At 50.5% G+C, this 61,423-nt stretch overlaps 2 protein-coding genes across 4 annotated transcripts; one reads left to right on the forward strand and one right to left on the reverse strand.

Annotated features, from left to right (window-relative positions):
* Nucleotides 1–4,487: 4,487 nt before the first annotated feature.
* On the forward strand, nt 4,488–14,163 carry LOC121446696 (protein mab-21-like 4). The gene is made up of 6 exons (XM_041649394.1): nt 4,488–4,576; nt 4,948–5,676; nt 9,227–9,452; nt 11,304–11,457; nt 12,567–12,923; nt 13,624–14,163. Exons 2-6 carry the CDS (start codon nt 5,163–5,165, stop codon nt 13,714–13,716), a joined length of 1,344 nt encoding a protein of 447 aa, XP_041505328.1. The 5' UTR covers nt 4,488–4,576; nt 4,948–5,162; the 3' UTR covers nt 13,717–14,163.
* Nucleotides 14,164–22,247: 8,084 nt separating this feature from the next.
* Nucleotides 22,248–32,615, reverse strand: LOC121446697 (serine--pyruvate aminotransferase, mitochondrial). 3 transcript variants are annotated; one of them, XM_041649395.1, is made up of 11 exons: nt 32,356–32,615; nt 32,071–32,263; nt 30,558–30,622; nt 29,922–30,022; nt 28,538–28,608; nt 27,500–27,584; nt 26,384–26,479; nt 25,611–25,680; nt 23,447–23,542; nt 22,993–23,121; nt 22,248–22,608 (listed from the first exon to the last, which is right to left on the reverse strand). In XM_041649395.1, exons 1-11 carry the CDS (start codon nt 32,584–32,586, stop codon nt 22,501–22,503), a joined length of 1,245 nt encoding a protein of 414 aa, XP_041505329.1. In that variant the 5' UTR covers nt 32,587–32,615; the 3' UTR covers nt 22,248–22,500. The 3 variants fall into 3 exon arrangements, with proteins under 3 accessions (XP_041505329.1, XP_041505330.1, XP_041505331.1); XM_041649396.1 differs by lacking the exon at nt 23,447–23,542; XM_041649397.1 differs by lacking the exons at nt 22,993–23,121; nt 23,447–23,542.
* Between the last annotated feature and the right edge of the window lie 28,808 nt (nt 32,616–61,423).

Genomic DNA, 61,423 nt, shown 5'->3' on the forward strand with positions numbered 1-61,423 from the left:
TTAATATGGTTAAAATAATAGACACTATGCTTATTTATTCAATAAACCCCTAAACCCAAACCCAACAACAGCAAAAAATCTTTCTCGTGAACACAGAGGCAAAGGGAGACCCAGCAGAGACGGCACCCACAGATTCTGAACCCAGAATTGGCTAGCTTCTAGTTTGTCCTGGGCTGATTAGGCGGCCCTGGGTCAAGCAGAATGGCCTTGTGTACCCCAAGTGTTGAGGTGCCCCACGTTGTGTTTCCATGGCCTGAGAGGTCCCCCGACACTCCCTTTTACCCTTATTCTGGTACCCCTCCCCTTTGTCTATCTTTTGTGTCCCATGCTCCCCTGAACAGGTGACACAGTCCCATACCCCCACCTGCTGAGTACCGGGGCTACTTGGACCCCTATGTAACTGAGCAGCAGGCAGAGCTCACAGTGTCCCCTTGGGGCAGCTGTGGGGTGATCGTGAGGACATTCTGAGGGTGGATGACAGTTGGTGATCCCAGTCTTGGGTCAGTAGAGCCCTGTTGAACATGTCCCCAGTAAATCACTAGACACAGAAGAGCTGCACATATTATAAGTTTTCTACATAGGGTGTCAGAGGTGCCTGAGGCGCAGATCATCTCTCTGATAGAGGCCCGAGGTTAAGTAACAAAGGGGGCGGTGGAGAAGGTGAAGCAGGGAGACTGTACTGACACCCCTGAACTACAGGGGTGGGAGGAAGGAGCAAGGAAGAATGCAAAGGATGGATGGGAAGATGGTCTACTTGTGTGGCCTTGACACCTCCTCTGTGTGGACAGACACTGGGCAGGTGAAGGAAGAGGTGGGGCTGAGCCTCCCTTTCTTGCAAAACCTTCCCACCTCGGGCCCTGATGCTCGCATTATCTTTCCCCTGACTAAGGAACGAAGGGAAAGGAGAGGCCAGCATGGTTTTGTTCTACGGCTTGAACACTTTGTGGGGCATGCTCTGGTGTCCTAGCTGTGTGAGGGAAAGAAACACCCGGAAAACAGTAGCTCCAGCTCCTGTCTGGAGCCTCTCGGACATCCGTTGGTGAAGCTAAGGCTCCTGGGAGCTACCGTCCTGCCTGTCCCTCGGTCCCCGTCTGCCAGCCCTAAGCTTGGATTCCACTGCTCCAGTCCCAGCAAACGCACACAGCGGGTCAGCTCCAGGCTGTCAGTTGAGCAAACCCAGCCTTGAAGACATCTAGCAGACTGATCTTCCCCGTAGTTCCTCCCTTACCTCCTAGGACAGTGGTTCTCAGTCTGTGGGTCATGACCCCTCGGGGGTCAAATGACCCTTTCACAGGAAGTCACGTATCAGATAGCCTGCATATCAGATACTTACATTATGATTCCTAACAGTAGCAAAATTACAGTTATGAAGCAGCAGCAAAAATAATTTTACGGTTGAGGGGGTCACCACGACATGAGGCATTATATTAAAGGGTCATGGCACCAGGAGGTTGAGAACCACTGTCCTGGTATGCCTGTGGACATCTGCCTTCTCCTGAGATCCAGCTTGGTGACAGACACAATGGACCCTGCTCAGCTCTGCTCTTAGCTGGGTGGCTAGGGTTTCCTGGGCCTGCTTCCATGCTGGAGCTCACGCTGTTGACGCCATCTTGTCCTCCAGACCATTCCCAGCTCTTTGTCCCCAGCTTCTGCCCTTCCTGAAGTGTGTTGGCCTCCAATACTTGCTTATCCCACAGATGATGACCGTGGCGTTCTCATAAGCACCCTTCGGTGGGCTGTGGGACTGGCATGTGAGCCAACAATGACTTCAGCTGCTGTGAGCGTTAGGTCACTAAGTTGTAGACAGTCCTCTCTCTTGTTCTGACCCTTCTCAGTGGGCACACACATGCTCCACCTCATGGAGTGGGGGCAGACTGAGCAAATAAAACGCAGGTCTCTCACCATTCCGTAACAAGGAATGCTTATGACCTTCTCGCATGTCCAGCGTGAACCTCAGAAATCCCGACTTAGCTGGGTGCTGTATGCAGTATCAGTTATCCAGGCCGGAGTTAGACCATGATGCCACGTAGCAGGCAATGGGTATAGCCTGTGAGAGAGGTCTAGGGTTTGTTCAGCATGGTGAGCCCCGCTGTTCCATCTGAGATCCTGAACTACCCATCTCGTTGTGGTCAGTTGCTTCCCCAGGAGAGACCTTGTGTCAAGGGTCTCTGGGTAGTCAAGAATCTACTGGGCATTGTCAGAGTGCGAAGGCAGCTGGGAGCACATATCCTGTGATCTCGCATTCTTGGTCAAGGACTCTGAGACCAGAAAGGACAGTGACTCCCTGTGGATCACGCAGAGGGCCTCTGAACACATGCGCCTGGGAACCTGACTTTCTGTGTCCATGTCTGAGTTTTAACAGGTAACAGCCTCTCTGGGCATAGGGATCCTGTCAGACCACAGAGTTCCAGAGAGAATAAGCACAGCTCACAACAGAGGAGGGGGTCCATCCCAGAATATACCACTAACGCCAGTAGACCTCAGTGGCCTTTCTTAGGGTACCAGGCGGTGCCTGCCTTCTCATGGGCTTCCCTGTGGTCATTGCTGCAAATCCTGGAGGTTGGCACAGAGCTGCTTAGTAGAGAGTGGAAGTGGTGGCCCGGGAAGTCGATGTGGCCATGTAGAACTGGCGGAAAGGCTGTGAATGCAGGAGCCAGGTAGCTGAGTCCTGGTGTGATGGTATGTGCCCTCAGGTCACTGGAGAGGCAGCCAGATGACAAGGACCTTAGGCAGACCTTGCTCAGTGGTAGCTGAGTTTCCCTGAGTGACTTTAGGAGGCTTCTGTGAGGTTGGGTGGGGATCAAGGCTAGGAAAGCCCAGACTTTTCCAGCACACTGTGGCAGCCTGAGAACTGGCCACTTGCAGTGACAGAGCCTGTGTGGCCCTCACGAGGAGATCATGAGGACTGGGAACTTTATTTGGTGGCCTTGGATGCCACCTCAATATTCCTCAGACTGAAGGCAGAGGAACATGAGGTAGGCGCTCTAGAGGATGGGGCAGAGGCAGCTTGATGCCACGGAGGCAGCTGTAGCTAGATCCAGAAAAACCCCACAATGCTTCCTAGAGTCCTCTGAGGGAGCTCAGCCATTTTTACCCTGATTCAGGGCTTCCAGGTTCTGTGCCCAGGAAGTCAGGTCTACTAGGGAGACCTGGTAGCCCAGGGGACTCACAGTGGCTCTGGGCAACATCCATGCAGAGTCTACAGCCATGGGCCGTGTGTAAAATGTTGAGGCTGTGTGGCGCCCGCACCTCATACTGAAATTCATTCTATGCATCCATTTAGACTGGAGGGTCCCCTCCCTGCCAGCCACTCCCAGAGCGCTTGGGAATTCCCGAGGCACCGAATCAGTGTGCTTGTCCCTGTGCTACACTGAGAGGGTGAATCGATACATTTGTGGTTGGCCCCGTCACCAAGGTCTTGTGAAACCCATGGGCTCTGACAGCTACACTGACCATCTGGCTTCCCTGTCTCCTCCATTTCCCCTATTTTACATACTGTTGCACTGGGGTATGAAGGGTGCTAGACTTGGGCCCTTCCTGTAGGTCCCTTCAAAGTCAAACACAGCCACCATCTCCACCTTCCTCTCTCCACTGCCTGCTTGCTTGTGATGTCTTTAGACATCCAAGCAGAGCCCAGGTCACGCTCTTCTTCCCTGGCCACCTCTCGCAGGGCTGACCATTCGGTATCAAGACCAGACGGAGAGCACGCGGAGGAGAATGATAACGACACCGCCCCAGTCATGGGGAGCTTTCACTATCCTCTAGAAGAGCCAAGGAAGGAAGGACCGAATTTTGGCCTGCTGGGCACGCCAGGTTGCAGAGGGGGAGGGGCAGCATAGAGGGTGAGAAGCTTAGGCAGCACCTTGCTTGGGGGTGGTCCGGTCTCCTAGGTGGCTTGAAGGGACTTGTGTGAGGTTGTGTGGAAAAGCCCAGGGTCGCAGCAAGGAAGGAACTGTCTGGCCTGGTGCATCAGAGCTGGGCTATCTAGGGCTGCAGGGCCTACCTCTCACAGACTGCGGTGCAGTCGGGGAACTGGGTGGGGCAGAGAAAGCAGTGTGAAGGGCAGAAGCAGCCCTCTGAAACCTGCACAGCCTTGGAGAGGGTGAGCTGTATGCTGGGCAGCCCAGCATCCAGAGCTGCACTAGGCTGTAGGGAAGCCTATCTCTGTCACGAAGGCTCACAGGTCGGAGCCCCTCAGAGGCTCTGAGCAGCCACTCCAAGAAGGGTGGTTTTCCTATCCTATCATCTGGTAGCTCTGACTTAGTGCAGATGGCTGGGGTCAGAGGTCATGCATGGTGTGGCTGCAGAGATGGAATCTCTGTGACACCCATGGGGCTGTCACCTAGTTGTCTGTTTGCAGACTAGAAGCTGAGCTGCTACCTGTGCAACTGGAGCTCCTCTAAGGGCCAAGGGTCGCTAGGGGCGGCTCCCTCCTGCCTGTCTGGACTTGTGTGACATTGAACAGGGAGGAGACAGTGGGCAGGGCGCTGGCAGGTGGCTCGTAGGGTAAGACTTTCCAGCCATGAGGTGGAGTCAGAGGCCGCTTCTCTCCTAGAAGGCAGCAGCTCCTGGCCAGGTGCGTGCTAACTCTTCTCAGAGGGAGGCTGGAGGGATGGGACAGGCACCCCGAGGGGCCGAGCTGGCCAATTATATGAATGACAAATGGAGAAGGGATGATTTACACTGGTATCTGGGGAATGCTTAGGAGGTACTACCCAGGTCAGGCCTGAGTCTTGTTCCTCTCGCAGCCGCCTTAGAGAGGAGAGGACCCAGACAGAGTGGGGAGGGGGGAGGGAGGCATGAAGCATGAGAGACACCTGCCCTCCTCCAGGTTAGGCCACTGTGTTTTGAACCCAAGGTTCAGGAGGGAGTAGGGAGGGAGGAGAGTAGTAAGCAATTGGGCCTCCGCCTCCCTGGACAGCACCCTGTGATACTTTTAATTGTTAGGTACTGACTCACCCCACTTCAAAGGCCTTGGCCTTGGTTCAGCTATTTAACCTGCTGCACAGCGCCTGCCCCTCTGGAACTCTGCCTGTGGAGAGCTGAGCCCTACCTGCAGCCCTTCACCTCACCTGGGCAGGTACCGCTTCCTCCTCGCCAGTCCGCACCAGCTGAAGAGCCGTTCCCAAGGGCTCCTAGGCCCTGCTGACTACTGCTCAGGGATGCCTGCCCCCTGTGTCTTTGCTCCAGACATGACCGAGCAGGTGCCCCTGTGGCATCACTACCTGTTGGCCATCCAGTCGCGGGAGTCACCCCGTGTCCAGGACTACCAGAGAGCAGAGAACATCCTGCTCACTGTGCTGGAGCGTGTCCATGCCTTGGACCCTCGCTTCCTTGTCGACTATTCTCGAGACCTGGAGGCCTTCCAGTTTGCGCTGCGCTCCTCAGAGGACCCGCTGGATGTGGAGGTGCCCCTGGGGGTGGACGCCGAGGCTCTCCTGGTTGAGGAGTCAGAAGCCACTGAGCCAGGGGATGGCCCTGCAATCTGTCGCCTGGGTGTCCTCAAGGAAGCATCTGGCCTGGAGCCATGGATGACTGATGATGTCTTCAGCGCCTCCTCAGAGAGCAGAGACAAGTGCTGTGGACACATTGTACCCAGTAAAGTACTGTGTGTCCTTAAAGATCTTCTGGTGGCTGCTATTGTACACTGCAAGCACCACAACCTCGTCCCACCAGGTAACGGGGTGGGGAGTGGGGAGGTACTCTGCACGTATGTACAATATGTGTGTGCATGTATGTGTGTGACCACTGTGTCGGAGGGCTCAGGGTTTGGACTGGCCCATGGGGTCTGCATACAGGTTCCTGTGTGTGTGTGTGGTGTGTGTGTGTGTGTATTCGCTGTGCATATGAGTACAGTGTGAGTTTCATTGTGTGTTGGGGGCCCATGTGTGTGTGTTTGTGTGTGTGTATTCCTTGTGCATATGAGTACAGTGTGAGTTGGCATTGTCTGTTGGGGGCCCCGTGAGCCAGGAGACTTGCTCTGGCCCCTGAACCCCCAGACTCCCTGAGAAAACAGGTTGTGAATCACATGTGACCTGTTTCTGCATGGTGCTTTGGGGAAGACATTTTAACGAATGTCACTTTATAAATGTCTGAGAGTTTAGGACAAGCTGTGGTTTTGCTGGCTAGCTTGCCACAAAGGGTCTCTGGCAAGGTTTTAGGAATTTACTCTGCTACCTGTTACAGTCTGTGCTGGTGATGCTTAACGCCTGTCCCCACTTCAGCCTCGGTCACCATCGGTCAGACTGTATGTGAGTCAGGATGCAGACACATGCTAGTGTGCATGTATATGCGTATGTGGAGGTGTGAAAAGACACGAGGACACATGTGAATGCGTACATGTGAATGTGTGCCTCTATATATACAGGCATATGTGCATGCCTGCTCCAATTTAGGACTGAGATGCTAACTGGTACATTAAGACCCAGACTGGGTATTTTCAAATATGGCAAGGAACCCAGCCTCAGTCTCTTGTGGGACATCTTGTTTATATAATCCGGGGTATCGGAGCTTCAGGTAGGTCTCAGCATGACCAGAACTAACCAGTCTCTTTACACAAAGGTGACTTCAATAGTAGGTACAGCCTGTGATAAGCAAGAAGATTGGGGACCTAAGTGAAGACACTTGTCCTCTTGGGTTCAGGTATTGAACGTCAGGTTGATAGGGCATTGGAGGCCAAAAGAGAATGTCCTGTTTTTCTTGGAGGAGACAGACACATGATGGTGGCAGATGCTATTTTCTCATATGTTTGTCTTCCCAAGTCAACTTCCTGGTATTTATACTGTGTCGTCAGCGAATGGGTAGTTGCCTCCCTTAAGGGCAGTAACATGCCTGAGATCCCTAGTGTGTGGAGTCTGGGCCTATCTGCATTTCCAGGGACAGTGGAGCCTGGGGCAGTGGACTGCTGTTCCTTCCCAGGGCCCTGGGAAAGGGTGTCTAGCAGAGCCCACAGCTGGGCACCTAGGTTTCAGTCTGGGCTGCAGGACTCAGGAAGCCCTTGGGCTCTTAGGCTTCCAACATTAGGGGTCAGCTTCTGCAGGCAGTCCCTCCCAGACCTGCTAGGCCAGGTGTCCTGGAGCAGACTGACCTTCGGGTGGCTAGAGACTGTTATTAAGCGTCTGGTGTTTTGCATCTCATTGGGCATCTTACATGGTCATCTCTTGAACCCTCTAATTCAGCAGGACCATTCCTGCCTTTTTGCTTGACCTAACACAGTCATTGCACTACCAGCTGGACCTGGCTTCTGCAGGCCCCACTCTTTTGCTGAGGCACAGACCTATGGGGTAACTAGGAGATTTCCAAGTTACATCAAGTTGCATCAAGGACAGTGCAAACCTCTAGGCCCCACATGCATAACCAGATTGCCTCCTGACTGAGTAAAGAGACCCCATAGCCTAGGCCCATTCCTGCTGCTGTGGCTGAGCTGGGCCCATGGGACATTCCAGGCATTGCTTCCAACACATACCTTAAAAGGGAAGCTATTGCTGGTGACAGGGTTCAGCCATCCACTCCCTGGAACCGGTGAGACCAGCCAGGCCTGGCTTAGAGGTAGCCTGCTGAGAACAGGTGTGGCTGGCTGTCTTCCAGGTTGCCATTTCACAAATAAAATGTGTGACTAGAGGAAGACAAGGAGACATTTAAATGCTGAGCCAAGAGGGTCCCCTCCCTCTTCACGGGGAAACTGAGGCTCATGCAGGATGGAGGATTCCAGAGGTTGCCTGCAGATCATGGGAGCTGAAGGGATACACAGCAAGGCCCAGCTCTTTCCTTGCAATGGGGACTCTGTTACAAGGCTTGGGCTGGGGATTCTGTTTTGAGCACACCCAGCTCCCAGACGATTGGCTGTTCTGGCCTCTGACCCAGGTCCCTCAATGGACATAGACAAATAGCGCTGGGGTAGGAGGGGAAACAGTTCCACCCCGAGCCTGTGTGATGGCGTGGGTGTCTTTGTTATCCCCCTCATTATCTCTGTTGCTGACTTGTTTTGAAAGAAAGGGAACGCTGAAGTAGAAGGCTCCTGGATACACCAGCATCCAGCCCTGTCACTCCTGAATGTTCCCTCTTAGGGGGCCTAGGGGTTCATGATAGGGACATGAGCTCTGGGTGAGGTCTCAGTAGGGAGAGGAGAGAAAAGTCTCTCAGCCATAATGTGTCATTCATCAGGTAATGGAGGTAACCAATTCCTGGAGTGTTAAGTAGATACAGACCTCATCATACAGAATGTTCAGGCTGAGCCTGGATTTCTGGGTCATGGCAGCCTGGAAACGGGGTCACCTAGTACCTCCTCTCAGGATACCAGGGCCTTTCCCAGCATGGGCAGTTCTCTCCCATGCACTTGATCCTAAGCTTTTCCTGTCCTTTGTTGCCAAGTCCCACCTGTCTGGTAGGAGGACCAGCATGCATGCATGCATTGGTGGCTCTGACCTAAGCTGTTAGGGAGGCTCTTGGTGTAGGGGATGCGATGGGCACAAACTCACCAGCTCCTCAGCAGAGGTCCAGCCTGGGATTGATCCCCCTAGCTTTGTTACTACTCAGGTGAGCTGGGTTATCATGTCTGTTCTCCCTGGCCACAGCTGGCTGGAGCAGGGATATGAGTCTGTAGACACTGCAGGTGACACTATAGCTAAAGGCTGTCCTTTGGAGTTATCAGTGTCCAGCGGGTACAGAGTCCCTGGAATGGGATGCTAGGCCCAAAAGCACCCTGTTGACTTTCCTTAAAGACTGGAAAGGTTCAGAATGAAGCAATGAGATGTCTTTATCACAGCCATCTGCCAAAAGAGCTGGCTCTGAGCCGCCCAGGGAGGCAGGGGAACTCCACCAGTCCTGCTCCTCACACTGCAGCTTCAAGCACCATACATGTCCAGCGCTTCTCCTTGGGACGTAGTCTTTCTCCTGTCTCCAGCCTGGACACTGAATGGAGCTGACTTGAGCAGAGGTGCAACAGACAGGGGGCAGATCCCACAGGTCCAGGAGGTGTGAGAAGCAGGCTCAGGCAACAAGACTGAGGGAGGGGCCTAGCAGACAGAAGGCTCTTGAGGGAAGGTGTTGGTATGAAGGATGCTGTGACATAGCTCAGCTGGCATTGCTCCATGCGTAGGGTTGTGCAATGGTTCCTATGGAGCCGCAGATACCGGGAAGGGCAGTCATGACAGCAGGGAGGGTGTCCCAGACCAAAGCAGGGTTAGGCCCAGAAGAGGGGAGCTAGATTGATGGCAGGTTGTTGCAGGCTCTCTGAATGCTGCTAACCTGAAGGAAGGGCAGCTGCACCTGTCCCTGCTGGTGTCCAGTGGCTGGAGGAAGATCCGCTTCAACGTTGTGCCTGTGGTGAGGAAGAAGCACAGGGTGCCTGCCTTGGAGCGGGCCCAGTTGAAGCCTGGATTCCCTGAGGGCATCTTGAGAAGAATTGCCAGCCACGGGGTGGACCTGGTACCAGCTAATGCCCAGCACTGGAGGTAAATGCCACTCTGGACCTGAGGGAAGAGAGAAACACCTTGATGCTCCCTGAGCCTCATGCAGGAGGATCTGAGGGATTCTTGCCTGCTTCTGCCCTGTGGACATCTGTGTCATGCTGAGGTTTCTAGAATCTCTGGGGCAGTTCTAGAGTTTAATGAGTCACAGGGAGCTTTGGGGAGGACATGGCTGGGACATCTTCTGCACAGGAGGTGACCAATAGCATAAAGCTGTGGTGAGATATCAATGTGGAAGGTGGTGTGGGAGGGGGTCTTTCACCAATAGCCAGCTAAACTCTAGCAGAGAGGTTGTCTAAGGTCCTCACACAGCGAGGATGCTCCCACAGCAAGGATGTTCACAGTGAGGATGCCAATACATGAGAACACCCATACAACAAGGATGTTCACACAGTGAGGATGCTCACACAGCGAGGATGCTCATACAGTGAGGATGCCCATACAGTGAGGATGCTCACACAGTGAGGATGCTCACACAGCAAGGATGCTCACACAGCAAGGATGCTCACACAGCAAGGATGCCCATACAGTGAGGATGCTCACACAGTGAGGATGCTCACACAGCGAGGATGCTCACACAACAAGGATGCTCACACAGCGAGGATGCTCACACAGCGAGGATGCTCATACAGTGAGGATGCCCATACAGTGAGGATGCTCACACAGTGAGGATACTCACACAGCAAGGATGCTCACACAGTGAGGATGCTCACACAGTAAGGATGCTCACGCAGTGAGGATGCCCATATAGTGAGAACACCCATACAACAAGGATGCTCACACTGATAAAAGTAACTTGGGCTTGTTAATACCTTTCACTTGAGGTGGCATTGTCAGATTTACAGAGCCCTTCTCAGAATGTTCTCCCACTTGAGATGTTTAGTTATAGATGTTTCCTTCCATGTGCCGGCCCTTATCTCCAGCCCTGACTTCTTTAAGTCCCCTGAAGCCTGTGAGTTCAGTGAGGGCTACTTGCTACCAACTCAGTGTCTGTGAGAAGGTGAAGAAGACAGAAGCTCAGCCAGCAGGACTCAGGGCCTGGGATCCATCCAAGACTGACATCCCTGGCACCCCCCTATAAGACCATAGTGATTCTGCTGGGGGACTTACAAAATATTTCCATGCCCAAGGTGCTGCCATCTTGGAACCGAGTTGCTCCTTATAAGTGACATTTATAAGCTGCTGTGACATTCTGAAGCTTTTGCAGAGCTCTGTGGGTCCCATACCCTGCATCCTTGCTGAGTAAGCACCAGCCCACCAAGGCAGATGAAGGGTGGGGCCGAGTAGAATATGGCCTTCCTGTTGCCCCACCTCTGCCCACCCTTTAGGACTAAGGCTCACAGGGTGTGGAGTCTGGTTCAGACCCAATGCTGGTTCAGCAAACACAGAAGTGAGGGCCTGTGATGTGCTGGGCCCTGTGCTAAGGGTCCTAGATGAAGAGCCTCACATATTCTCCACCCTCTGGCTCCCATGGTGGGCAGGGGACTTTGGTTTCCCTAATACACCCTGGAGTGGAGCCCACACCCCCCTGCCAGCTTGGAGCGCCACCAAACCTCAGTCTAAATAAAGGGTGGGCTGGCTGAGGTCTTCCACAATCCCTGCAATCTTTGATGGGGAGTCTGAACCACAGATGTTCAAGCTAGCAAACAAAATCAGCTGCTAAGAGAGACATAGGTCATGGAGCCCCAGGATGGCCACAGTAAGAGAATGACCCCCCTATGGGACTCACGAGGTTCTAGTATTGGGGAGCAGCCACCGCCTGCTTTTTCTTTTGGGTGGTACACAGGGTGCTGGGCACTGTGAACCCCAGACCTGACAGGTGGGTCTGGCTTTCAGGATCTCCACTGGCTACCTGCTCAGCCGCCTGCTTGGTGCACTAGGCTCCTTCCCTGGTCACCGCCTGGACAGCCTCTCCATCCTCGACCGGGTGAACCTAGAGAGCTGGCGAGGTAGCAGCCAGAGCCCCGGCCTAACTTTTGACCACTTGAAGGTAGGCACGGTAGCTCACCACCTGCCTTGCTCTGTTGCTCACATCTGTGACTAGACAATAGAGGGCAGGGACCCCCTGGGTGTGTCCCTCACACCAGCTCCGTGATGAGCAGCCACAGGTACTGTGAGGACTCCAGGTTCACCTGAGGAAGAGACCACAGCCCACGAGGTCTCGTAGGCATGGCTGTAGAGTGGTGCCATGGTGCTGGCCCCATGCTGGCCTTGGCCATTCCTAGACAGGTGTCATGGGAGGACTTGCAACGGAAACGTGACTGGGTTGGGCCACACAGGGCTGGACCTCTCCACGGCACGATTCCTCTCGTCAGATTCCCCTATGGATTGGCGCCAAGTGGGTACCCATGGGAGCACTGGCTCCCTTCCTATGCTCCCTGGGGCAGGACAGTCACATCACATCTACATCCTGCTATGGATGAAGAACAAGTAAGGTTCCATCACCCCTAGCCCACGGGGCAGTGAGAAGCAAGTGGGTAGAGCTGTGAAGTCTTGGGATCCCCCCCCCCGGGGTGTGTGTTCACGATAAAGAGGACCCTCTGCTTGGTCCGTGTTGTCAGATTCTGGCTCTGGGGAGTCAGTCTGCTGTCTCAGGCCTCTGCCCAAGGTGGGGATCTGGTTTCCAGTGGCCACTGGGGTCTGATACACAGAGAATCCTAGATAAACTGAGAGATGAGGAGGAAGACAGTCTGAGGACCCAGAAACACAGTTGGGTAATGGGGGTGGTAATCTAGTAAGGACCTTGGAGCAGAAAGGAGGAGGCGGAGGAGGAGGGAGAGGAGGAGGACTTCTAATGCCCTTAGGGCCGGTCTACAAAGATCAGTGGAGGGGCATGGAGGAAGCCTCAGAAAACCCGAGGGAGTTCTGAAGTTGACCAGAGTTCAGCAAAGGCTGAAAAGGGAGGCCTAGAGGAGAGAGGGAGGGGCAGAGAAGGTGATGGGAGCTCCAGAAGCTGCTAGGGTGGCAGATACCAGAGGAACTCAGCATTGGAGATGTTGAGGAGGGTTGGCGGATGTGAGCTGGCGCAGGGCTAGTGGACGGCAGGTGGTGGGAGCCGCTCCAGCCGCCCCTTGACAGGTCTGACTTTGTGTCCTGCAGACAGTGCTGTTGTGGGCCTCTGTGCTCTTCCCAGCACCCGAGGACTGGATGGACCTGCAGGGCGCCGTGTACCGTCTGCTGGTGGTGCTGCTCTGCTGCCTGGCTACCAGGAACCTGCCCCACTTCCTGTACCCGGAGCACAACTTGCTGCAGGACAGCGGCCTGGACCTCGGCACCATCTACCAACGTGTGGAACACTTCGCCAGCCAGCCCGAGGAGTCCTTACGAATCCATGTCACCCACCTGGGCCACAGCCGTCCACCACGCATTGACAATGGAGTCAAGGCACTCCTGCAACTCCCTGCCAGTGACCCTACCTACTGGACCACTGCTTACTTTGATTTTCTGCTTGATAAGGTGGGTGCAGTTGTTTCATGGGGGGGAGTGGCTTAGAGTCCTGGTCTTGAACCCTGACCACTCTCTCCCAGGTCAGGAACTCAAGGATAGCTGTGGTAAAACCAGAGTTCTAGGAGAGGCCCCATGGGTGTAAGGTTGCTCTCTGGAAGTAAGGGCAGAGTGCCTGAGATTGCGCCCGTGTTCCACAGAATTATCTTAAACCACCCAGAAGATGCCCAGAGCCCTCTCTACTTTGGGGCTTTGACTTTCCCTGGACCTTCTGGGCTCAATTTCCTGTGTATTGCTGGACTTGGCATTTTGAGAGTCACACCCTTTAGGACCTTATGTTCTCTGGCCTGCTGTTTCGGGGTGTCTACACGCTGTCCCTTCTACACCTATAGAGCCCATTGACCCCCAACAAAGGCAGGAACTCGTCCACCCAGGCCCGAATACTGCCTCCAAAGCATGCCTGACATTTCTCGGTCAGGAATGTGCAGGGAAAAAGCCTTCAACCACTGTTAGTGGGACCTCCCTGGGAGAGGGGTCATTCCTGTGTCAGGGATACATTGTGTGAGATAGGGCTGTTGGAGGAGGGGTGCTGGGATGGTCCACATGCCGGGGTGATGGACCAGGTGGACACTCACAGGTAGGGTGGTCAGAGAGGATGTCTGAGACAGGTGCAGCCTGGCTGCCTGTGACCCTCTGTCCCTGCCCACTGCAGTTCCAGGTCTTTGACATCCAGGATAAGGACAGAATCTCAGCCATGCAGAACATCTTCCAGAAGGCCAAGAGCATGGGAAGCGACCATAACTGAGCTGGGCGGGCAGGTCCAGTCTCTACCAACCTGCAGAGCTCCCTGGAACTTCTGGGAAGGAAATGGGGAATCAGAGATATTTCTTTGAGTGACTGGTGGAGGGACTTGGTCCCTAAGGACTCATGTGCAAGGGATGGCTGTGAGACTCCAGCCTGGCACTGTGGTCTTGAGGCAGCTGCCATGTTCCAGACTGGGACTGTGGTGGGTGGTTGTTTGCTTCCCAGAGACCCATGGATCCATCCATTTGACAGTCAGAACAGATATTGCAGGAGACAGCAATGGGTGTTTGCTTTGCCTCTGCTCCACACAACTCCTGGGATTGAAATACTGTGTGTTCAGTGTTGAATACATTCATGCCCCCGTGTGCCCTGTGGAGAGGACTCCCCGCTCTCTGTATCTTTTTGCAAATATAGACTCCTAAGATTCTGAAAGCCTTGAGTGCAAAGATGATGTCATTTTAAACCTTCTCCACCCTCAGGTAGGGATTGTCCCCCTGGACAGATGTCGTTACTCTCCAGGTCAGAAGGAAATGGAGCTAGAAGAGGGACTTCCACAGCCCCCCTTACCCCTATACTGGTCTGACCTACTGCTCTGTCTCTGGAGGAGTGTCTCCTGTTCCCAGAATCCCGTGATTCGTGTCTTCTTATTAGCTTGAAGCAACTTCCCTGGAGCCCCAGCTCAGAAACATCTCTTCTCTATTGTCTTTGGCCCTTGGTGACATTTACTCCTTGACTTCAGAACTGCAGACTGCACCCCAGGCTCTGAGGAGAGAATCCAGGTCCTATATGTGGGCAGGTCATCCAGTGTCCCAGTGTCCTCCAAGGACTGATAGCATTGTCAGAGTATAGCTATACAATGAGCAATGCTCAGAGCCTCTGCATGTTGTGGGACCAGGGCCTGAGCTATCATCAGCACAAGGGAAATAGCATGTTGTCTCCAGAGTGGGACTGAAGTCGACCCAGGCCCACCCTGGCCACCTCCTTGGGGATGAGTACAAGTCACAATGGCTGCACTTAACAGAGATGAGAGTTTATGAGCACAGGAAAGGCCAAAAGGACACAATTTTTTTAGACATGGTCTTACTATATATAATGCATGGGACTCTCTAAATAGGCCAGGCTATCCTCAGACTCTTAGAGATGTCTGTTTCTATCTCCTGAGTGCAGGAATTAAAGGTGTGCACCACCACACCCAGGTAAAAGTTTTTAGAATTATATTCTGCATATATATTTTGCTTATACTGGTGTGTATAACAATGTGTGTGTGTGTGTGTGTGTGTGTGTGTGCCTGCGTGCACGTGCATGCGTACACACATGAGTCCATGGTTTATGTGTGAAGGTCAGAGAACAACTTGGAGGAGCTGGTCCTTTCCTGCTCCTATATGGGTCAGTCCAGGGATGAACTCAGGACTTCACCCACTCAGCAATCTCATCAGTCCTCGAGGGAATATATTGAAACTATCCCTAGTCCACTTCCCTTTAGATAGTCTACCCAAACACATCCAGAAGGGTGTAGGAGCAGAATGCAACACTCCTTAAAGTGTACCTCAACGACCCCAGTAAGAACCAGGTGGACTGCAGTGAGCATTGGGAAGATGCTGTGGTAGACATGTGACCTATGGTAGGACAGGATGACAGGGCCTCTGGAACGTGCTCTGTAGGCACCAGTACAGGAGGCATACCCTCTCTGGTCTCATTAGAAGGGAGGTCGAGAAATGGTGTGTTGGAAGAGGACCGTGTAAGATCTAGGTCTGGCCAAAGCTAACCCTTCTGCTCTGGGCACGAGGCTGACCGTGGGAGAAACGCTACAAAAGGGTTCTGTGATGTTACCATGCAGATCAGGGCCAGGAAGGCTCGCTGGCAAGTTCTCCAGTGCCTTACACAGGTGTCCAACTTTTGACATTTCAATGTGACAGTATGGTCTACAAATGAGCTGGGTTCCATTCTCGTGGTCCGTGGGCCACAGGTTGGACATGCTTACAGGCTTACAAAATGCCCTCATTCCATAATTCAATCAGGGCGAATCTTTGTACCTTCTCAAGGTCAGCCACACAGGCAAAACCCTTGGGCTCAGAGGCCCAGCATAGGCTGGGACTTTGTCCTACCTGCTTTGGTGCTTGGTGACCTCACTGGATCTTGAAGATTCTCTGCACCTCACCTACAAATGCCCATCAACTAAGTGACTATGATGATTATCACTTCTGAGTGGGAACAGTACACACATGGCTTCTACGGCAAGTTTGTGTTGTAGTAGGACCACAGGGTCAGTGATATGTGGAACCCTGCAAGCCCCAGCAAGGAGCCGAGGCCCTGGAGCAAGGGATTGTCAAACACAACAGGAGGAGCCCGATGCACCATGTGACCCTGTTCCCACTGCCACAGGCCCCGTGTGCCTTGGCAGGGGTAGAAGACGATGAATGCAGCATGGATCTGGAGGACAAAGGATGCGGTCTATCTGGGGTCAGTCAAGCAGGCCGAGGAACAGATAAATTACAAGAACAGTGGCTTGTGCATCTCTGTCATCACGCCTGATGACCAGACCTCCCCCTCACCTCATGCTGGCCTTGGTGACTTCTCTGAGCACTCAGAGTCCTGGAAGGCAGCAATGAGGAACGGTTTTCCCAGAAACAGAGCTTCAAGACAAAGAATTATTCCTTAACTGAAGAGACAAGAGGCCCATGGGAAACACGCAGAAATAAGGAAATTACAGGGGTGAAGGTGACTGCAGATGACATCCAAAGTAAGTCCTCAGGAAAGCCCAGAAGTCCTGAAGTTAAACAGTCTTCATACCCCACGAGGACTCACGGGACATGTGGGCATCTGGAGATAGGGACGCCCCACTCACAGTACCTGATGGGAAAAGTCTCCATACCCCATGAGGACCCACAAAGACGTGTGGGCACCCGAAGGGAGGTATAATCGCCTCCCTCTCAGTACCTGACAGGAAACAAATCAACAAGTGTGCAGCGCTCCAGAAGAACTGTCACGAGCAGCCTGACTGCTTCTGGAGAAACCTGCCCTGCTCAATAAGAGTGGGTTTTAGTGCATTTACACAGAGCTAAAATAAATACACAATAGTCTCTCTGATCTCAATAGACACAAATTTAAAAATAAAAACCGAGTGGATAGTTTGAATTTCCTCCAAATATTTAGAAATTATAAAACATAAATCAGAATAATCTATGGTTCTAAGAATAAGTCCCAGGAAAAAAAGTCATCAAATATTTTGACTTGGGCGGCCATGGAAACACTGCCCATCGAAGCTCGGAGACAAAGCTGAGGCAGCGCTTGGAGAGAGGACTTTAGCTGGAAACGTCTAGAAGAGATGCTGCATTTCCAAATCAACTTCTTACGCTTCCGGTGTAGGAAGCAGGAAACCAAGAGATGGGCAAGAATTACCAAAATCTCAAAGAAGGGCCGGTGAGATGGCTCAGCAGATAGGAGTGTCTACTGCCAAGCATGGTGACCTGAGTTCAATTCCCAGGACCCCCACGGGAGGAAGAGAAAACCAACCCCTGCCAGTTGTCCTCTGGCCTTGACACATCATGGCATACGCACACACACACACACACACACACACACACACACACACACACGTACACAGGCACAAAGAGAGAGAGAGAGAGAGAGAGAGAGAGAGAGAGGATAAATAGAATGTAGAAAAGTTTAAATGAGTAAATTAAGACCACAAGAGATCAAATGAGGAGCACAGTGCAGTAGACATGATCAGAGGACAGACGACAGAGAAAAGGCAGGACAAGCAAACACTGCAGTTTTGAAAAGACAGATAAAATCAATATTTCTGGCAAGGCTGATGAACAGGAAAAAAAGGAGAAAATACACGCCGCCAATAGAGAGGATGCTGAAAGAAAAATCGCTACAAATTCGTAGACATACGAAGTCCATGAAGGGACGCTGTGAGTGACTTCGTGCTAGCACACTTAGCAGCCGAGATGGAAGCTAACATGCCATGGGTAGTACAATTCTCAAAACTGACGCGGAAGGAAGATGACATCTAAAGGACCCATATCCAGTCAGCTCTCAGGAGGCTGAGGCAAGCAGAGGGCAAATTCGAGGCTAACTCAAGCTATGTAAGGAGACCTTGTCTCAAATGGAAAAAGGAGGGAGACAGGAAGAAAGGGAAGGAGGGAGACAGAAAGAAAGGGAAGGAGTGAGACAGGAAGAAAGGGAAGGAGGGAGGGACGGAAGGACTCACACGTGTTGAAAAAAGTTTTAAATTTCTCTGTTAGGAAAGTTTCCATCCGTACGTCCTGGGTTGCTGAATTCTACTAAACACATGAGGGCGAGAAAATATTTCTATTTCCAGATAAGCTTTATCAGAAAATAACAGAGAAGAAAGTGTTGTTTAAATCATAACCATAATACCTAAGAAGTCCTGCACAGTAGCTAAGGGTGGGAATGTTGTGAGATCCCCGCTGACAGCAAAATCAGTAACTGCGGTAGACAGGAACTACAGAATACCTGCTCCTGGTATCATTTATAAACTGAATACACACACACCAAATAGATAAAATTTTTAAAATTCAAATATTCAACACTTTCTCTAAGACTAAAGTTCTCCTAACCATTTTTTTTTTTTTTTTGCAATGGCTTTATGATCCTCAGCAAGGTGAGGAAGAAAGCCGGCGGAAAGGGTACACGTTTGAAAAGATGTATCAATGTCCTCATTCAGAGGCAACTTGATTATCTACTTAGAAAAGCCAAATAAATATACAAAGAAGTCATTAGAAGTATGAGCCTAGCAAGGTCAGTAAATGTAAGACTAATATAAAACACCATATTAAAAAGAAACAGTTGGAAATGAAAAAAAATAAATACCATTTATAATATCAGTAAACTCCTTAGAAATAAATTTAACAAAAAGATATATGCAAGACCTCTACAGTGAAAATCTGAAACATTGTTTACATAAATTTAAAGTCATCTAAATTAATGCTCATGAATTCAAAGTTTATGGTATTTCTAAGATTCCTACTCTTTATCCAATCAAAATTCCAGAAAGCTATTCTGTAGAAACAGACAAAATAAGCCCAAGATTCATGTGAAAATTCAAAGGTTTTAGAATGAGAAAATTCTCTGCGGGTGGGTGTAAAGAGGAAGAGAGAAAGAGAGATTGCAAGATTGCGAGATTGCTTTGTATTCAGACTTACTGGTGGCTTCACATTTTGAGATAAGGTCAATTGACTTAGGACCAAAAAAGCAGGCAGAGTAGAATAGACGCCAGAAATCAATCCACAAATACGTAGTTGATGACATTTGCCAAGCTGGCGGGTCAACTGAATGGAGAAAGCAAGGTTTGTTTAACAAGCGTACCGTTGGGACAACTGGGTACGGCTATGGATAAATGCACTTTGCCCCATGTCCACACCATGGAACAAAGGATAGACCTACCCTGTCACTCCAAAAGAAAAGACAGAAATATCTATAACAGCCTCAAAATAGAGAAGACCTCTGGAGCAAGATACAAATAGCTGAGATCACAGAAAGAAAACTCATAGGACTTTGCCAACATTAAACAGACCCGCTCTTTGGAGCCATCAGTAGGAAAATAAATAGGTGAGCCATAGCACAAGGAAACTCTTGGCACACAAACATCTGGGTCGAGGATACATTTTCTTTTTCTTTTTTCTTTTTATTGTTATTATTACTTATTTCTTTTTTTAATTAATTAATTTATTTATTAAAGATTTCTGCCTCCTCCCCGCCACCGCCTCCCATTTCCCTCCCCCTCCCCCGATCAAGTCCCCCTCCCTCATCAGCTTGAAGAGCAATCAGGGTTCCCTGACGTGTGGGAAGTCCAAGGACCACTCACCTCCATCCAGGTATAGTAAGGTGAGCATCCAAACTGTCTAGGCTCCCCCAAAGCCAGTACGTGCAATAGGATCAAAAACCCATTGCCATTGTTCTTGAGTTCTCAGTAGTCCTCATTGTCCGCTATGTTCAGCAAGTCCGGTTTTATCCCATGCTTTTTCAGACCCAGGCCAGCTGGCCTTAGTGGGTTCCCAATAGAACATCCCCATTGTCTCAGTGTGTGGGTGCACCCCTCGCGGTCCTGAGTTCCTTGCTCGTGCTCTCTCTCCATCTGCTCCTGATTTGGACCTTGAGATTTCAGTCCGGTGCTCCAATGTGGGTCTCTGTCTCTGTCTCCTTTCATCACCTGATGAAGGTTAATATTCAGGAGGATGCGTATATGAAATGCAAATCAAGACAACTTTAAGATACCATCTTACACCTGTCAGAATGGCTAAAATAAAAAACACCAATGATAGCCTTTGCTGGAGAGGTTGTGGAGAAAAGGGTACACTCATCCATTGCTGGTGGGAATGCAAACTTGTGCAACCACTCTGGAAAGTAGTATGGCGGTTTCTCAGGAAATTCGGGATCAACCTACCCCTGGACCCAGCAATACCACTCTTGGGAATATACCCAAGAGAGGCCCTATCAAACAACAAAAGTATATGCTCAACTATGTTCATAGCAGCATTGTTTGTAATAGCCAGAACCTGGAAACAACCTAGATGCCCTTCAATGGAAGAATGACATACATATTAGACTACTGCTCAGCAGTAAAAAAAGAGGATACATTTTTCTAAAGTCTATTATGGAGCTGGAGAGACAGCTCAGTGGGTTAAGTAGTCACCAGGCAAGCATGGGGACCTAAGTTTGGATGGCCAGCAGCAGCATAAGGGCTGGGTACAGCTGTGCACACCCATAATCCTGGGAAGGGGCAGAAACAGGTTTGCTGGGCAGTCAACCCAGCCGAAATGTGAGTTCTGGGTCCAGTGAGAGTCGCAGTCCCAAAATTAAGGTGGAGAAACACGGTGGAAGACATTCCAGAGTTTACCTTTGGCCTTCATATGCACCTGTGTAGACAAGTGCACCCCACCACACACACACACACACACACACACACACACACACACACACACACACACACGGGAACTCAGTGACTATTACAAACCGGCAACACAAAGAGGAACACATACTGAGCGAAATATTTGAACTGACACTCCTCTAAAGAAGGTTTGCAAGTGGCTAGCAGCACAGTCTCCAGGGGAGGGGACACTTTAACTCAGTTAGTTTGACAGTTGCTTAGAACAAAAGGATGCCAGTCACCTGGGCAAGGATGTGGAGTGACCGAAGCTCGTAGGCACAGTATCTCCTAGTCGAGGTAGCCTGCAACTGAGATCCTTGTCATTTTCTCAAAATAAGTGAAAGCAAACACCACACGAAGCCTTGAATCAGGAGGCCCCTTCTGCTGTGTTTATCAAAGCCCCACACTGGAAATGAATCAGGTGTCTGTCGTCACTGGCAGGTCAAGAGACAGAATTTCTACAGTGCGGTCATGCACTCAAGGACAGTCAGGCACACGTGTGCAGAAGGTCCAAGATGCTGGGCAGGCTTTCATCAGAGAATGTGTGTGGTCCGGGGTGCCACAGCTGATCTGCAGGACCAGAGCCAGGGGATCTTCCACTGGGTGATTCCTGAGTCCATTCTCAGCCAAACCACTTGTGTACCTTAGTGTGCCTGCCTCTCGGGAGATCAAGTCAAGATAGGACAAAGGCCAGACTCCAAGTGATCACCTGGCCCTGGGTATTCTGAGCCCTGAGCTCTTCTGAATCCTCTCCAAGAACCCCCTCCTTGCTCTGCTCTAGGCCCCTGTGTGGCATTGATCACAACTCTGCTGTGACTGTGTCTGGTGTCTCTTAAGACTGTCCCTTCTGGTAAGCAGGAGCCACAGGGCTCTGTTGGCTCAGGAACCTATCCCACAACTGTGACCAGTTGTACTAGGGATGTGGACATAGCCAGGCCAACCATTCTCTGCCAGGGGGTGCATACCTACTGGCAACCTGGTAAGAGGGGGCTCTTCAGCCTTGGTAAGAGGGGTGCCCTCCAGTCTTGGTAAGTGGGGGGTTCTTCAGCCTTTGTAAGAGGGGCACCCTCCAGCCTTGGTAAGAGGGGCTCTCCATCCTTGGTAAGAGGGGGACTCTTCAGCCTTGGTAAGAGGGGCACCCTTCAGCCTTGGTAAGTAGGGGGTTCTTCAGCCTTGGAAAGAGGGGGCCTCTCCAACCTTGGTAAAAGGGGTCTCTGAGTATAGCTGCTGAGTGTGCTACAGGTCTGAGTATGCTGGACAACTGAGCCAGAAGTGAGGTTTAGGAGACAGTGAGAGCAGGGAACTGGGCCTCAGGGGTCCCCTCAGGTGAATATCAAACCTCCGTGGGGAGGGCCAAGGATGTGGGCCTTCGTGGTTATGAGTTTTGTTTCTGCGTGTTTGCAGGTGTCTTGTTTTTATGAGAGGGGTTCCTTGTAGGTTCACTTGAAGACAGCATTATGAGAGTGTGTTTGGAGACTGAGTGACATCTGGAAACTGAAAGCAGTATCCTTAGACCCGGGCAAGGATCTGTGTGTGGGTTCCAGAACAAGCGAGTCTCCTCAAAGGGCCACACTGGGGCCATGCAGGCAGCTGAGGGGCCCCAGTTCTCTCTTCCACACCCAATTTGACACAGAGAAGAGGCGTGACTGGCACTTTATTGATTCTTCCCAGAGGGCAGCGGCCTCTACACCGCAGCGCTATTGGATGGTGATTACCACCCTGTGTAAGGTCCCATCTGGGGGGGAGACGGGCAGCTTCACGCTGTTCCTTCCCACCTCGCCAGGCTGTGTCAGCAGCTTTGCGTCCCCAAGCCTGGTGGCCTTGTACTATCTTTTGGTTCCTGTGATACTTCCAGCCGCTTCAGGAGTGCATAGTCCGGTGAAAGTTTGCTCATAGCTTGTTCTTAGGACAATGTTGCAGGGCTTCTCTCAGGGCCTTGGCCAGGAGGTCCACATTCTCCGTGGTGGCATTGGAGCCCATCAGGCCAATCCGTAGCACCTGGCAGGCATGGAACAGAAAGATGTCAATCTCTGTTTGTAGCCCCTTCCCCAATAGGAGCTGGTCAGGGTAGGGTGTATTTACCACATGGGAACACCATCCATCTGGTATGCAGGAGGGAAGTGGTTTCATGCATGCCACACAGGGGCCAGAGCCAGCCTTCCCTTCTGTCCCCAAAACATAGAGAGCCCATGGGTGGGACCAGGGAAGGTCCCTCAGCACACAGAGTGAACCTGGTAAAGCTGATGTGTGACTTTCCTATTGTGTGGAGAGGGTTGAGGATATTCTACCTGAGGTGCTGTTCTGGGCCCTGCAGTGACCCACACAGGTGGGGAGCTCAATACAGGGTGTCTAGTGCCTCTGGTGCTCCAAGCGCCTCCTCACCTTCTCCTCAGAGGGCCCAAGGCCACCAGAGATTTCAATGTTAAAGTGGTCCAGCACGTAGCTGACGATGTCCCTCCAGTTGTAGCCAGCAGGCACCGTCACCGTGGTGACTGTGGGTAGCCGGATTGCCTGCAAGAAGTGCCAGGCTCAGCCATGTAGGAGGAGGAGGAGGAGCCTCTATGATGAAGCTCAGGTTTCTGGACCTGCCCTGGCTTTTAGAATCCAGAGAAACTTGCCACTTGGCTGGTGGCTCCTGCAGGGAGGGCTCCCTTGGCAGGGAACAGGAGCCATCTGGAGATTGCCAAGGGCCTAAAGGGGTTGCCCCCAGCTTTGGGAGGCTCAAGTCCCACTGAAACATGGCACTTGGTCTCAGCAATCGATGGTAGCCTCACCCTCCCCATTGGACTAGTGTCTGGGTCAACTGGCGGGCTCCCCCTTCCTTTGGCCTCCTCACCGGGTCCTTCACAAAGAGCTGCAGGCCCAGCTCCTGCAGACGTTTATGCAGATACGCTGTGGCTTCCCTGTGCCGTTGCCAGGAATTCTCCAGGCCCTGCGGGAGGGGGGGGGGAAGGTGGCCATGACCAGCAGACATGGTGGAAGCCCCCCCGGCCCCAGATGGTAGGACCCACAAGGCTTTGTGGCATGGGTATACTGAGGTAACTTCTAGAATCCCAGGCCCTGAGGAGACAAGAGGGTCTAGGCTTGATCAACTTGAGAATAGCGGATATTTTCTGGGTCTGAGAGGGAGAGAGGTGGGTGCCAGCCTCCAATGGGTACCCAGTGGGCTCTGGGGAGATAGGCAGGACACATTTCAAAGTATAGGCTGCACTAGGGGAGGTTGGGATTGCGGGCCATACAGGTCTGGTGTGATCAGTCAGGTCCTATTTATTCTGACCATGGACCTCAAGGAAATGTGATGCATGACCTCTAAGAGCTAGTCCTGCCCACTCGAGACCCACAATCACCTCCAGGTCACATCTTTCCAATCAGCTCCTGCCTCCATTGGCCACTGGTTCTGCTCAGCTCCTTAGCACAGCGATCATCAGGCAAAAGCTGCCGGAGTCCACTGAGCTAACCTCTTTCCCAACACTCTTCCTTCTTCCGTTTCAGGGTCTCAGTATGTAGACCAGGCTAGCCACAAACTCTTAATCCTGCATCAGCATCCGGAGTGCTGGCATTACAGGTAGGGGCCACCATGCTTGGCTCCCCGTGACTTCTTTCCTTTCCCTGTCCATCTCAACCCTAGCCCTTGCTCCACAGGGATGTCCCCTCAGTTCAGAGCCTAAGCCAGGGTGTAGGTGACCATTTAGATCACGGGTCACCACATCTCTAACCCACTCCTTATGCAGCAATTTTTTTGGGGGGTGGTCCTAAGAACGCAAACATGATAACCATAGCCCAGGGCCTCATCATGACCTCTGTGGATAGCAATGGTCAATGAAGGACATCAGGACCCAGAGGAATGCCATCAGACTTTGGTGGGTGTTTTCTGTCCTGTGACCCTGCACAACCAACTGGGCCTGTAGCCCACACTTCACCTCCATTTCCTGAGACTGGACTCTGTACTGGACACAAGCCCTGACCCAGTCACACCCAGCTGGCCTAGAACCTGCACATGCCTGCAGTGTTCCAACCCCTTCTTGACTCTCCTGAGTGCTGCGGTGGCCCGGTGTGCCCCCAAGGTTTAGGTGGAAACTATCTTGGCTAGCGATACAGAAGCCACAAGGGGTGCTGGCTTGTGTCTGACGGTGGGGTTTATAATGAAACCTAAGATCGCTGGGCATGGTGGTACCTGCTTGTAATCTCAGAACTTGGGAGGTAGATGCAGGAGAATTGGGAATTCAAGGCTAGCCTGGAACTCAGATACATAGTGAATTTGAGGCCAGCATGGGCTACATGAGACTTTAATTTAAAAAAAAAGTCAGAAGCCAGAATAACCTTTTCTTACTCCACCTGGCTCTCTGGCCCAAGTGATGCCTCAGATACGCTAGGATGGAGTTAAGTGTAGAACCTGGCCTTGAACTTAGATTTTCCAGTTTCCAAAAACTATCAGCTGAGTAAATCTAACTGTAAAGCACTCTGCGTGTGGCTTTCCGTTAGAACGACACAAGCTAAGATAGCCATTGATTTACGGAGCAGCGGCTGCACACACCCCGACCCTGAGACCCCTCTCACCAACCTACCTCTCAGAGCCCCCACTCTATTTCAGGGATTCCCCCTCTTTCAGCCTGCCCTGTGCTCTGCTTGGTAACTGAAGGGTCAGATGAGGGTGTCTCTGTCTGTCCTGGGCTCTGTCTTCCCAGTCTTTCCATAGTGCTCCACCCTCCTTGCCGAAGAAGCCATTCCTTCCCTGGCCCTCCTTAGAAGAACTCCGTCTTTCCAGTTACACTGCAGCTTATCCTACTGGGAAGCCTGGGTCTGTTGGCAAACAGCTTCACTGCTGTCTCAGGAACCCTCTTGCCCCCTTTCTCCAGAGCAATCTGAGGGACTCACGGGGAAGGAAGAATCCCACAGGTGCCCAGTCTGAGGTGCACACAGGTTTGAGGGCCTTCCTTCTCTTCCCTTTCTCTTTCTCCTCCCTCACCCCCCACCTCCTTGGGCAGAATTCCCTCTAGTACCTGCTCTGAGATGAGCGCCAGACTCTCCCTCAAGCAGTATAAGCTGATGACAGGCGTGGTATGGTGAACTCTGAGGAACAACAACAACAAAAGCCTGGTCCAGTATCATGGGAGGGGCTGGGCCAGGAGCTGATTGTCCCATCCCAGCATCTCAGCCTCTATGGCAGGAGCCAGTCGTATCTCAGGGACACTTTCCTGTTTCAGAGTCACAGAGTCAAGGATACCAGAGAGGGAAGGCCAACATAGAGCTTGGCAACATGAAGGGAAAGGGGAGAAATACAGAGTGGATCCCCTTGCTACCAAGATTCTATGTTCCCAGGAAGCCAACATTGGACCCTTTGTGCCCACCAGCCTAGCTCCTTCCCTGTTCCTCCTTGGGAAGAATTCTATCTTCCCAGTTCTGGTTCCCTGTCTTGTGTTTAATACAAGACCCCTTGGGATTATGACCAAGATAGTCTATGGAATCTCTGGTGAACCTTCCAAGAGAGGTAAACTGAGGCCTGAACTAGGAGGATATAGCGGAACCAGGTGTAGAAAGCTGATGGAGGACAAGGATTATGGAAATGGTAGCAGAGGGTGTTTATTGAACCCGGGCCTCTGGGCCAGTGACAGGTGAGGCCAGCATAGGAGTTTCCCACTAGAGCCTGGCAGCTAAAGGCGCAAAGGCATGAGATGGAGAACTGGCTGTGCATGGCTGAGAGGAGGCTGATGCACAGCTGGCACAGGGCGCAGCCACCCTGTTACCCTCACCCCTGGCCCTGCCCGACACTCACACTCTGGTCTTGCCCTCACAGCCCCACAGCTTGGCCAAATACGTGATGTCCATGTAGAAGGAGACCGGCTTTGTCTTCCGAGAGTAGACCTTGTGTCTGGGCAAGAGAAACTCATCTGAGTACCCGTCCCTGGCTTTGGGCTGTCCTGTGCCACAGATGGGGTGCAGGGGCAGAAAGCCTATCATGGAGCTTGAGCTCTCAGGAGCTTGTGAGCGTGTTCAGGCTTCCCAGCCCTATGTGATCTGAATGGATGTGATTGTCACGTGGGTACCTAAGCCCTCTGCCCCCACCATGCTTAGTCTCTTCATTCCTTCCACTTCTGCCCACGGGTTTGTCCTGCCTCATTTCTCAGGGAAACTGAAGCCCAGACTTGGGTGGCACACTGCTTTCCCAGGTGGAACTTTCTAACCCTTCGAGCCTCTCCGGATGAGCTTCCTCCCTCTCTAACCAGCTCTCAGCCCCCACTTTCCCTATGGCACCGCTGGTGTCTGCCATGACAGCCAGGAAGAATTCCTGACCATACCAAAACTGACTCCTTTGGGTTGGGACACCAAGGCTGGTTGTGGCTGATGGTCATAACCCACTGGGGTCTCTCTCTCTCTCTCTCTCTCTCTCTCTCTCTCTCTCTCTCTCTCGTGACCCTGTCTCTCCTTCCAATCCCACTGGCCTGGCTCGGGATCTAGACTGCAGGAACCTGAGATGATGGTGGAACTGCAGAGTGAAGGATGGTTTGTGCCTGTCTCTGGCAGTTCCTGTGCCGGCTCCAAGGAGCTGATCTGGGGGTGGAAGGGTGGGTGCTGGGTTCTGAGTATTCAGACACATTGGATCAATCACCCCTTAGCCTGATACTGGGCGCCTCCAGAATACCAGCCTCTGATCCTGCCCACAACTGGGCCTGGATGTGTTCACCCCTGCCCCCAAACCCCCCTGCTCCCACCACCCTTATCCCAACTACCACTACCCTACAAGCCAGTTTTGAACACATCTTGGCTTTTAGGACATCCCAGCAGGGTGATCAGGGAGAGGTTTTGACATGGAACCTTTCCTTTCCACCCTCCAAGGGTCAGGGATACCCCATCTGCATCCACACCCCAAGGTGAGGTGGGGACCACTCACTTGGCCTTATCACTGAAGGAGATGAGGGAGATTCCTGGTGGGGCATTCAGGACCTTCTGGGAGCCAGAGTACAAGATGTCAATGCCTAGGACGGGGATGGAGAAGGGGATGTCTGAGATCTCACAGAGGAATTTACCAAATAGGTGTGTCTGTCCAGTCCAAACCATGTTCTGTGACTGGATTACCAAGTCTCCACTGATAGTCAGAAACTAGGAGGCATATGGGAGAGTCCTGGCTTCAGGTCTCAGATGACCCCAGGCCGGAGCCTCTTGGCATGGCTTCTCTAACCCTGTGAACAGCCAAGCCTGGGCAGCATAGCATGGCATTCAAGGGACGGCGCCGACACCCGTGACACTGGACTTGCTGCATCTGATACACAGGGTCCCACCTTTCCTCCTCCTGTCTGCTCCTACTGCAGCTGGAGTGCCTCCCAAAGACCCCCAGAGTAGCAGCTGACTCCCGCTGTATCCCCACACCCTGTCCGGTGGCCTGGCAGATACTCAGGCTGTCGATTCGCTTCGGAGTCTGTGTGGGATCCAAGGCTGTGGTGGATGTGTTGCTGTGCTGCCCCCAAAGGCGTATGTGTTGGAAAGCTTGTCCTCAGCGTGGTATGGGAGGGCTGGGGCCTCTGAGAGGCCCAACCTATCGGGAAGTGATTGTGTCCCTGGTTGTCTTCGGGAATCCACCCTGCCTAGTTCTTAGGAAAGGGGCTGTTATGAAAGAGCGAATCTTTCACTTCCTGGTCTCTGGCTTCTCATCCCACCCTGTGATGGCTTCCCCTTGTTTACTGTGTTGCTGTCTTCCATGAGGTGACGCAGCCAGGACCCATGCCAGAAGCCCTGCCACGCTGCTTGGACTTTCTGCCTACCTAGCAAACATCAAGCTACAAAACCTCTTTTGCCAGGGCCTGTGGAGACGGCTGTAAACTCAGTTACGGTCCAGCAGTGGGCCTACAGGAACTGTCAAACTGAGCCTTCTGTAGCCTCGGAGTCTGCCAGCATGTGTGACCTGGAATATGGGAGCAGGGCATGCTCTTACCTTGTTGGTCCATGTAGATGGGGACCCCGCCCAGCGATGCTACAGAGTCTACCAGGAATAGGCACTGGTACCTGGAGAAATAATGGGCATTGAGGCAACACAGTGAATTAGAAGAGATTCTGGGGTGGGCTGGAGAGATGGCTCAGTGGTTAAGAGCATTGCCTGCTCTTCCAAAGGTCCTGAGTTCAATTCCCAGCAACCACATGGTGGCTCACAACCATCTGTAAAGAGGTCTGGTGCCCTCTTCTGGCCTTTAGGCATACAGACAGAATATTGTATACATAATAAATAAATAAATATTTTTTTTTTTTAAAAAAAGAAGAGATCCTGGGAATTCAGAGTTCAGCTGGGACTAGGTGTCTGGTGGGGTAGGGGGGTGGGGGGCAAGGGTGGAGCAAGGGAAGGGCAGCAAGGAAACAGGAGGGGTCCCTCTCACTTCCTACATGGTATTCCCTCCCTAAAGCAGCTCCTTGAAACCAGAAGCAGCTGTAGGGTTGAGCAGGCATCTATATTGGGGCTGGGTGGCTGGGTCACAACCCAGGTGGCTCTGTTGCAGGACTTCTCAGAGAATGACGGGAGTCAACCAGGGTTCCGAGTGCTAAGAGCCGGTGCAATCCAGCAGCACAAAGGTCTGGGCCTCCCTCCACCAATAGCTGCACACTTGGCCAGCTGCCACAAACGCACAGCCTTTAGAGGCCAGAGTCCACCTCTAGTAACAGCCAGTTACGTTCATTCTCTTCTATCCAGATTTCCTCATAGAACTATGTAGGCACAGCCATGGGCAAGGCTTGAACCCCATGGTCTAATTGGGCTTCCTGCATGGGCAGGACTCTGTGAGGGATTCTTTCAGTGGGGTCCCTGCCCGCATGGGCTCCACGTCCCTGAGGCCAATGGTGGATCTGCATGGCAACCCTCTACGGCTGTGGAGAGGTCTGTGGCCAACACTACAGACAGCACTCCCGGCTTCCAGAGGGGCTACTATGACCTGGAGCCGTTCTCCTGTAAATCCCTGTGTGGGGGTGGGGAAGAAGTGCAGGCAAGGGGAAGCTTTGGTGCCTGGGGAAAGCAGGCTTTGAGATGCACACACACTGTGGGTCATCCCAGCCTTTGCTGGCCATGGGCCCCCCAAGGTCAGTACCACCGTGGTGGCATCTGGCGAGAGGGTGCTTGGTCCAGCCCTTGTATCCTCACCAGATAAAAGCTGAGCACATGCATTCAGCCTGGAGCAAACTCTCTGCTGTCGTGGGACAGTGGCAGGAAGGAAGGCAGAACGGGAGAGTTGGGATACCTTGCCACCACCATCCCCGCAGCTTCCTGCCAGCATCATCCAGCCAGGTTATAAGTTTTGTTCCATCCTGGTACTGGCACCCTAGGCCAGACTCACCTACGGCAGAGCTCCCCAAAGCCGTCTAGGGGTTGCATCACACCAGTGGATGACTCCCCGTGGGTCAGGAACAGCAGTACTGGTTTGTGCCGGGCCAGGCCCTGAGGGAGAGAGGTGACAGCTGTGTGTAGAGCTGATGGGGACCTCTCCCTGGATCAGCTGGCCCCTTACAGAGGGACATCGGCGTGTGAGGATCGTCCACATACGACCAGCTCCCTCCAAAGTGGAGCAGGCCAATGTAGCAAGCAAGAATGCGATGTGCCTCACTCGCTTCCTGTCAGTGTGTGCTGATGGAGGGAACCGGGTGGAAGGCTTTGCCAAGAAGAAAGAGTGACCGGCATCCTCCCCAGTCTTCAGGTAGGTTGGGACTGACCTGACCTCGCAGGGAGGGGCTGGCACCCTGGATTTCAGTACCAAGTTGTGCCTCCCTAACCCCACACAGCTTGCAGCCACACTGGCCCTGCCCACAGGACTGCGTCCCAGACTTCATTTTCAGTCAGAGGGAGGCTTTCCACCTGTCTCTAGGTACTGGCTTCCTTCTTGTGGCCAGTCCTAGACACTAACACCCAAGTCAAGCAAGCCCCAGGTCTCAGCATCTCAGCCCAGTACCTCCCACCATGACTCAGTTTGCAGTACCTCCTCCACCTCCCGCAGTGTGTAGTGTTCTCCAGGTTCCTTGATCATCTGGTGCACACGGGCTCCTGAGGACAGGGGCAGAATGGGTTGTGAATAAGAAACAGGGTGGGGGACCCCGTACATGCTGTCTCCCAGGTGGCTGGCTATTCCATAGAGGGAGTGGGGCATGCTCTGGGAAGGCTGCTTTTTGCGTAGATGCAGCGCTGTCCTGGCCTCCAGGGCTTTGAGAAGTCCCTCCTCAGGCTATGCACCTGAGGCTCTTGGCAGCCTCACCGTAAAGATGGCATCTACAGAGGTCACTCTGGGCACAGCAGATGGCATGGGAACCCACCTGACCCAGGTGTAGTTCCCAGATACCCCATGCCTTTGGGTGGAAGACTGAGCAAAGGATAAGAGGATGATGTAGGTCTTGACCTTGTGGGTCTGGTGACACCAGTAACCAAGCAGCTGCCCTGCTTCTTGTCTATGCCACGTGCACCTGCTCACAACAAGGGTCCTAGCAGGGGAGGGACCTGAGCCACTCAGGTCTCAGTGAAGGGCAAACAGGAGCCTGGATGACCAATGTCTCCTTGAGTCCCTAGCCCTGTCCTACCCTGGCTACTTATGAAAATGGTGGCCGAGGGCCTGGAGAGATGGTTCAGCTGTTAAGAGCACTGACTGCTCTTCCAGAGGACCCAGGTTCAATTTCTAGCATCCATGTGGGCAGCTCACAACTGTCTGTAACTCCAGTTCCAGGGGAATCTGGCTCCCTCACACAGACACACATGCAGGCAAAACACCAATGCACATTTAAAAAAAGAGAGAAGAAGAAGTCGAAGAAGAAGAAGAAGAAGAAGAAGAAGAAGAAGAAGAAGAAGAAGAGAAAGGAAAGAAGGAAAAACAAATGAAAGAAAGAAAGAAAGGTAGATAGATAGATAGATAGATAGACAGACAGACAGATAGATAGATAGATAAAGGCAAATGGTGGCCTATCAGGAAGCGGTGGGAGCTCCATACCCTCCTGGGCCCTCTGGCTGTCCATCAACACTGTGGTCATAATCTTGTGAACCATGCAGGCCATTTGCAAAGGCCGGGGTCTACCAGGAAGTCTGGGAGCACACCTGTCCTCTTCCATCTCGGACAATAAAGGGACAACTGTCCCTAGGTCTACATTTTACAGATGAACAAGGTTCTAAGATTTGGGGAGGGTGTTAGTCTCTGAAATTCTAGTCTTCCTGAGGTCCTCTAGAGCTCAGCCCGGGGGGTCTCCCAGCAGCACTTCATCCATGCATTCCAGAAACAATCTTGTTCTAACTGAAATGTCAGTCTGCATTCATCTGCTGGGGCAGGAGAATACTCTGATGCCTGCCTCAGGGAGGAGGCATTAGGGCTACAGGAAGGAGTGCCCAACAGGATGGCACAGGCCTGATCTGTTGGAGACAGCTTCTGGATTCCCTCAGGAGGCCAGGCCACTGGAGGGATAACATTGGAGGCGGAGGAGGAACACAGTGTTATAGACCGCTCTTTCCCTTACCAATGCGCTCAGCGATCTCTGCAGCCCGCATTCCCCAGATGCCGTTGGCTCCCACTAGAAAGGAGTCCCCAGGCTCTAGCAGGTTGAATAGGGCAGTCTCCATAGCACAGTGTCCCGAGCCACTGACCACCAACGTGAGGGGGTTCCTGGTCTGGAACACATACTGGATGCCTTGCTTGATCTCGTCCATGATCTAGACAGTATGCACACAGGTGAGACCCTTTCCTTTGCCCGTCACCAAGTGATCACCACCACTAAGCTGAGGCTGTTGCCGCCAAGGCCTACCTGAAACATCTCTTTCTGCATATGGCCAATCATCCTTAGCCCTCCGGCTGCCAGCACTCGAGGAGCCAAATTGGAGGGCCCTGGACCCAACAGGAGCCGCTTAGGAACTGACAGGGGCTTGCTCAGGGCCTCTGGGGGTGGCACCAGCAGCTGGTGTGAGCCCATGGTCCGTACCCAACCTGCAGCTCTGCTGCCCAGCGTCACACTGGTCTTGGTCAACATCCGGAACATTTCCCAGTTAGCTCTGCGCTGGACTCAGAGGCGAGGCCTGGCTGGTGAGTCCCTGTTGCTCCTGCCCTTTTATTGTCAATTTAACCCTGATCGATGTTTGTCCTTCAGGATGAACTCCCGGGACAGTGGAGATGTTGAACCTTCTGTAGGGGGCGGGGAACCTCTGCTGTCCCGTCAAAGAATAGCAGTGTGACGTCACACCCTGCTCCCTCGGTGCACACGCAGCCCAGTCAAGAGTTGTGAAAGTTTCTTCAAGAATCAGAGAACAGGTGCCTGAGGCCTGTAGGACTGAAATATTGTAACTACCACCTGAGCAGCCAGGGTGGGTGGGGCTGCATTCCAAATCAACTTCATTCACTTGGTGCATGGTGTAGGACTGCCCTCTGCAGCGGGGTTAGTCTCCTCAGATGGGGTGGGATTTGAGAGTTCCTGCCCCAGTCATGCTGGAAAGCTGACTGGATTAAGAAAAAAAAAAGAGCACTCGAAGTTGGGTATGGAAAAATGGAGGGGCTTGAAGAAGAAATGGAATTGGAGGGGAGGGAAAAGGGTGGATTTGGTCAAAACACATTACACACATGTAGGAAATTCTCAAGTAATTAAAAAAAGAATCACTCCTTAGGTCAGAAAAATCAATCAATAAATCTTTTAAGAAGATTCCAAAGACAAGACACCATATGTTTTGTTTTTTATATGTTGCTAACTAAAAATGGTTCATTGCAGATATATGTTTATACTGATGGGCAAATCTGTCCATTGACTCTCAGAGGTTAGAGAGGGAGAGAAAATAAACCAACAATTACAGAATCTTATAATGCCTTAACTACAATGTTTTGTTCATATTCTGCCTTCCAGTGAAGGAATATCTTTGTCAAGAATATGTGTGCATGTGTGTGTGCATGCACTTATGTGTGTATGTGTGTGCGCATGCACATATGTGTGTATGTGTGTGCATGCACACGTGTGTGTATGTGTGTGTGCATGCACATATGTGTGTGTGCATGCACATATGTGTATTTCATTCACATTCATAAAACAGGGTATGGAGGCCCAGAAACCGTATGTAGCTTGTGGACCTTGGCTTGACTGATGGGTAGGTGGCATTTCAACAGATGTGTGTGTGTGTGTGTGTGTGTGTGCGTGTGTGTGCGTGTAGATTCCACCACACCCTCCCTCTCACCCTGAGACGCTAACCCTGCATGAAGCCATGGAGATGACATGGAGACATGGAGACCTCCACCTCCTTCATGCACTCACCAAGACACTACATGGAGACTGTCACCTCTCACGGTCCCCTCCACGCAGTTACCCACACGACTATACCTCACACAGCTCATGCATCCACACATCAGCTCTCACACTCACGCACAGACACAGACTCATAGATGTTCCACATGCTCACCCTTACATACGTGCCAACTCACATACACCAACTCTCACACTCACACACTTGCACAACCACACAACAGCTCTCTCCTCTCCCTCACACGAGCGCATTAACTTCTGTATTCACACCAGCTCTTATACACACACCAATTTAAATGCATTCTTACACGTACACACCCTCCGGCTCACCTGCTGCAGACATGCTGAAATCTGATCTATTGGGCATAAGGACTTCCAACAGCCCCCCTCCCCATCGTGCCCCGTCAGAACTCTCTGGAATCAAGTTTACACTCACAACCAACCAGCACGGGCAGAGCTCTCTCTGCTTGCCAGGACAACATTCAGAAAGGATAAATGAAAACTCGGATTTCTAAGGAGGAGGAGTCACCCTAAACTGAGGGTCCTGGGAAGTATAGAGGCTACATAATCCCCCTTCCCTGCTTTGAGGAAGTGAGGCCCTGTCCCCCTTATCCCAGCATGAGAGGAGGTGGGGGTGCAGCCGCTGTCCTCTGAAGACCAGGTTTGCTGACAGCAGTGGTTATTTCTTCACGGTGCTCAGGAGCCAGGCTGTAACCTCACAGGACCCGAGGCCCCTCTGATGGGGCAACCCTGGGCTTTGACAGCTGAGGTCACATATATCCAAACACAACAGAAGCCAGCACAGTGGCTCCAGGAAACACTGGTGCCCCAGGGACCTGCTCCCGAGCTGGACAGAGCAAAGGGTACAGGACTGACTCACAGGCATCAGGGTCATCCTCTTCCTTCATCCCAAGTGCACTCAAGCAATCATCATCAATACCCTTATCATCATAGAAGCCCCTGCCTCCTAAGGGACAGCACCCCCACTCAGATCAACTCCTGCTGAGGCTTCCAGAGAACCTACTCCAGGTCTATCAAGCCCCAATCCCAGAGACTTCCTGGACCACTGTCTTTTGTAGCTTGTTGGGTCTTGGGTGGCTTTATCCCTGTCATTTCTGTTAGGAATATTTCTTAGGACGAGCCTCTCCGCCAATGCAAATAATACCAATCAGACCGAATTAAACCGAATTAAAGATGCCCATGTTTAATGCAGTTCTCCCGGGTGGCACCAGGAAAGCATGGTGAGGAAAAAAGAGAGAGAAGGGGAGACCATTTGTTCATTCTTGGGGGGGGCAGTTTAAGTAACCTGTAGGAGTGGTCTTGACCTTCCCTGGGGAGGGTTTACCATTTGGTGGGCCTTCTTGACCCTCCCTGGGGGGGGGTCACCATTTGGTGGGCTTTCTCAGAGGTGGAGTTTGGACTAAGGCAACTCCCAGGGGAGGGGGCTTGAAATGGAGTTTCCTGCCCAATATTCCAAAGGTGGATGCCGGGGCCTGGGATGAGACCCATGACTAAATATTTCAAACAATTCCCTCGCATTCTTCGCTGCCCATCCAGCAGATACACCCGGGCTCCTGCACACAGTGGTCTTTCTGCCTGGAATGTTTGCCCCTTTCTTGGCTCTACTCCCTCTTGGAATCCTGGGAACTGTCCCTTGCTGGAACTTCTGCATGCTTTTGGATAGCCTTCTTCAGGCCAAGGGCACCTCCTTCAGGCTACATGCGTAAGCGTGACACCATGCATTGACCACCTGCCCCTTCCTACCAGGACCCCCTGGTATGCTCTGCACAGCTCTGTGTGCCCAGGATGGCTCTTGGGAGGCACAGAAAATGGAGGGACAATTTGAGGGGTGCGCTTGCAGCCCCTCTTGAGCCGGGAAGGTGTGCACTTTGATCAGGGCCGAAGCAGGCTCACCTGTGCCGACAGAGCCAGGAGCCAGAGGAGCTGTTGCAACCCAGGGAAGGCGTTGTCACAGGCCTCATACTGATTGGGAGCTGGGGCACTGACAACAACAAACATCAGAGCAGGTAACGACCTCGGTTTCTATGGAAATAAGGGCCACCTGGGCCTGGCAGCTCCAACTTCCACGTCAAGCTGGAAGACGCATCCTGGAATGGATGTGTCAAATGGGAACCAAAAGTGTGTCACCCATGGGCCTTGGCCCGCCGTGACCAAGGGTGTGTCCAAGGGTGGGTGTGTCAGATCCACATTAGAATCTGGGTGACTGGGGGGGCCCCAATAGGGTCCTAGGTCTCCAGACAGAATCCCCAGGGGGTCCAGCCCTTGCCACTCGGTACCGTGATCTGAAACAGTGAGGACAGCTGCTCTGGCCTGCAGGTCCAGAATTTGCACACTAAAGTAGTGTGCTCTGTGACCCTAGAGTGTGCCACGTAAGTTATAATGTCGTCATACTTCTCTTCCAGGCTGCCCGCTCCTGCCAGTACCTCCGAGAGGCACTGTTCTGGGACATCCAGGCTGGAGTGACCGATGTGACCGAAGAGTTCATTTCCCTGACAGCCAGCATAAATGCATGCTGCAATCAACAATATTTAGTTATCAGTATATAAAAACAAAACATGCAATATTTTGTCTTTGGAATCTTGTGAAGATTTATTTATTTACTTTTCTAATCTATGGGGGTGACTTAATTACCTGAGAATTTTATACACTCATGTAATACCCTTTGATCAAATCCATCCCCTTCCTCTAAGTTCTAATTTCTCCCTTATTCAATCCCTTCCAAACCCACAGCTTTAGCTGGAAGGGGAACTCATTGTCTATGAGCCAGCTGAGGGCTGAGCAGCTCTGCAGAAGGCGAGGGTCCAGACCCAAGATGCCCTCTTCAGGTCAGGACCTGCATGGCAGGCTTTTGTCTTTGTCAGGTGTGTGCCCCTCAGAATTGATTCCAGCAAGCAGCTCCTGACCTTCCCGCCAGCCCTGGGTGTCTATTTTGGAGGGTGGTGATAAGCACCACAGGTCAATGTCCTGCCACCTGTGGAATTTGACACAGTTTTCTCACCCGTACTTGGTGTTCAGGACATGATGCATTCAGACATGAAATGTGGACACACATGCCCGACTCAGCATGGGAGAGAGGGCAGTGGAAGGCCTGAAATCCACTTAGAAAAAGGAACACAGATCTTTTCTGAACTGCGGTATCACAACCTGACTTAGGGTCTCAGGGTGGGTATCAGGGGCCCAAGGGTGTGGGATGGAGTTAAAGGAGAGGCAGGGGGTGGTGGTGATGCAAAAACTGTTACAAGACAACTTAAACCTTCAAAAGAGACTTGTGCGTGCCGGGCGGTGGTGGCGCACGCCTTTAATCCCAGCACTCGGGAGGCAGAGGCAGGCGGATCTCTGTGAGTTCGAGACCAGCCTGGTCTACAAGAGCTAGTTCCAGGACAGGCTCCAAAACCACAGAGAAACCCTGTCTCGAAAAAAACCACACACACACACACACAAAGAGACTTGTGCGACCTGTCTCCCTCCAGGCCCCGTAGCTGGACTTTTGTTCAGGGCGTTGCTCCCACCCATGGCCTCTTACCCCACTATCCTGCCTTGTACAACCCTTGCACATCTGGTCCCCAGAAAACCTTCCTATCCACATCCGTATCAATTCTCTCTCTTCAGAAGGTGTCTTGCGTCACAAGGCAACCACAGGTTCAAAGTAGGAACCAAATCTCCCTCTTGGACCCTATCTCATTCCTTATGCCACCCCTGACAGTTTAATGGACTTTGGGGCACGCCTTCCTGGACAAGGAGTAGGGGGTCTTCCTTAGGAATCTTGGTACAACCCACAAACTCTGAAAGCTTGGGAGCTGGAATATTAGGGGTTTTCCAGGAGGCCACCAGCATTCCTTTCCTGGCCTTACTGGTCTAGGCTTGTTTCATGGGTGTGGCACAACCTACCCAGGTAGAGTAGGGGTTCCTAGAACAGGAAATTCTCCACCCTATCCTCAAGACCCACCCAAATTCCCCACTCCAAGGGCTGTGAAAGGAGGCTCATTATGGGCTGGGAAAGTATGGGCTGGCCTCCTGGACGCGGTGGTGTAGGGAGGGTCATGAAGGGTCATGTCAACCCTCCAGTCTGAGATCTGGACACAGTGTCCTTAGGCCTAAAGCAGGAAGAGACACTCAATTCCTGAAAGTTTGGTGGCCAAGAACCACAGAAGATGTTTTTTGCTGGATCTCCACCCTCACCCCACAGTACATCTCCACTCTTTTCTGGCCAGTGATATAGACATATACTGGAAGGCAGAATTTCCCAAGGTACCTTCCAGGTAGGTAGGCTGGCTGTCTCAGCCAAGTAGCCACATCCACAGCGTGCCCACACATGCATGGAAGCCAGCATCCCAGTGCTGCCCAGGAAATGGGAAAGTCCACACCAGTCTTGGTGGTTATGGTCGCATCCCTCAATATGTGTTCTAGTCCTGACCCTTGACGTCTCTGATGGTGACCTTGTGCTTAGGTTTTCCAGATATGGTAAGATGGGTTGTTCTGCATGAAGGTGGTCCTGATCCTATGACAGTAACCATATAATAGAAGGGAATTGGGCATGCACATGCACATGCACACACACACACACACACACACACACACAACACAGAGACTTACATACACTCACAGATATACAGGAAGCCGCAGACACACACAGCAACATGCAATGCCAACTCAGAAGCCAGGTGAAGGAGACACAGCCTAGGACAGTCGCAATCACAGAAAGTACATGAAGCAGGAAAGACACTGGTCTGGAGCTTCAGAGACAGCCTGCAGACACCTCGATCTTGGACAGCTTGGCGTGTCTCATCACAGCCACGGGGGACATTAGCCAGAGCTAGAGTCTGGTCCTTCCTAGGGTTTTGTCATCAACACCCATAAGCATGAGCTCAGGTGCACTGCGGCTTGCCTCCTGGGTGTCCATCCTAGCCTCCACCCTACCTGGGTCGTCAGGCCTCAGTGGCTGAGGTCTCCGGGGTTTTCCCGTTTCATCTTAACTCACAACTCACATTTAGCTGCCCCTCTGAGGGCCACCACTGTTGTTCTCATAGCCTCTCACTGTTCTTTTCCTTCCCAGATCCCCTCCCCCAGAGACTTCTGAAACTTTGAGACAGGGACACAGGGAACACACAGGGGTGGGGACAACTCCTCATTGCAACTCTTGTGTTTCTCACAGACCTCTGAGTGCTATGCCAATAGAAAACCACAGTGAGACTGGACAATGCCTCATGGCTGCCTGCCAGGTAAGGGCAGGCTGAATAACCAGATAGGTGCTCTGCCACGCCCAGCCTCGCCTCCCGAGCAACTCCCCTCCTCCCCTGTTTCTGTGGAAAGGTTTCAAAACTTTTTATGGGGCTGTGAAGGCTTCTAATCCTGAGAACTATGGCCTGGCCCTCCAGCCCTTCTGTGCCTGACCATTTGAAACACTGAGGGACACTGTCCAAGAGTCAGAGAATCAGATGCACTGTCTTAACCTGCACTGGGATCTACAAGGTGTGTGTGTGTGTGTGCGTGTGTGTGTGTGTGTGTGTATGTGTGTGTGTGTGCGTACGTATATGCATGCGTGTGTGTGCATGTGTGTGCGTGTAAGCGTGTGCATGCGTGTGTGTGTGTGTTTGTGTGTGTGATGGCTGGTGGTGCCTCAGGAGCTGGGTGCTGTCCCAGCATCTGAGGGATTTTGAAAGATTGACAGATACAACTTGAGGGAAGATGCTGGGACTCATTGTTCTCTGAGCTTCCTAGCCTCTCCTGGGATCTTCTAGTCTTCCTTTGGGTCCTCTGCCTTCCCTGAACTCTCTTGACCTTTCCTAGACTCCACAAACCTCCCCAGGCTCCTCTGGTCTCCTATAGGATTTCTCCTTAGTCTTTCTTGTTTCCCTTGGACCCCCTTTTTGGCTCCCCGGTTCCTTCCTAGGCTCCCTGGTTCCTTCCTAGGCTCCCCTGATCACACTGAGACCCCTCTTTTGGTTCCCTGGTCCCTTTCCAGGCTCCCCTGGTCTTCCTGGGATCCTCCCCCAACATCATTCTTTTGGCTCCCTCTTTCCTTTCTAGGCTTCCCTGGCCTCCCTGGGACCACCCCCTTTTGGCTCCCTGTTCCTTTCTAGGCTCTCCTGGTCTCCCTGGGGTTCTTCTGTTCCTTCCTAACCACCTGCTCGCCTCTGGTCTTCTTTGAATCCCCTGACTCTCCCTAGATTCTCCTGAGATTCTTTTAACCCTTCCTGATCTGCCCTGAGACCCCCTGTCTACCCTGGGCTCTCTTAGGCTTCCCTTGGGATCCTCTGACCCTCTTTTGGGTTCCTCTAACTCTCTTAGGTTCCCCTGGTCCTAGTACCTCCCTCCTTCCTCTGTGGCTTGAACTTTGTACACTTTCCTTGTAATAAGTCACAGCTGTGAGTGGATTGTTCTCGCCAATTAAAAGATGTGTACATCTGTTCTCACAGTCGGGTAAGACCCTGAGAAACACTATGATTCTGTGCCAGGAGACTAAGGCCTCAACAGAGCCGGCACCCATCTGGCACCCACGTCAGCAGGGGTCCTGAGAAGGTCAGAGTGCCGGGTATGGCAGTGCAAGACAGTAGGGCTCAAAGGGATGCCCAGGGGAGCAGAGGCTCAGAAGTCCATGCTTGAACTCACCCTACCCAAGGAGCTATCAGCCAGGGAACAGTAGAAGATAATGTGTGCTCCCCCTCGAAAACAGCGACACCCAGTGGCCACACTGCAGCAACTGTGTATACCACACCCCTTTCCTCACAGGCTTACAGCCTCCGTGCTCCCTCTTTTTTCTTTTTGTATTTTTAATTGTTTTTATTGCAGTATACATTTTTCTCTGCTCCCCTACCTTCCTCCCCTCTCCCCTTCTACCTTCTCCCGTGATCTCCACGCTCCCAATTTACTCAGGAGATCTTGTTTTTTTCTCCTGAAGAAAAGTTCCAGACAAATACATGAGTTATAGGATATTTTGCACAGGCTTTTTTTTAATTTTTTTATGATTTATTTATCTTTATTTTATGTGCATTGGTGTGAGGGTGTCAGATCCCTTGGAACTGGATTTTCAGACAGTTGTGAGCTGCCATGTGGGTGCTGGGAATTGAACCCGGGTCCTCTGGAAGAGCAGTCAGTGCTCTTAACCGCTGAGCCATTTCTCCAGCCCTTGCACAGGCTTTTTAAAACCCACCGTGACGAATAGAGGAAAGAAACGGTTTGAAGAGTTTGTTTTTCTCATCGTTTCAGAGGGTTCAGCCCACAATCAGCTGACTCAAGTGTGTCTAAGCCTGTGGTAGACAGAACATCCTAACCACCACCATGGAACAGAAGAACCTGCTCACACTGTATGATGGCTGAAGAAGCTGAGAGACAGACAGAGAAGGACCTAGGAAAGGAGAAAGTCCCCTAGGAACATGGCCCTGTTGACCGCCAAAGGTTTCCATCATTCATCAATGGATTAATCCATTGATTATGTCAGAGCTCATGATCCAAATTTTTCTCAGTGACTGGGTCTGCTAGCGAAGGACACAGAAAAGTCCAGAGAGGACCTGCACCTACGCTAGCCCTGCACACAGAGAGCCTTGACCATGGCATACAGTCGCAGATCCTGCAATTGACTCACTAGTGTCAGCCTGGACTCTGACCTTCTACGTAAGGAATGCTGAGCCCAGTGGCAGTGGCCTCTGGCAGGCACAGTCTGTGAGCAGACAGAGGTGTGAGGTAGTGACAGGTGACGTGGCTCCTCCCTCACCTCACACTGACCCAGCAGGGCCAGGGTTTGGCAAACAGATATCCGGAGTCGAGTAAGTGGGACAGAGAAGCAGTCACTCGGCCTTCACTCCTGGGGGGAGGAACAGCCTCTAGAGAGGAGCAAAGGCGATTGGGACACGGGCAGCAGGCCAGGATCTAAGCCAGGAGTACGCCTTCATGATGAGGACTGTCAGGAACAACGGGCAGACCGGAAAGGGCCTGCAGGGGCTCCGGCCTCCAGCAGAGTCACTCCAAGTAGTCCAGGTGGCTTTGGTGGGTTCAAAGCCCTGGGGAGGGAGGGGCTTGCGGACATGGCTGTGGGGTTCAGACTCCTCCTGCCCCTCACTGACATGGCTATGCTGCAGTCTCCCAGAGTCCTCTCTTTCAGTGTTTTACCCATCATCCCCTGGCTTTTGTCAGGGTATGGTGGTGTGAATGTAACTGGTCCCCATAGGCTCACAAGGAGCTGCACTATCGGGGGTGTGGCCTGGTTGGAGTAGGTGTGACTATGTTGTAGGAAGTAAGTGTGTTTCAGATCACTTCCTGCTGCCTGAGGACCAAGATGCAGGGCTCTCAGCTCCTTCTCCAGTACCACGTCTGACTACACACTGTCATGCTTCCCACCATGGTAATAATGGACTAAATATCCGACCTGTAAGCCAGCCCCCCAAAAATGTTCTCCTTTACAAGAGTTGCTGTGATCATGGTGTCTCTTCCCAGCCATAGGGACCCAGGGGATTTCATCACAGCGACAGGACAGAAACGGAGACACCTCGTCTTCACATCACAGACATCTTGAGGAAACTGGATCAAAGCTCCCCATCACTGGCCCACAATTTTGTCTTATCATCCACAGTGGACTCCCCACAGTATCCGGTGCTCACCAAATCTTGGTTCACGCCTGCTGGCTCCCCATAGCTCAAATGCGTCTTTGACTCGGTTTCGTCCGTCTCTCACATTTCCCACACAGCCTGTCTGAGGAAGGCTGCGTCTTCCTGCTGCGTGTCATCCGCCCCACTGGTGACAAGTGCGTGGGATTCCTGTCACCCCTACTTTGCAGTCACAGCCAGATCTTGTGCAGTGTGGATAAGAAGATACCTGAGGGTAGGAGCCCTAAGACAAGTTGGCAAATGGACCCAGGAGTAACGTCCCCCTGGGATAGGGGACAGATATGCCAGTGTAGACAGGAGAGGAGAGCCAGGCCTGAGCCCATGGGCTTCAATCTGTTCCTTTCTGCTTCAGTTTCCACGCTAGGGAGAGACATCGAGCTATGAGGTGTCCACTTGAGTCAAAGCCCGAGATCTATAAAGTCCTCTGGCCCAGGGGAAGAATCAGCCCCGCTAGGAAGCAATTCACCACAATGCCTGGCCAAGAGCCAGCTCCAGGATGGGGGCAGGTGTGTGGGCGAGGCTGGGATAATATTCCTGTCCTCCATCCTGCTGTCCTTGGCCTCCAGAGTCAGCCTCCTCTCTCACCACCAGAACCCAGACCTCCTGTCTCAGAACTAGAAGACCAGAGACTCATCACCATCCAGAGGCTGAGCTTCAAGCCCTTACACCACAGTCTGAAGTCACAGGATCCAGCTACCCTGCATGTGGAGGACATCCTTGTGTGGCTGCTAGAACCTCAGACAAGGCATGTTGGCTGCCACAAAGCAAGGCCCCAGACCCTTTGAGAGAGACCTTGGCTCTGTCCATTTAGAAAGAAATCACCACAGAACTCCCACAGGAAGCAGAGTTTCAGAATGTTCTAGACCAATCTCTGTGTGCCCTGTCTCCAAGTTCTACAGGTCCTGCTTAGCCACACCTCATAGTTTCTAGAAGAAGACCTCCTACTTGTCCTCCCTGCAGGAGAAGACACTGATGTCCAGCACAGGGCGGTGACCTTCCCAAGGGCATCCTGAGAATGGGGTAGCAGTCAGCTAGGGTAACCTGGATAGTACTGGAGTGCAGGCTAGACCTCTCCACTTGAGACTCGGGGTCCTGTGTATGTCCTGACATGCCTTTGACAATGCCTTGGCGTTTCCCATCCCCAGGAGGTCAGTTTCCAGTCACTGTGCTGAGACACCCCCTCCCCCAGAAGGAAATTTGGAGAGTGGGTGGCAGGCCCAGTGGGATGTACTGCTTACAGATTTGACTCTCTTTTTATCATGTGTCTCCATATACTAGAGTTCATCTCTTTTACTCGGGTATCACATTGGACAGGCTACGTGGAGCCTTCTGACTCAGTGAGCTCAGATCATGCCTTCACTGGATCCCAGCTGGAAAGTCTTTCCGGTTCTCCTCTGCTGTTCTCGCTCCAGGACATGCCTTAGTTTCCAGTATTCCCAGTGAGTCCCTGACTCTGACCCTTCTTACCTCCCCTGCCTTTCTCCCCTTCACACCTTGGGGTTGTACTTGGGCAGGAGAAGGGGACCAGAACTGGTCCTGGAAAGCAGTGACCAGGGACACCTGGAGAATGTTTTGTGAACCACAGCACCATCGGCTGTGGGCTGGTCGCCCTTAGACATCCTCCCGGGAAGCAAACAGGAATCGATCTCTAAACTCCTTCCTCCAAGGTCAGCCTTTCTTCTGCCAAGATCTAAGAAAAGATTTGGTTCCAGCGGCTTCTGCTGGCAGTTGGGTTTTGCATTGTCACCGTCTGAGCCGTGAGGTTGGACAGGATCCTTGTGCATGGCGTGTGGGTGAAAGTGGCACCCAGTCCCTTTGATGGAGCCCTAGGGACTTGCTGGAGAGACAGAGCTCTTCCCGAAGCCAGGAAATACCATCTGGAAGTGGGGATGGGGAGGGCTCAGATATGCCTTTCCTGGGGGTTTTCCAGTGTGGGCTCTGAGGAAAATCACTTCCTGGCTCCATAGAAGGGGCTAAGAGGAGGTAGGGCCAATAGCTCATTATAGATGGATTCCGAATTGTCAACACGACCTTCCACAGGGCAGGTGCTGGAGGCCATTCTGACCAGTGGACCACAGAGAATGGGCACAATGAATCCCCTGGTAGCTGGGCTTCTGAGGATGTCTGATAGAGTCTGATTCCTGTCTACAGATGAGGAGGCCAAGCCTATGGGGAGGGGATACACCCAGCTTGTCCTCCACCCTCGGCCATGCACAGCAGCTTCCTCTCTCTGTCATAGTTGATGCAGCATGTGTGTGTGACATTTATTTGTTGTTAGATTTATTCTGTGACTTACAGAATCCCGTTGGTGGTGTGTAAAATCTGCCTTCTGCATGTTCATGTGTCAAAACGTTTTGAAGCTCAGAACTGCACCCATCTCCAATTTAGTAAACGTTAAGGAGTTAAGGATTTCCTCACTTTTGCCTCAGACCTCCTCATCACTTTTTTTTTGTAAAGGAAACGGTTGTCAGTTGCTGCAGTCACCAGCCAGTGTGGCGTTGGCAGGAGGAAAGCAAACGGATCGATGGAGCAAAGTTTCACCAACAGACGCAGCACCACGGGCAGGCCCTAAGAGAGGAGTGACGCTGTGACAGAGAAAGGCGTCTTCAGTGAGGGGAGGGGCCGAGCTTTGTCATACCGCGTCTGTGGCTCTGACACCGGAGCTTATGGATGGGTTGCCAGAAGATGACACTGAAGGACGTCTTTGTATCCTCGGGACCAATGGTGCCCCCCCCCCCCCCACACACACAAGAGGCACTGAGACTAACCATAAAGGGAGAAAGTTGGGCTTCGATACATTGAAAACTTGCTCACCCAAAGCATCATCAACAGAATAGAAAAGTTACAAACTGGGCTGGCAAGAAGCTAGGCAGGCAAAGGCGCCTGTCACCATGCTGGAAGGAGAGAACTGACTCCTGGGAGTTGTCCTCTGACTGTCACATGTGTGCTGTATGTACACATGTGCATACACACACAGAGAGAAACATACCGATATATGTAAAAATGTAAGACAAGAAGGTGCTAGCTCTGTGTGCCTAGAGGAAGGAATGTGACAGCTTTTTCCGAGTGAAACATTGTTGCTGCTTAGGAAGTTTGAGAGAATAAAGACATTAGCAAAGCGACCAAACTCTAGATCAACCAGAAAAGACACCAGCAGCAACCAGAAAATGCAGTGGCAAGGATGGGAATACCAGGTAGGAGGGGGAACAGCCAGTAAACAGGAAAACACACACAAAAAGATGCTCGGTCAAAATCAAAATTCGGGGCTGGCAAGATGGCTCAGCAGGTGAACATGTTTGTCACCAAGCCTGGTGACCTGGGTGTGATGCCCAGAACTCACACCACGGAAGAAGAGAACTAACTGCTTCAAGCTGTCCTCGGACCGCCACACACTGTGTGTGGCGTGTGCATGCACTCACACACACAAGTAATAAATGGAAGAATTTTAAGCAAAATGGAAAATAAGATGCTGTCTCATTGCCCATGGATCTGACCAGGCCCAGGTGGCAAGCCGCTGGCCAAGGCTGAGTACCACACACCAAAGGACCAAAGAGTGAAGATGTGCTTTCCAAAAGACCCAGTGGTCCTGCTTCAGCAGGAGAGCAGTGTGCACAAGGATGTTCATTGCTGTGTTAGTGAACATCCCCAAATACATCAGCATGGAAGAGTCCCTTGGCAGAAGACTGGGCAAAGGAAGTGTGGGTACTCATGTTCTTAGCACAGTACCCAGATAAATTCCCCACGCAAAGCTGTATGGTGAGTCAAACAGCCAACCACTCCTCTGCCACTCCCCAGCCACTCCCTGCCATGTTTCACTGCAGACCATGCAGTCTGTCATTTCAAGACTTTACATCATCATAAATATGTAATAAACATTATTTAGAAACCACAAGCTGGTAGAAATATTGATAGCCCAAGTACTTAGTGAATGCATTATATCTAGAATTTGAATCTTGCAATTCAGACATAAAAAGAGAAAAGTCCAGGCGAGGTAGCACATGGCTTTAGTCCTAGCACTCAGAAGGCAGAGTCTGGCAAATTTCTGTGAGTTCCAGGCCTGCCATATTTATTTGGTGAGACCCCAGTTCAAAAAAAGTTGGCGGGGGGAAGAAAAGATAGGTGTTCAACCTTCTGCTTACAATCAGCAAAATCTGGAGCAAGCCTTTCACAAAAATAATATTCACGCACAAATAAAAAGATGTATATGAAAAGGTTCTCAGTTTGTTGGTCACAAAAAATTCTCAGGCTTATTAGGAAATACACCCTATGGAATGGAAAAGTCACCATACGGACAAAACCAGCAAGAATGTGCAGCACCTGGAATCTTCCAGAAGGGGTGGACATTTTGATTTTGATTGAGCATCTTTGTGTGTGTGTGTTCCTGTTTACTGGCTGTTCACTCTCCTGCGTGATATGGCCATCCTTGCCATTGCGTTTTCTGGTTGCTGCTGCTGGCTTTTCTGACTGATCTAGTGTTTGGTCACTTTGCTAATGTGTTTATACTCTCCAACTTTCTAAGCAACAACAATGTTTCACTGGAAGAGAGCAGTCCCATTTCCTTCCTCTAGGCACGCAGAGCCGGGACCTCCGAGACCTTCTTGTCCTCCCGCTTGAGAAGAACAAGCACTGTATGTGGATGGTGAGAGTGGCCAGAACAGGAGCTTAGCTTTAATTTTTCGGAAACCCACTGTCAGTCATTTCAGTTCCATCCATTCATCATTGCCATGCATTTACTGCCTCATGCACTTATTAGGTACCTCCTTTTTAGAAATTGGCATGTAGTAATTGCATGTATTTATGAAACACAGCATGCTAATCTGATGCATTCAAGATTTAGCAGTCAAACCAGGGCAGTTAGTATTTTCCTCTGTAATATTTATTCTTTATATTTATTATATGTACATATTCATAGTATATACACACAAATATGTGTAGTATGTATATAATATGTAACACATATATGTATGTATGTGTATATATATTCATATACATGTATGTATATACACTTTTATTACAGCTGTCGGTTGAACCCAGGGTCTTGGGCATGAAAGGCCAGCATTCTACCCCTGAGCTGTATTCCCAACCCAACATTTATAGTTCCTCTGCGTTAGGAACACTGGGCCTCTTGTCTTCTAGTTCTTTATACAATATACAATAAGTCATTGTAACCTATAGTCCCACATTGTGCTGTGGAGTAGAACAGTGGACTTTCCCCTTCCCTTCTGTGTGAATGGTCACCCTGCCTCGCTCTCCCACTCCCCCGTGCCTTCCTGGCTTCCGGGAACGCTGCTCTGTGATTTCTACCAAATCATCTTCAGCTTCATTTATGAATGTGAACACGGAGTGCTTGTCTTTCAGTGTCTGACTTGTTTCACTTAACAAATGGCATTTCGTCCTCTTTTTTGAAACTATATTTAGCCAAGGGTGACCTTGAACTCCTGCTCAGCATGCCCGCTTTATGCTGTGCTGGGGTTTGAGCTCAGGATTTGGTGTGTGCCAGGCAGACATTCTACCAAAGGAGCTTCATGAGTTTCACCTTATTTCCTCCCCTCCCTCCCTCCCTCCCTCCCTCCTTCCCTTCTTTCCTCCCTTCCCTCACTCTGTGTCAAGCTTGGTTGTTGGTTACTATTAGATTTAAATGAGTCAGCCATTCTCAGCCCCCCCCCCCCAGCTTCTTCGAGGGCTTATGGCTTGCTTTCTCCTTTCTGGAGGGGCTGTGTCCCTCTGAAGTGTTAATAAGAATCTCACTTTCATTCATTTCTGAAGGACTTTCTTTGTTCCTTAAACCCAGTAAAAATGTCAACTTCCCAGAAGTTGAACTTTTTTCTCAGCTGTGCTCTTATTATTATGGGCTCAGAAACCAATGCCCTGTGTAGTTTCTCTGCTGACATCTTTTGAGGAGCAGCATGATTAGTTAAGATGGCATCAGTGCTCCTGGGTTCTAGAGACGGCCTGAGCATGTCAGAGAACTGCAGCTGGAAACACAGGCTACTGCAGATGCCATCAGGACTGCGGACTCCCAGAGAGGGGAAGGCTAGTTACTAGTACCAGCCTGGAGGCTCAGGGATAAATCCATTGCCACATTGTGGAGGAAGAGGCTTAAGATCCAAAGCCCTCTAGCAAGAACTGAAGTCACCTGAGAAGGACTAAGCAGAGGTGGGTTGAGGAGGCCCAAAGGACCTGGGCTACCACACTCTGGCACCTCTATAGTGTACTCAGCACATCCCAGCCACTCCACAGGGTACCCAACACACCCCTGCCCCTCGAAAAGGTAGCCAACACACTCCAGCCCCCAACAAGGTACCAAAAACACCCAAACCCTCACAGGGTACCAAGCACACCATAGCCTCTCCTAAGGGTACCCAGCATACTTCACCTCTCCATGGGTTCCCAGCACACCCAAGTCACTACACAGTCTACAGAGCATACCCCAGCCCCTCTATAGGGTATTGAACACATGAGACTCCCTCCACAGAGAAACACAACAGACCCCAGCTCCTCCTCAGTGTTCCCAACATATCCCCAGCACCTCAACAGAGTATCAAGCACACCCCAGCCTCTCCACAGGGTACCCAGTGCATCCATAGGGTACCCAGCACACTCCAGCCTCTCCACAGGGTTCCCACTGCACTCCAGCCACTTTAGAAGATATCAAGAACAACCCAGCACATCTGGAGAGTACCTAGCATACCAAGCCCATTCCACTGGGTACCCAACACAATCAGCCCCAAAGGGTACAAGGAACACCCCTGTCCCAACACAGGCTATCCACACATCCCACCCCATCCACAGGGTATCCAACACACCTCAGCCCCTCCACCAGGTTCCCACATGCCCAGTCCTTCCATAGGGTACCCAGAACACTTTAGTCCCACTACCGGGTATCCACTCACCCCCATAAGGTACACAGAACACCTCTGTCCCAACACAGGGTGTCCACACACCCTATCCCATCCACAGGGTACTCAACACACCCAAGTCCCTTGAAAGGTTACCAACATACTTCACCCCTCCCAAAGTGTTCCATGCACACCCCAGCCCCTCCACAAGGTATCTAGCATCCCCCCAGCCCCTCTTCAGATAACCCAACATACAACAACCCCTCCACAAATTACCCAACACACCCCAGCTGCTCCACAGAGTACCCACACAGCCCAACCCCTCTACAGGGTACCCGCACACCCCAGTCCCTTCACAGGTTATACAACACACCCCATCCAATCCACAGAGTACCCAGCTCACCCCAGCCTTTCTACAGTTTACCCAGACACCCCTGCCCCTCCTCAGGGTACCCATACACCCCAAATCCTCACCAGGTTCCCACACACCCAACCCTTTCATAGGATACCCAGAACACGAATGCCATTCCACAGGGTACCCAGGCACCCCATCCCCTCCAAAGTGTACCCAGCACACCCCAGTTCCTCCACCAGGTACCCACACTTCCAGCCTCTCCATAGAGTACCCAGAACACCCCTGTCCATCCACAGGGTGCCAAGCACACCCCAGACCATTCAAGGGTACCCAGTACACCCTAGCCCCTACACAGGCTACCTAGCACTCCCCAGATCCTCCACAGATCAGCCAACAAACCCCAGTCCCTCCACAGAGTAACAACACACCCTAGACTCCTAGACTTCCACTGGGTATGCACACATCCCAGGCCATACATAAAGTATCCATCAAATGTCAAACAATCCACTAGGAACCCGGCACACCTCAGCCCCTACACAGGCTACCAAGCATACCCCAGCCCCTCCACCAGGTACCCACACTTCTAGCCTCTCCGCAGAGTACCCTGCACACCCTAGCCCCTCTACAGGGAACCCAACACACCCCAGCCACTCCACAGGAAACCATGCATACCCCAGGCTTTTCACAGGGTACCCAGCACACCCCAACCCCTCCACAGGGTACCCATAAACCCTACCCACTCCAAATGGTACCCAGCATACCCTAATTTCACCACAGGCACATCCCAGGCCCCGCAGGGTACCAAGCATACCCCAGTCCCTGCAAAGGGTACCCAGCACACCCCAGATCCTCCCCAGGGTACCCAGCACACCATATCCCCACCAAAGTTGAGAAAATGCCTCCATGAGATCCAGCGGTAAGGCATTTTTTCATTTAGTGATTATGAGGGCCCAGCCCATGGTTGGTGGTGCCATCCCTGGACTGGTGGTCCTGGGTTCTATATGAAAGCAGGCTGAGCAGGCCAGGGGAAACAAGTAAGGTCTTCCATGGCTTCTGCATCAATTCCTGCCTCCAGGTTCCAGCCCTGCTTGAGTTCCTGTCCTGTCTTCCTCCAATGATGGAATATGAGCTGAAAGTGCAAGCCAAATAAACCCTTTCCTGCCCAACGTGCTTTTTGGTCGTGGTGTTTTGCTGCAGCAATAGGAATCCTAAGACAGATTTCATTAATCAAGGTTTTGTTAGGGACTATTTGTTCACCGAGAACCCCCGATGTACTCAAATCTAGTCTTCATGTTTAAAAAGATTCCCATTTCTTTTTCCACTGTGTTACAAGAGAGTTTCTTCATTATTCGGTATAATTTGGATATTCAGTATAATTTGGATAAAAGGAATCTATTCTTTAAAGTGACCAGACCTTATTTTAAAAACTTCTGTAGGAAACTCTATTTGGGGGTTGCTTATATTTTAAATCCAAACTCTTACACAAACTTTTTTTCCAAAAGGAAAAGCTATAACTGGGTCCAATCAGTTGGAGTCTTTCTTTCTTTTTTTATTTTATTTTATTTATTTATTTAGTTTCGAGACAGGGTTTCTCTGTATAGCACTGGCTGTCCTGGAACTCACTCTGTAGACCAGGCTGGCCTTAAACTCACATAGATCCGCCTACCTCTGCAACCCCCTCCCCCCAAAAAAGTGCTGGGATTAAAGGCATGGGCTACCCCTGCCCAGCTAGAGCTAGTCACTTTTTTATGAGGTCATAACTATAAGGTCAAACTGGTCAAACAAGCAAAAAAAAATCAAAACAAAAACAAAACAAACACCAAAAAAGAAACCAAACCAAACAACATCCTCCCACCCCAAAGATTATTTTAAATATGCCAAATATAAAATAGCTCAAAGAAAACAAAAACTCTAACTACACAGGGAGCACAGCCTAGGAAAAGCTGAAGAGAAGGGCTGGCCTGCCACAATGGCCGGCAGTGGGGCAGATGCTCGGAGCCTAGCAAGCAAGCTAGTCCTCCGAGGTCTCCATTTCCCTATGAACCTTTGAATCCCTAAAGGCTTTTACTGTTCAGTCTGCGAGGCCTCATCCCAACCCCACTGAGCAAATGAGAATCCTCAGAGCTCCTCAGGCTCGCTGGCACTTCAGAAATCTGTCGGACCAGCAGCCAGACACTCAATGCAGGCAGGACCAGGCCCAGGCTGCGGTTTACAGAGCCCTGCGGCTCTCACGCCTGGTGGGGCCTGCCTCGCAGTCGCTTAGAGCCGCGGTCCCGGTGCTCTAGCGAAGGGCGGGGCAGGGAGTGTAGCAAGTACCAAAGACGTTACCATGGCAACCAGGCCTCCTGTGGGGCATGGCTTGAGGGGCGTGGCTCGAGACAGAGCCTGATGGTGGTACCGGCTGGATTCGCCAGCCAGCATCCTTTCAAGCTCCAGATACACAGGCTAAATCCAAGTCTGGGACCTCACAGCTAAGCTGTCTTCTTCACTATGATTGTGTTTTCCTTGATCTCTACGTTTGTTTTTTGGTTTTTCTTGCATCCTAAGTCAAATACTATTTCAGCGTCTTCATTGTCTATACTCTTAAACTCCAGGGATCTTTCTGAGCTCCGCCCCCTTCTCTGCAGGGTGCAGGCCCACCTCCTGACCCGCCTAGCAAGACGCCCAGCTGGTCTTCCCTTAGGCTAACCTGGGTAAGACCTCCCATTCGAAGGTCACCTAATCCCTGAACGCTTCCCCCTTCCCCCCAGACCTGAGCAACAGCTGTCTGGGTGCCTCGGTTCTCCCCATCCTTGGGCTCAGCTTGGGCAGAACCTCCATGTTTTACTTTCTCTTGGTCAGCAACCTCTGGAGGGTTGTTCTTTTCAGACTGGGAGCTTGGGCTCTTCTGATGAGCTCTTATTCTGACACGTGGTTGAGCCTTTAAAGTTTTATTAATTTCTTTTATATTATAATACAATTACATTATTTCTCCTTCCCTTTCTTCCTTCCAAACCCTCCCAATACTATGCCACCTCTCTTTCAAATTTATGGCCTCTGTTCTTATTAAGTGTTGTTGTTGTTGTTGTTGTTGTGTGTGTGTGTGTGTGTGGACATCACAAAGGGAAGTCAAGGCAGAAACGCAAGGCAGGAACCTGGATGTAGGAACTGAAGCAGAGGTTACAGAGGAACACTGCTTAATGGAGCACGCACACACACACATACTGCTAAATACAAGAATACAACCTGTTTAGTCTGTATGTGTATTTATGTTTACAGATATGATCATTTGGTATCGAATAAACACTTGCTATATTCTTTCCTGGGGAAAATTATTTCTCCCACTCCTGGCGTTCTTAGTGGTCTGTAGTTCTTTTGTAGGGTAGTGGCCTCCAGGGTACACCCCACCCCGTCCATATTAGCCTGTGTTGTTTTTGTGTTGTTGTTTATGTTTAGGAAATCATGAGTCCGGCTCAGTGAGAGGGAAATCATGCCTGGTACCAGACACCTAGTCAACTCTCCAGGGCGAGTGAAGTCATGGATCTTGGAGGAAAACATTCAACCACCACTTTGCTAAAACAGTACAACCCAGGACTACACCTTCTAAGTATTTGTTCTTATTCCCACCTCTCATTAAGGAAACTTCTCTTCACAACAAATGGAGAACCTTACAGAAACCCACAACCAATCAAAACGCAGAGTTGTGGAACTCTGCCCCAAGGGATATATCTACAACATAACTTCTGTGCTTAAGGCTCAGAGATAATGGCAGAAGAGGGGTCAGAAAGATCGTAAGAGACAGGGGATCGGGGACTTAGTTCTGAGACTAAGTCTCCTATAGATATCAGATGCTGTCTCCACGGCCCCACCCACGTGGCTGCCCAAGCATGGGTTGAACAAGGACAACAACAATAGGGATATTGAAGTAGGCGGAGAAGAACCTTCATGTCTCAACCTACACAAGGAACTACAGACCAGCAACTAAGGGATGCTGAGTGTTTGAACCTCATGGCGTACGATCATAGACCCTAGACACCAGGAATTTTATATGATTCAACATATTATCTGTTCATCATGGTTTGATTTTTATCTAGATGTCTGAATCTCTAGCAAGACATTTGAAACTTTGCCTTGTTTTATTGGTAGACTGTTTTAGCTCTGTAAACTCAGAATACTACTAAAGAATTATTTGCCTTCGTCAGTACTCTTAAGTTTGCTGGTGAGGAAGTGTTATATCGGAACAAAACTTCAAACTTCAAACAGCAGACAGAGGGAGATTACTTATTTAAAAAGTGAAATAAAGATTGCCACCCCTCGCTCCCAGCAGGTTCTGTAATCTTGCCAACCTTAAAAACCCAGAAGCAAGGTTACCTATTCACAGGACAGATCATTACAATACCTGTCTCTAAATAATTCATCAAAACATTCTGGTGTGCTAGGTAGTTTTGGTTGACTTAATACAAACCATAGTCATCTGAGAAAAGGAACCTCAGGTGAGAAAATGTCTCAGTCAGACTGGTTAGTGGGCACATCCATGAAGCACTTTTCTCGAACAATGATTGACGTGGGAGGGCCCAGCCAGATGTTGGCAGTGTCACCCCTGGGCAGGAGATTTTGGGTTGTATGAGAAAACACTCTGAGCAAGCCATGAGTAGCAAGCTGTTAAGCAGCGTTCCTCTGTAGCCTCTGCCTCAGTTCCTCGATCCAGGTTCCTGCCTTGAGTTCCTGCCCTGAGTTCCCTTCATGATGTACACGGAGATAAACCGCTTTTCTCTCCTTATTGCTTTTGGTCACGCTGATTGTCACAGCAACAGAGAAAGAACTAGAACATCTGGCCATTTTTCTATATCATCGTATGCTGTCCACACATACACACACTTGTTGGCCGCTTTGGGGATGTCACCCCACTTCGTCAAGCCACTTGATGACGAACATCTGCTCCGTTTTTGCATCAACCAGGGCACATATTCTTGTCTACTCAGGGAAATCTTTGCATAGAGAAGAGGCACAGAGCGGGGAGCAAGGGCAAGCACAGTTTAAATGCAGATAGATCTTGACAAGCTTTCTCTAGGGGAATGGCACCACTGGCGTGTCCTGGAGTCACAGTGACAGACAGCTGGCTCTGCTGAACGTCACTAGACCTGCTCATCCCCAGAGGCCATATAGATCTCACTGTTTTGATCCGAATTTCTCTGTGATGGTCTTTTTGCCTGGAACTCATCTATTTTCTTTATGTAAGAGGCCCGTCTCAGTGTTTGACCATCTGTCTGGGGAATTACATGTATTGTTGTTTTGCTTGCTGTTGACCTGAGCAATCTTTTCTTACAATTAGGAAATTCTTGTCGCCTTTGTGTGTGTTGAAATGGTCTTTCTGGTGTATGGTGACCTTTTGGATTCTGTTCTTGGCTGGGTTAAATAGATGTTTAGGCATTTTTTTTCCCTTCAGCCCATCTATCTTCTTTAGAGTGTTCAGATTACACGCTATAGCCTGTGTTCTCTACTCCATCCAACTCCCTAAATGATCTTGCCAGGGATTTATCACTGTCAAGTATCAGGTGGAGTCCAGCTTGATATCTTCATACAGGTCCCACCCACTCCCCCAAACGATACCTTCATCATACACATCTGATGTTCTTCATGCTCTCATCTTTGTAACTATCAGAGTTTCATAACGTTTAGGTGTTTTTGAGACAAGCTGTCTCTTTGTAGCCCTAGCTGTCCTAGAGAGCTGGTTGTGTAAACCAGGCTGAACTAAAATTTACAGTAATCCTCCTGCTTCTGTTTCCCTAAGGCTAGGATGACATTGCATGTCCTCCCAGCTGGCTTGTGATTTGACATATGAGTGGCAATTCCTCATTAGGATTTTTTATTATTATTTTTCCCATGTAAAAATCTGCCGTATTTTATTAGGGAGTCTACTGCACCTGTATTTTGAACTTGTGGGAGTCCTACCTTTTCACACCACTGTACCTCTTCACTAAGCTTTAGTGGACTTTTACTCTTTTTTATAGTCACAAATAACTGCATCAAACTCTCTGTCATTACAGCTTTCCACTTGTCAACCAAGCTTTCTAGATAGATCATTACATCATCTGACAATAACAATTTTGCTGCTGCTTTCCTGATATTTTTATCCTGTGTTTAAACAGGAAAAAAAAAACTCTGTGTTTTTCTTTACAGCCAATATCTCTGGAACTGTAGGGGTGAGATCATTCTACATCAAATGGTTCTTCAGCTTGCCTGCCACCGGCCAAGTGTCCCGCAGCTCAGCTTAGGGATTACCTAAGCCAGAGTGAATCCCCACAAACTCTGACCTGGCTGTAAACCAGGGGCTCCCGATTCCTATCTAGTGCTTTGGTATTTTCTCTGACAGTTCACAGAATTCAGAGCAACCTACAGGTTCACTTATGTGTTATTAGGACGTGGTAAAAAGCCAGGTAAAGAGGTCATAGATGAGTCTAGAACAGTCCTGGGTTCAGAAGCTCCTGCCCCATGGACGAGGGTGTGCCATCCTTCTGACTCACGGATGTGCTTACCAATCTGTGAGCTCCCCACTCCTGTATCTTAGGGGCTTTTGTGGAAGCTTCCTCTCTTGATCTGTCTCGGGTGCCAGGACAGTGTACCTTATGCAGGGTGGTTTATAAACAGAACATTCTTTTTCTTCTTGGTTTTGGACTAGAAGTCTGAGATAAGAATGTCAAAAGAGTCATTGTGTCAGATGAGAACCTGACCCTCACGTGTGGGGATTTCCTCACGGTGGAAGGTACTTCCTCGATCTTTCTCACGTGGACATCATATTGGTTACATGTCTCATCCCTGTGGCCAAATGGCCAACTACAGCAATTTAAAGAAAGGAAGATGCAGAGAACGGTCGTCTAGTTGTGACATCTGTCATCTCATTGTTCATGATGCTTAATTCAGCTGATCTGACTGACTAGGTGGCCTCCCTCGCTACTCTGCATGTCCCTCTAGAAGGCTTGGGCTCAGCTGAGTGGGACAGCCTTCCCTGACAAGGAAGATGCTTCTTCAGTGCAGGGCATGTTATAGGCTGTGATCTCTCTCTAGAACCGCCCAATAAGCTAGGGAGAATAAAAATGTTGGTCTGGCTTACTGTTTGAGGGAATACAGGTCAGGGAAGGCATGCCAGTGGTTGGCTCTTTCGTGACTCAAGTCCGTGGCCAGGTCTCAGTGGATCCAGAACCTAGAAGCAGACAAGAAACAAGGCAGGTTCCCAGGCTCAAGGAATACCCCAGTGGATAGTGATATTTATGTTTTCATAACTGAAGCTTGCCTGAATATTAGAAAAGCAAAACAACTAAGCCACTAGAAAAGGCTTACCTCCACCAAGGCAGGGCAACTGCAGACAGAGAGCTGAAACTCTGTCTCCTCCCATTTTATATTCCCCTTTACTGCTGGGATTTAAGGCGTGACTCCCTAGGACTGTAATTAAAGGTGTGAGCCACCACCACCTGGATCTGTTCCTGCATTGATCTTGTGTAGCCCAGGGTGGCCTTGAACTCACAGAGATCCATCTGCCTCTGTCCCCCAAATCCTGGGATTAAAGGTGTGTAACACCACTGCCTGGCCTCTAGTGGCTTAGTTTTACCCTCTGATCTTCAGGCAAGCTTTATTTGTTAAAAACATAAGTAAAATATCACTGTACCAGTGTCCCACTTCCTTTAGCTAGAACCCTCTTTCATTGGGTTCTACAACCTCCCAAACCAGCTTGGGAACCAAACATTCAGACAGACACACCTGTGGGGGCATTTCATGCTCAATGGTACCAAGCGAGAATCTCATTCGTGAGGGCTCCTCTCTTCTGACCCAATTCCCTAAGACTTTCCCCCTACTCTCTTGTTTTATCCAAGATAGGGGTTTCTTTGTGTAGTTTCAGCTCTCCTAGAACTCACCTTGTAGACCAGACTGGGACTGGCCTCAAACTCACAGAGATCCACCTGCCACTGCCAAGGGCTGGGATTAAAGGGGTGAGCCACCACTGTCTGGCAAGATTCCACCTCTTAATATTAGCTCACTGAGGGTTAAGTCTATCTGGATGACCTAAGAGAATACCTGAAACAGGTGTTAAATAGGGTGGGGGCAACATTGAGTCCGTTGTCTTCATCAGTAGGTGTGATCCGCTATTCACTCACTTTAGCCTCTTTATCCTCAAAGATAAGGGGCTGAGGTTGAAGGTTTCCAGCTCCCAGCATGGCTTAAGCTTTTCATGACAAACCTAGGGCCTGAAACTATTCAAGAGCCCACCACATTGTACTCACTGGAGCAAAAGACATTCCATTGTCCTGGAAGGCTCAAGAAGAGAACCCAGGTCTTGGAACCAAAGATTTGATCGGGGAGAAAACTATAGAACAAAAGATGGTTCTATACTCAATAAGTTATAAGAATTTTAGAATGTTTGATGGACAGAGATGGATATGAATATATTCTCATGTCACATTTTCTTCTTTCTTCTAATTCTCTGGGTTGATATTTGAGTTGAAGCAAGAGTGCTCATTCTTAGGCTAATAGGAGTTATTTTGCTGTCTCACTATTTTAAGTCTTATTTACATGGTTTTTGCTGTGTGCCCAGACCCAGGCTCAGCATTCATATGTGCTAATTCATTTTGCTTCTTATGCAACTGCCTGAGGGTGGCCTTTTCCCATCAGCAGAGAAGGACTAGCCCAGGGGCTGGCACCTGTGGAGGTTACACAATTAATGGAGGGTTGGGTTGGCTTCTACCCAGGTTGTTCCAAGAATGAAATTGTCCAGTGAGAACCTGCACAGCTTCTCTTTTCTCTAGTAGAAGAGGTCAGCCTTCCCCAAAGGAGATATTTATTTTTGTACTGGGCAATGAAGCCAGGGCTTTATCCAAGGTAGATAAAGATTTGCTTAGCTACATCCCCTAGGCTTGACCAACTCAGTCCAAAGATTTAGCCATGGTGTGGCATGTATTGTAGAGCTGGATTCTGCCCAGTCATGGTGTTATTATGGTGTCAGCATTCTCAGAAACCCGGCAGGGGTCACTAGGGCCTCTCCACCAGGCATCATTGTCGTTCTGACTTCACAAAGGGGTTTTATGGGCAGCCTCCTTTTTGTAGGTATAAGTCACTTTCGTCAGCACCAGAAGGTTCTCGACTATTTTTATGATTAAAAGAGTGTGACAGGGCTGGAGAGATGGCTCAGTGATTAAGAGCATTGCCTGCTCTTCCAAAGGTCCTGAGTTCAATTCCCAGCAACCACATGGTGGCTCACAACCATCTGTAATGAGGTCTGGTGCCCTCTTCTGGCCTGCAGGCATACAGACAGAACATTGTATACATAATAAATAAATAAATATTTAAAAAAAAGAAAGAAAGAATGAAAGAGCGTGACATTCTCCTGGCCAAGTCTGTGGGGGTGCTTCTCTGTGAATGCGTCCATTTCCTCCATGAGGCTCATCTGTTTGGGCTTCAGTTGATTTATTCACAAAACTCTTCACTTCATATGTATTTTCAAGTTATTTGTGTAGCGTGTTTCTCTAACTCTAAATCTGTTTTCTCTTTTGTTCTAATTTTATGTTTCTATGTTCTTTGAGTATCCAGTCAGCAGTATTTCTGCCCTGCCTCCATCTTTGTAAAAGTCTGTGTGTGCATATGTGGTAAAGTCACACTCCATAGAGAAATTAGCCTGGGACTCACTGTATAGTCTAAGCTGACCTGGAAATATTGCAATCCCCCTGCCTCCTGAGGCTTCAGAATAATTTCCAGCCAGGATCCATGTTAGAGTGCTTTACATTTCATGAGTAATGTAGATTTAAAAAAAAAAAAAAGATTCAAGAAGTATGGAGCCAGGCAAGGAGATCAGAGGCTCAAGGTCACTCTCTGCTATATAGAAGATTCTAGACCAGCCAGGGCTGAGGGAAACCCAGTCTTAAAGCAAACACGGAGAATGAGACGATAAGAGAGGGTCAAGTATTTCAGAATGTGAGCCTGCTGTTTAAAGCAAGAAGTCAGGGGAAAAATGTGTTTTTTGCCATGACCATAAGTCTAGACAGACTCAACAGTGTCTGTGATGGGGAAGAGACCAAGGTGATGCCCAGAAAGTGAACACGGAGAACATGCATCCTCTGAAGGTGCGGGAGTCCTGTACTCTGTACCTGGACGTCCCAGACAAACACCTGACCCCGGTAGCACTGTGGGGAGAGGGCATGGATCTCTAGAAGGTGGAGCCTAGTGGGAAACCCTTAAGACAGTGGGATTAACACTTTGCTCCAACACGCGGATCTGCATCCTTCACCAGAGGGCCAAGGCTCAGGAGTCAGTCCCCCATAACTGGGCCTGGGACCTCCAGAGTTGTCCGCTAACAGTGAATTTTTTTCCTTCTATAAGTCCATTGTTTAAATATTTTATTTTTAATTTTTAGTTTTTTTTCGAGGCAGGATTTCTCTGTGTAGCTTTGGAACCTGTCCTAGAACTCACTCCAAAGATCAGGCTGGTCTCTAATTCACAGAGATCCACCTGCCTCTACCTCCCAGTGCTGGGATTAAAAGTGTGTGCCACCCCCACCTGATGTAGGAAGTCCGTCTGTATATGTTATTTACTGGTTAATGAATAAAGAAGCTGCGTTAACCTGTGATAGGGCAGAGTAGAGCTAGGTGGGAAACCTAAACTGAATGCTGGGAGAAAGAAGGTGGAATCAGTGAGAAGCTGTGTAGCTACCAGAGGAGACAGATGCCCCTGTGGAGCCTGCTGGAAACTTGGTGATGAGATTAATAGAGATGGGTTGATTTAAGATGTGTTAGCTAGAAATATGCATAAGCTAATAGGCCATGTAATATTGTAATTAATAGAGTTTCTAGGTGATTGTTTTGGGTCTGGGCGGTCGGGAAATGAACAACCACCCAGCAAATATTTTATTATAGTAACAAACAAGCACACAAAACAGACTTGTTGGGGCTGGAGAAGTGGCTAAGCCGTTAACACTTGTTGCTCTTGCAGAGAACCTGGGTTCCCAGCAGCCACACTGGGTGGCTCACAATGGCCTGTAATCTCCGGGGAATCCGATGCCCTCCTCTGGCCTCTTAAGTCACCTGCACAAATAGGTACATACACTCAAATATACATATAATTTTTAAAGAATAATTTAAACTGGGATATGGGATAAATCAAAATGAGTCTTAAGTTTGAAGCCATTTCCATGAAATAAAAGTAATAATAATTCAGTAGAAGAAAACTCAGATTAGTCAGTGAGAAAAAGTAGAACACCACTGAATTAATGGACATTTTCAATATGGTGTTAAAACCGGGTTTTTGATAAAAGTGATTATTACAGTGAATTAGGTTAGAATTAAAGATAGAAACAAAGCAGACTTAAAAGTTCCAAAAATTGACTGGGCAGTGGTGGCACATGTCTTTAACCCCAGCACTTGGGAGGTAGAGGCAGGTGGATCTCTGTGAATTTGAGACCAGCCTGGTCTACAGAGTGAGTTCTAGGACAACTAAGGTTTCATAGAGAAACTCTGTCTCAAAAAATATCAAAGCCCCAGACAAACAAATGACAGCAACAACAAACTACCAGGGTCTGAAGCGGCTCAGTTGTTAAGAGCATTGACTGCGTAGAGAGAACCAGGCTTCAGTTCTCAGTACCCACATGGAAGCTTGCAGCCCTCTGAAACTCCAGTCCTAGGTGATCCAATGTCCCCTTTTGTCTCCTTGGGCTCCTGAGTTCATATGATGCACACACAAACATACATTTACTTCTGGCCAGAACTTTGACCAAACATACTTTGTAATGTAATGAGGTTTAATTGGAAGGTGGTAACAAA

The sequence above is a fragment of the Microtus oregoni genome, unplaced genomic scaffold, assembly GCF_018167655.1.
Source record: "Microtus oregoni isolate MIOR12 unplaced genomic scaffold, Mior012 000004F_ref0000308, whole genome shotgun sequence".
NCBI lineage: Eukaryota > Metazoa > Chordata > Mammalia > Rodentia > Cricetidae > Microtus > Microtus oregoni.

Bases quoted from the DNA above. Each gene is read 5' to 3' on its own strand.
- LOC121446697 (XM_041649395.1), bottom strand. From the start codon at position 32,586: ATGTTCCGGATGTTGACCAAGACCAGTGTGACGCTGGGCAGCAGAGCT. The intron at 25,681-26,383 runs GTGAGTGTCGGG...GTTGTTCCTCAG, and splicing joins TGTGAGGGCAAGACCAGAGT to AGTTCACCATACCACGCCTG. The intron at 23,543-25,610 runs GTACTAGAGGGA...CCCCTCCCGCAG, and splicing joins TGGCGCTCATCTCAGAGCAG to GGCCTGGAGAATTCCTGGCA.
- LOC121446696 (XM_041649394.1), top strand. From the start codon at position 5,163: ATGCCTGCCCCCTGTGTCTTTGCTCCAGACATGACCGAGCAGGTGCCC. The intron at 5,677-9,226 runs GTAACGGGGTGG...AGGTTGTTGCAG, and splicing joins CCACAACCTCGTCCCACCAG to GCTCTCTGAATGCTGCTAAC. The intron at 9,453-11,303 runs GTAAATGCCACT...TCTGGCTTTCAG, and splicing joins GCTAATGCCCAGCACTGGAG to GATCTCCACTGGCTACCTGC.